At 52.5% G+C, this 71,226-nt stretch overlaps 7 protein-coding genes across 7 annotated transcripts; 5 read left to right on the forward strand and 2 right to left on the reverse strand.

Annotated features, from left to right (window-relative positions):
- Window positions 1–1,630: 1,630 nt before the first annotated feature.
- IUM83_05789 (Integrase, catalytic core protein) lies at window positions 1,631–27,132 on the forward strand (the record flags this gene model as incomplete). Its single annotated transcript, XM_067929946.1, has 3 exons — window positions 1,631–1,990; window positions 10,941–11,605; window positions 26,595–27,132. The coding sequence occupies 3 exons, from the start codon at window positions 1,631–1,633 to the stop codon at window positions 27,130–27,132; spliced, it is 1,563 nt and encodes a 520-aa protein (XP_067798352.1).
- Window positions 27,133–30,223: 3,091 nt separating this feature from the next.
- Window positions 30,224–33,343, reverse strand: IUM83_05790 (putative ion channel; the record flags this gene model as incomplete). The annotated part of the gene is made up of 3 exons (XM_067929947.1): window positions 30,224–30,674; window positions 32,470–33,011; window positions 33,068–33,343. The coding sequence occupies 3 exons, from the start codon at window positions 33,341–33,343 to the stop codon at window positions 30,224–30,226; spliced, it is 1,269 nt and encodes a 422-aa protein (XP_067798179.1).
- A 3,745-nt stretch (window positions 33,344–37,088) lies between these two features.
- IUM83_05791 (uncharacterized protein) lies at window positions 37,089–37,392 on the forward strand (the record flags this gene model as incomplete). Its single annotated transcript, XM_067929948.1, has 2 exons — window positions 37,089–37,295; window positions 37,363–37,392. 2 exons carry the CDS (start codon window positions 37,089–37,091, stop codon window positions 37,390–37,392), a joined length of 237 nt encoding a protein of 78 aa, XP_067798178.1.
- Window positions 37,393–55,392: 18,000 nt separating this feature from the next.
- Window positions 55,393–55,716, forward strand: IUM83_05792 (putative phospholipase; the record flags this gene model as incomplete). The annotated part of the gene is made up of 1 exon (XM_067929949.1): window positions 55,393–55,716. One exon carries the CDS (start codon window positions 55,393–55,395, stop codon window positions 55,714–55,716), a length of 324 nt encoding a protein of 107 aa, XP_067798181.1.
- A 3,301-nt stretch (window positions 55,717–59,017) lies between these two features.
- IUM83_05793 (putative ion channel) lies at window positions 59,018–60,289 on the forward strand (the record flags this gene model as incomplete). The annotated part of the gene is made up of 1 exon (XM_067929950.1): window positions 59,018–60,289. The coding sequence occupies one exon, from the start codon at window positions 59,018–59,020 to the stop codon at window positions 60,287–60,289; it is 1,272 nt and encodes a 423-aa protein (XP_067798180.1).
- A 947-nt stretch (window positions 60,290–61,236) lies between these two features.
- On the reverse strand, window positions 61,237–65,395 carry IUM83_05794 (heat shock 70 kDa protein; the record flags this gene model as incomplete). Its single annotated transcript, XM_067929951.1, has 6 exons — window positions 61,237–61,726; window positions 62,286–63,199; window positions 63,574–63,729; window positions 63,786–64,451; window positions 64,510–65,133; window positions 65,213–65,395. The coding sequence occupies 6 exons, from the start codon at window positions 65,393–65,395 to the stop codon at window positions 61,237–61,239; spliced, it is 3,033 nt and encodes a 1,010-aa protein (XP_067798183.1).
- Window positions 65,396–69,505: 4,110 nt separating this feature from the next.
- IUM83_05795 (uncharacterized protein) lies at window positions 69,506–70,533 on the forward strand (the record flags this gene model as incomplete). Its single annotated transcript, XM_067929952.1, has 2 exons — window positions 69,506–69,951; window positions 70,032–70,533. 2 exons carry the CDS (start codon window positions 69,506–69,508, stop codon window positions 70,531–70,533), a joined length of 948 nt encoding a protein of 315 aa, XP_067798182.1.
- Window positions 70,534–71,226: the final 693 nt, after the last annotated feature.

Consider the following 71,226-nt stretch of genomic DNA (forward strand, 5'->3'; position numbering starts at 1 on the left):
ATAGCAGTCTGCACCGTTCTTTAATAAATCATCATCACACCATTCAGTTTGAGCTCGTAAATTGTTCCAATAATTTTTATAGTCATTGCTCGTAATGACACTTTTATCGTTGATTTCAACCGCTAATTTATCTAAAATGTTCCATACACCAGACTTTAATCCTACCGCAAAACGATTTAGAGTACCATTAAGAGCAGAGGCAGACGTATTTTTAACCGTTACTACATAAGGAACGACTACATATGCATCTCGAAGACTGCCATAGCCAGTCGAGCCATTTAGTTGTGAAGTCGCATTAATGATGACAGTTCCCGATTGATACGAACCGTTGTTGTCATCAACGACATTTACAACACGCTTGTCTTTGCTAACACTGACAACTGGATCTGGATTAGTTGTTGAATCGAATAAAAAAGAATCTGCTAATTGGGTGCTATCACTCATAATTGAAATTGAAGGTTAATGCCTGTTATATTATGATTAGCTATATATATAAGCATTACATAATGATTTTAAAATTAAATAAATTGGGTGAATCAACCGCTAATGAACTACAACAACTTGCGAATCAGCTGAACGTTCATATCGATGGGATATTAGATTTCAGAAACATTAGAGCTCCATTAGGCAACGGAAGCTACATTATATTACTTCGATTAGACTCAGGTGTAGGCCATTGGGTTTGCGTCCATAACAATGGATACTTTGATTCAATGGGTTTGGGGTCACCAAGAGTTCTGGGTACCATGAAATATAACGATAAACAGTATCAAGGCACATATGATGACTATTGTGGGTTATGGAGTCTGTTGTATCTTTATAGCAAACAACACAATCAACCTGACTTATTCAGAATTTTTTACGACTTGAATACAGAAGTTTCGCGTCGTTACTATAATTATGAATAGAATCAGACGTTATAGAGATACTGGAGTTAATGAAGTTGCTCCAAAAGATGATCATAGAATCGATGCGATAATGAAAGAATTGGAGTATCTTCGCTCTGAATTAGCTCAAAAAAAGGTTGAAACATCCATTTCAAAATACTTTAATGAAGAGATATTTACAAAAGATAGAGAAGCTTTACTCAAAGATGGATTTGTTAGCAAAGGAGATTATCTCGAAATTCCATTAACGATACTGAATGCCAGATACAAACAATGGTGCATTCATACTGGACATAACCGTATGTTGCGTAAAGCAATCATTGAGAACATCCGAAACGATAAAGTTGATGGAGTTGTGTTCAAATATTATGATGGATACGACAAAATACGTGTTTTCCCGCAGTAGTGTGCTTTTCGTTGATGTTTTGACACTTCTTTAAACTGGTACTGATTAAATCAATATCTTTACAAAGCTGTATTATTTCTGATGCTGAATGCTTTTCTAATTCTGGGTACTCATATAAATCACTAGTTATTTCGGTATTTACCAGTACATGTAGTCGACATCGTCAACATAACCAGTGTCATCGGTATCGGATAGATACGTAATATCCATTCTGCTTATGGCTATATTAGTAAATATATTTATATCCCATCACGTGTCCTCATTTGATTGGCTGAAATTCGAATAGAGAAAACGTCTCTCACTCGCAGAAACCAATCGGAAACATGGTGACGCTCATCTGCGCGTGAAGGGAAACGCGTTCCCTGTGGACATCGAGGAGAGTCAGCTAGTCGGTCACTTGAAGGACGCGATTAGGGAGAACCCCGAGTGTGGCTTCCCCAAGAGCAAGCTGGAGCTGTTCCTCGCCAAGAAGGGCGACGGCACGTGGTTGGATCGAGATGGCGCGGAAGCTGTGACGCTCGATGAACATGGACACCCGGAAGGCTTTACGCACATGGATCCGTTGTTGTGGATCAATAACCCGAAGAACTTTGGAGACAACTTTGAGCCAAACGAAGGGGAAATCCACGTGTTGGTGGTGGTTCCGGAAGGTGCGACGAGCGAACACGATTCATTATCGCTGCTTCGAGAAGCTAGCGTTCGCCAAATGCGGCTTGAAATGCAACTTGAGCAACTTGTGGCCTCTTTGCCACACAAACAGACAAAGTCCTACTCTGATGCGACATTGGGTCAACTTGAGTTGGGAAGATTGAAAAAGGACAACTTGATCATTGATGCCGCCCCAATAGGGGATGGAGAAGCATTTTGGTCGAAGGAAGTTCAGATTCAAGCCGATGCCATCACGAATGAGGCTGTTTTCGATGCCTTCATTACTCCTTTTTTCAGCACGATCTTACACAGCTGTGGTCTGGTCTTCGTCAATAGCGAGAGATATCAATGGTTGTCCCAGTCTACGCTTGTGACCAAGAATACAGATCTCAAACCGGATGGATTTGCGACTCACCGCGGGATGTTTCGTGGCAAGCCAGTACCAAATGATGGAGTGCTACGTCCGAGTGGATTTCGATTTGGAGCGGCAGAAGAAGAGTTGTTTGACTGCCTCATTTTGGTCGAAAGCAAGCTCACTATAACTGAAGCTGCGTTTGGTCAAGTGGTACGATATCTGCAGAATCTTTGCCCCGACGCGTCAGCAAGCGCTATTCTCTTTGATCGCCGCTCGTTTTGGTTGATCAAGAGCCACCGATCTGTTGTTGTCACAGTTCAAAAGGCGATGTGGGCCAACATGGGCTCGAACGCATTGTTTCAGAACTTCATTACCGACAACGTATCTCCGTGGGTGAAGCACTTGACCATTGCCTGCTTGTGTTTGGGCGTTGATGTGGTGGAGGGTGATGCATTTCTTGGCCGCGGCGCTCATGGACGCGTGTTCAAGGTCAGTCGGCAAGATGGGGATAAAAATCGTGGATAAATGTTCCGTGGGGCGTCTTTATCAAGAGGAGAAGGCCTTGACGAGTGCCCTGCACACAGGCTTGACAACAAGTCATGTGGGAGAGCTCATCGAAACTCCTGAGAGTGCTGCGTTTTTGCTGCCTCCAGTTGTGAAACCTCTGCCTCGCCCAAGGACACAACAAGAAGTACGAAGCCTCTTTGGACTGTTATGGCAGCTCCACGCGAATGACCTGGTCCATGGAGATCCTCGCGTGCCAAACGTGATTCTTAACGGAGAAAAACTTCTCTGGATTGATCTTGTGGAAGTGATGGAAGCGAGCTCCACTCTGAAGCGATTTGATGCTGAAATTCTCACACGGTCCACCCTCAGCGTTTCTCGGACAATTGTGCTGGACCCGGCGCTGGTGCAGTTGATTGACAACTATGGCGAAAGAGTTACGAGAGAAAATCTTGATCGTCTGGCCCATGCAGTCTGTCAAAAGCTTGGTGTGTCAAATTAGCTGCAAGTTCTCACATTCGTAATGGTTACTTACTGCGAGAGTCATGATCGTTCGGTAAGCTTCTATCTGATAGCCTGTCCAAACCGATAGTGTTGTGATGGTAGCGATTTGCCTCCTATCCTCTGCTACTTCTTGAACAATGTATTGATCGCCCAAAGCTCGTTTGTTCTGATCACCTATATGATCTAATACCCTGCAGACAAGACGAGCTTCGCTCTAATAACAGAAAGTCAACAAGGAATAGAGATAAAAAAAGCTGATATTGAATTTGTTTTCAATTCTGTGCCTTAAATTCGTTCAAGTTTTCTTTTAACGATGGACATTTATTCTTGATATATTCATTTTTACACATCCAATTGAAATATTGCTTATCGTTTTCAACAATCCACTTTACGGATTTGTTCTTATGTTTGCCCCACCGCATGATATAGCTATATCTCCATCTTGGAACTTACCGTGTAAGAACCGTTTGATATCCGAGTCATCGGATTGCTGGTTGTATAACCATCGACATTATGACGCATCTTGCTCATAAACTTCCTCAAGAGCCTTTCCTTTGTATTTTCCGAACTCTAAAATCACAGACATTTTTATGTGTAGTGTATGGTGTATTCCTATATACTAGTTAATATTTAAAATTCAGAATAAAAATAATTATACGTTATGCATATTTGTGATTTGTCTAACAGGGGGTATCCTTGCTGCTTTGCGAAAACCTGAAGATACTCTGTGAGGGTCTTATCGTTACTCTAGGAGCTTCTGAGTGATAGGTGTACTACTTTGTCTGTTAGGCTGTTATGGTTCTTTTAGACGATTCTGGTTATACAGGTTCTATTTTGGGGGTTCTGTGTCTGTGGGCAGGTTGATGGGTCGATTGGTGTGGGGTTTTGGGTGTGGTGCAAATGCCCCATTAAGAGTATATACTTACGTCCGCTCCTCCCAGCAAGATTTGAACATCGTGATTGCATTGGAATGTAGCCATAAGTTCGTAGTTAAACCCATTGATAAACTCGTGCCCTAGACTTCGACTGACTTCAACGCCAGGTAATCCAAACGATGTGCTAGCCTCGCGTTCTCGAGGGAACGGGTATCTGTAAAAAAAAGTGTTGGTGGTGGTAGCGCCGGATTGCTTGAAGCTTTATGTATGGCACCATAAATGCAGGTTTGACAGAACTGCTAGAGCTGAAACTATATAGTCAAGCGACGCTCGATCCATTTTTCGATCTAACAGCGATGGTAGTGAAGCCTCTATCATCCTGGTTTAGCCGTCATTCCTAATTTGATCATGGTCACGTTGGTATATGACAATCCTTGCGGTGTTTGCTTGTTCCAGTATCTCTGCTGCAAGTCGTTCTTCGCAGGACCTCGCATCTTCACTCAAGTTTGCCACGTTCATCTCGCGCTGGTGTATAATTGTTGTAGCCTGGGCTTTCGTATCTCGACATGCAGATTCTTCCCCTACTTGCTGTTTCAGCTCACTGTCACTCAACACACGCCGCCACACTGGCCAGTGATCTGGGCGAAACTCCAACAAGGCATTGCGCAAAATATGTTGAGAACTAAACTGCGCTTTGCAAATACGGCACTCAATGAGAGCAGGTTCGACGACAGCGTTTCTTGTCGATTTAGCACGCATCCGTGCTTGAGAGTCTTTTTAAGCACTGTCTGGAATGGGTAACCCGATAAGCTCCTTAAAATTTGCTCCACAGTTCGAGCACCCGCACGCGTCGAATGAGATAGGAAGATCAATGCGGACAATGCTTGCTGCATACGATGCTACTCGTTCGCGGAATACTCCGCCGTCGGCACTATTCAGTATATTTTCAACAGCGGCTGAATTTGGCGGGCAATGGGTTAGCCAAGTTAGAAAATGTATGTGTAAAGTGCCTCTCCGCTGCGTTTCCACCATTCCGAAATATGCTTTTATGTCACCGAACAATCCTCGAAATGGCAGTCTTTTTTTTTTGGACACAGGATCCATTTCTGGAGCATACTTAATAAACGCACCTACTTGCCTAATGAAAAGCCGGGCTGAGGCATAATCGTTGCCAAAACTGGCTTCTAGGCATTCGTGTCTATAGGAATCGAATAACGAATCGACCGATGAAATCCACGGTGTAGTGCGCCAGAACCATAGCGTTTTCTGTGTTTGGTGTTAACGTGACAAACAATGCTGGTTGTCCAAACCGAATTTGACACGCGAAAGCTTGGTGTCGGCATTTTGATCGATCGGCATCGCTCCCCCAGATAGCACCAGTGCCTATCTCAACTGATCTTAAAAGCCTTTCGGCTATGGAATCGACACAGAAGGTACCCTTGCCGGCGTCGCTCATTTTCAAGCAAGGCTCGCCCAAGTGCATCTGCACTAATGGCATCGTATCCAGCAAGAAGATGAGGGAGCCGCTGGCAACGGAAGTGATTCTGGATGTACATATTACGCAAGGATATTCGATCAAAAGCAACTAATGTAAAAAGCTCGTCTTCTGCAAATTGCCGCCCGCTCAGCATAGTGTAATATTTTACACATTCTTGTGCGGATACGCTAATTTGGTGATTATCTCCAGGGTGTACACGGCCAAACGGGAACAAGTGCGGGAACATCCGAGCAAATAAATCTCCATTCACATCGGTGGCAAATTGATCTGACGTTTTATTTCAAACGTACGTTCGTTTGCTATCTCTGTGACTGGATGCACTCTCGCCTTACCGGAGACATGTCGTCACTGAGCCCGATTCGGCGCTCGCTCACGGTGCACTCATCCCGTTCTGAGTTTGTGTGCCAATTCTCGGACTCTCCTTAAATATTTTCCTGCTCTCTGGTTATTTCAGTATCAAACGTATCACCAGTGTCTTCAACACGTTCAACAAAAACATGATCCGCATCATCTGAATGTCCCGGTTGCTTGTTTGAGCGTGGTTTGGCTGGATGCCCGTGTACAGGTGGTTGTAGACCTGGTAGAAAGCGACAACATCTCGAATACGCTGGGCCCGAATTCGATGCATTTTCCGTATCTTTAACACTTGCGACGACGTGAAATCTCCTACCATGACCACTCGATACGAATCCACATCGCTGATAGAGCGCGAAAGCAGTGTTACGGGGCCACTGGTGTACAGTCGAATGCAATACAATGTGATCGAATGCAGTGGTGCTTCCCTCCCCTCATCACGCGAGTCCTCGCAGTAACGCTTATCGGCTGCGTCATAAATCGTTCCGGCAATGCCAGCCCACGCAAATGACCTGGACCGTTTCCCACGTAAAACCCATTGCTATCGCAAATTTCGGTAATTTTTCCGCTATTCAACGAGCGATCACACTCCCTACAAACCGTAAACCAAGCGCGAGGAGCATAGCTTTCGTTTACATAGCATTTTATTCCACGAGGCGATACCATTAGTTCTTTTAAGTCTTCCATGTACGCAGGAACTCGATGCTGCTCCACAAATTCACTCGGAAGGCTGATATCCCGCACTGACAGCATAGTTTTCATCTTATCCATGCAGTTCCAGTCCATGTCGATCACCCTTCATGAGTATTTGCGAAGTGCAAAGCGGTCGCACACGGTGCACACACACTCGTCCAAACCATCCGCCCCAAGTGCGGATTGAAGACGTCTCATGCACTCGGCTCTCTCATTGTCACTCAGCTCGTTTTGGAGTGATTCCTCGGTCACGCCCTCACGCAGTTGCTGCCGGGCTCGACCTCGCTGCTTCTTCGAACGGCCTTGCCGTCTCTGCTTTCGACGTCGATTGCATCGTTGTTGATCCTGGCCCCTACTACCCATGTCAATAACTCCGCTGTCGATGGGCCCGTGACAGCCCTCATGCTCTTTCTCAACATCCGATCCACCGCTAGCGCCTTCATTTATATCTCCACGGTTTGTATCATCGGTAGATGTTTTATTTATTACATCACCAGAAGTCCTAGTTGGGTGCCCAACTACACCGATGCCTCTACCAACCGTAGCACAGCGACCAGCCACTTTCTCTTCCATAACTGTGTGCATCCCCGCGGCAGTAACATGAATGTTTGTTGCGCCAATTATTTGAATTCGGTGGCGCTTTCTCGCTCGATATCGTTGTCGACGAATGCGGTTGACTTCGCGTTGCCGTTCGATACCCAAATGCTTCAAAAGGTCGGTGTCACTACTGTCGGACAAGTCACTTGAGTTAACCTCCGTTCCCACTACTGCGTGTTGTGAGACCGCTGGTTGGAGCCACACATGGCCACCATATTCACCTTCATCGCCAGTTCCCATTTTAACTCTTTTCCGCTTCACACAGTAGTCATTCATGATTTCGTGTGACTCGTCAAGCCCCACAATCGAGGTTTAGTCCAAACCAGGCAATTTCACGAATGCCGACGTCTGCCGCAGAACTTGTCTAGTGAGCAACGGGGATGAGCAGTCCTATATCGAGGCAATAAAAGACAGCCTCATCTCTCCGGGGGATAAGGCGATTGATATATTGACTGGACTTCATTATACGTAGGCTTTCGTGATCGCTTCAATGGATAAGGCGATTGATAAATCGGGTAGACGTCACTAGACATAGGCTTTCGTCTGTCATCGATTCGATTGATAACGCGATTGATAAATTGGCTTCACACCATTAGACGTAGGATTTCGTTCGTGATCGCTTCGATGGATAAGGCGATTGATAAGTTGACTAGACTTCAGTAAATACAGATTTTTTTAGTCCGAAACGCTTTTGTAAAACCAAAAAAATATAATGCTAGACGGTTGTACTACAAACCTCATGCTTCATCAGGCTACTGCTAGTAAACCTCATGATTCTTCACTGCTCCACGGCTCGTTCCGATCTAACCACGCACAGCACACCAAGCACGTTAGCCGCCGATGCACCGCACCCAGCACCACCGCCACCGCCACCACTGCTATCGCCAGAGCTGCCGCGCTAACGCGTGGCTCCACCGCTCTTTCCGATCCTAAACCACGCACAGCACACCAGGCATGTTAGCCGTTGAACCACCGCGTTCAGCTTCAGCGCGTCCAAACGCACCTCCCGACAACACAGCAAATCGAAGAATGAAGGCGGTAGGTTGAAGTGCTGCGATCATTTATGGATGGGCGGTCTAACCTGCACGCAAAGCAAGACCGCACGATCCGTCGAGTCTCAAGGCGCCGGGTGTGATTAGACTGCAGTTCACTATTTGATAATGCTGCGTTTGCTTGTCGTGTCCGTAGGTAAAACAAGACAGCCCATCCTCAGTTCCGAATGTGCATCGCAAAACTAGCAGCAGCTGCGCTTGCATGCATGCAAGCAAGCAAGTATGTGTATGCCCCGGTACCGTCCCCGCATCCGCCCTCGCCACCAAAATGGCTCGGAGCGTCGATGCCGGGATGGCTAGACGCCTTGGAGCTGCATCAGTTGCTAGCAAATGCATTGCATTGAATAGCGAATAAATAAATAGCCTTACCAGTTACTGTATGTATTCATTCAAAGTATCAGACTCAGTCAGCCAGTGTAGTGGGCGCTTCAGCGCCATTTCCTTTCATTTGCTATACCCTCCATTTTCGGGCCCCCGTGATGGCTGGGGAAGCGGCTGGGGCAGTGGCTGCGGCGCGGCGCCGCACGGCGCCCGGTATTCCCCGGTCCCCGATATCCGATATCCCCGGTATTTGTCGTCCCGTGACAGGTTTCGCGAGGGGGAAGAGGGAAATCGGTTGCTTTCTCTGCCGTTGTAATGAGCAAGAACACATCCACCGTGTCCACGGTTTTTTCATCTCGCTGTGATACGTTGCTTCCGTTAACTTCTCCTTTTCAGCAGCGAAATCGGTTGCTTTCTCTGCCGTTGTAATGAGCAAGAACACATCCACCGTCTCCACGGCTTTTTTCATCTCGCTGTGATACGTTGCTTCCGTTAACTTCTCCTTTTTCAGCAGTTTGCATTGAAGAACCTCGTTGCACAGGACTTGTGGTTGCTGTTTGCCGATGAGCAGTTGCACTCGCGAAAATATATCACCAGCTGAAGCACTCGCCCCGTTGATGACCACTGTGTCCATCTCTGAAACATCGACGTTGTCTCCAAGATCCGTAAAAATCGTCGACGGAGGCGCACTAGATTTTGTAACATGTTGATTTGTAGCCTCGACAACTTTGCGTGCATTTGACTCCTTGATCGAAATGCCGTCAATCGTCCCAAAATGAGCGCCAGCGTGAAACGTGGACAGATCAATTGGAGTTTCACCGCAATAGGCAATCGACTTCACCCGACGGTAAAACGCCACGAACTTTTCAAATCGTTGCCACGACAGTACGAAGCGCGCGAGATAATCGCTGAAGTTGTCTCCCCCGCTTAGCCTCTTGGGAATTTTTCGCATCAACATCTGTAAAAAAAATGAAAGCGCACTCCAAATGGCCTTCACGAGTCAATCGAAATAACCCAAAACTTCGCAGGTCATCTACAGTCATGGCCGTAGTCCCAATACTTTCTCATGGTTTGTAGCTACGCTGAGAGAAAACAGCGACAAGTAATTCCCGGCAATTCTGCACCGACCGAAAAAGGGAGACCTAAAGACATCGCTATATTGGACCAGCAGTTCATCCCATATTTCCTCAACAATAGTAGCTGGATCCATTTCTTCCTACTGTGTTTGCGAGTACTTATCCAGAACGTATCGTAGTATCTCAAGAGCTCGACCATGTCCCCGTATGTCCTCCTGTTGGTATTGTACGCCGCGAGTGTAGACAGGACTGATGGTATTGTGTACCGCCGGTGTAGACAGGACGGACCCAGCGAAGACTCATCCGGAGACGGGACGGACCCAGCGAAGACTCATCCGGAGACGGGACGGACCCAGCGAAGACTCATCCGGAGACGGGACGGACCCAGCGAAGACTCGTCCGGAGATGACTCCGCGGTGAACGAGTTCACGGTGGGCACGGAACGTGCCTAGCCGTGATGTGGTTGGATAGACCGAAGACTGGCACTGAGTCCTCGGTAGGGTAAACAACATGATGAGAGGCATCAAGGAGCACTAGGGGAACAACAGGAAGAGGAGGACAGTAACGTAGATTTAAGCTTAACGATAAATCTCACTTCGGCATTTGCCCTCTTCCACACAAGCACCAAAACCAACAGGTTAACAGCCGCACAAACTCAAGCCCACGACGACACACATGACGACGTCCAGCAAGAAGGCCGAAGTCATCTTGGGAAGCGACAACTGCTTCCACTGGGAGTTCGCTATGCGGATGACGCTGGCGAGGAACGGGCTGCTGGCGCACGTGCAAGTGGTGAAGGACCCGAGTGAGGTCACCGAGGCCTGGTTGCTCAACGACATGAAGGCGCTCGGACTCATCGCCCAAGGGGTGGCGGTGGAGCACCACACGAAGATTTGGTCGGCCACCTCGGCCATTCAAGCGTGGAATACTCTGGGAGAGTTTTACAACCGGACAACGATGCATAAGCGCGTAGCGATGACTCGTCGCCTCCATGAGTTCAAGATGGAGGAAGGCTCAACGATGGCGAAGCATCTGGACAAGTTCGACGAGCTCATCGTGGACCTGCAAACGCTGGGCGAGCCGCTGGACGATGGCCGACAACTCGTTATTTTGCTGAGCAGTCTGCCTGCTGAGTACGAGTTGATCTCATCGATCGTCGAGAACTCCAAGGACGTGACGCTCATCGAGGTCAAGGAGAAGTTGCTCAAGGAGTACGAGCGACAAGAGAAGAAGGAGTCTTCGGAGCGTGCGCTGAAGGCTACCTCGTTCGGAGGTAAGGGTAAGAACCAAAGGTTCAACAAGGTCGGCAAGGGGTTCGACCGGAAGAGCAATGGCGGACGAAAGCTCGGCAGGTTCAAGGGCAAGTTCTTCAACTGCGACAAATTCAGTCACATGAAGCGGGACTGCCCAGAGCAAGGTGATGGTGGTGAGGATCGGTCGGCAGGGTGGCTGATCGATAGCAGTGCGACGGCGCATATGACGCCACACCGCGACGACTTGTTCGAGTACGCGGACATGTCGGCGGACATGTTTGTGACTATCGCGGATGGAAAGAAGATTCGCGTGGCTGGGACGGGGTCAGTAGGCTTGACGGGCATCGACGGCAAGCGGATCCGAATGGTAGAGGTACTCCACATACCCGGCCTCGACCGACGACTGCTCTCGGTTGGAAAGTTGGCTGAGCGCGGCATGAGCGTGGAGTTCCAGCGCAAGTCGTGGGTCATTTGGAACAAGTCGACGGCGATCGCTTCAGGGAAGAAGATCGGCAAGGCGTACGTGCTAGAGTGCCAGCAGGACACGGCGTACTACACGGAGTACTCGGGGGTCGAAAGCAGGTGGGATCTTTGGCACGCTCGCATGGGACACCTCAACGACGGCTCGTTGGCGAAGGATCGGCAAGCCACGACTGGGCTGCCGATGACCCAAGACCCTATGCGGCGGATGCATGAAGGGAAGCAGACGGTCGCGCACTTCCCGTCGCGATCGTTAACGAAAACGACACGTCCGCTAGAGCTCGTTCATACGGACGTGATGGGCCCCGTGAAGACGAAGTCTAAGGGCGGGGCCAGGTACGTGCTCACCTTCGTGGACGACTACTCGCGGCACGTCGTGGTGTACTTCTGGACTAAGAAGAGCGAGGTCGTTGTCAAATTCAAGATGTTCACGAACTGTACCAGAATCAGTGGGGAGAGCGCATCAAGTGTCTGCGCTCGAACAATGGCAGCGAGTTCGTCAACAAGTCGATGGACGAGATCTGCCGGCAGAACGGGATCATGCACCAGAAGACCGTCCCGTATAGCCCTCAGCAGAATGGAGTGGCAGAGCGGATGAAACGTACGATCATGGAGAAGGCTCGGAGCATGCTGCATTACAAGGGTGTGACCACGTTGTGGTGGGCAGAGTCAGTCAGCGCGGCAGTGTACTTAACCAACCGGTCGACCACCAGTATGCACCCAACGAAGACCCCGTACGAGTTGTCGTTCAAGGCGAAACCTCGGTTGGACCACTAACGTGTGTTTGGATCGATCGGGTATTGTAACGGGGTTACACGTACAAGTGGCTGCAAGCCACTTGTGAATTTAACAGATAGGTTATCTGTTAAACGTTTTTGATACTTCCTCACCTTGGTGTAAGACACACCGATGGATACATGAAGTGGACCACCACAATGAGTGGTCCACACATACCCAAAGATCCTATTGGTAGAAAGCAGCATTTTTCTACCAATCAGAGTCATGCATATTAGCGGGGCTCTGACAGCCAGCCGCTGCCAACCCTTTCATAGATGATAAACAGTTTTTAGCAGATTTTAGAGGAAGATCAATTCACAAACAATACAGTTCTCATTTTACCTAATCTAAGTCACTTGGAGTCTTGTCCAAGTTAGCTTATATTTGTGTATTCAAATATAATTAACCTAAGTAATTACTAAGTACTTACGCTTCCTCATACACGTTGCGCAACGTGTAAGCTAAAGTAGTGAGTCAAGTTAGACCCACTACACCTGGTGGCACTTTGTAGTCCGTCCAACGACCGACTGCTTGACGTTCGTACGCGGTGTACGAACGCGGAGCCGAGAACCCCATGAGCACGGAGGTGCCCATGGAGAGCTCCAACACGCCTGCAACGCATGTTGCACGCGCTGACTGCCCCCACCTGTCTGACCCAGAATGGGAGGCCCTCCAACGACTGTCAACAGTCATTGGAGAAGCGGCGATAGCCACGATGCTGCGTACGCTATCGCCGACGGAGCAACATGGTGTTGCTCTGGGCTTCATCATGAAGGAGCAGCGTGACGCTGCTTCCTCAGTGACGGCGTCGTCAGGGACGACACCGCGTGCTCAACCATTAAAGTTGAGCGTAAGCAATTACGTGGGAAGAGAGGGCGAGCCTCTCCTCCGATGGCTTGTCGAACTCGACACAGCCATAGCGGCTCGACGCATCGTCGACCCGCTGTCGAAGGTCGCGTTCGCCATGTCCTGCCTTGGCGGACGCGCAAGGAGTTGGGCGTATGGACGCCGACTCTCAGAACCTACGTGCTTCAGCACGTACGAAGTATTCAAAGAGGAGCTCAGACAAGCGTTTGAGCCCCCACAAAATGAATTCCGGTCGAGGGCGGAATTCCTCGACCTTCAGCAGGGTAAGCATGACGTTCATGCGTACGCGCAGCGCGCACAATACTTGGTATCAAATATCGTGACTAACCCGATTGACGAGGCGACTAAAGTCGTCACGTTCATGAAGGGACTGAGAGATGGGCCTGTGAAGACCTATCTCTTTCGAGAGTACCCGAGTACTCTCGAAGCTGCAATCACCCTTGCCATGCAAGAAGAGTTCAGCCTGCGACAGGCTAAACTGCATGCGAACGTGCCGAGGTCGCAACCGCGCCCGGCAGTGAGGACGGGGGGTCCGGAACCAATGGACCTCTCGAATGCAACGGCTGCTGGTCACCAGCAGCACGGAAGTAAAGTGCGATGCTTCCGTTGCGGAAGGATCGGTCACTTTGCACGGGAGTGCACGGCTCCCATGCCCCCTGGAGTGGCCGTCGTGGCGATGCTAGGCATCGCCGCGGATCAACTAAAACGCGAACATCCAGTAGGTGCGGGGCGCCCTACTGGTAACGCAGTCACGCGTGCCGACATTGGGCACGCAACACTGAGGACTGCAGCCCCCAGTGAGACCAGATCTCGCTGCAAGAAGCAAGATGACAGGCCGAACCTGGTCATCTTGAAGGTTTACTCGAAGAGAGCAAGTGACTCTCTTCGAGCTTTGGTAGATTCAGGCGCGTCGAACAACTTTGTTCGACTACGAAGCCTGTCGAAACTTGACTTCGAGGAAATAAATGTACCTCGAAGTCTTCTGGAGGTACGACTGGCAACAGGTGCCATCGTGAAGACCGAGAAGCGCGTCGTGAACGTGCGCTTCTCGTACAAACAACGAGTGTTTGTCGAACACTTTATCGTCCTGGACCTGGACGATAAGTTCGACGTAGTAATGGGCATGCCGTGGCTTGCACGGCATGATCCGGTGATAGACTGGAAGAAGCGCACGCTCGTGCGCTTCGGACGCGACAGCGGAACAGAGAGCGATGGCCCTGTTACCGCAGCGCGCGCACCAGCAGGTGCGCGCGGCTCACCAGTCGAGGCAGCGCTTTATGCTGCTGTCCCGGAGTGCCCAAGAAGTGCGCGAGGGCGCGCACAAGTGAGATCCACGTTGGCAATGCTGCCGACGTCGGAAGAAAAAAATGTGTTGGTTCCGGGAACCAACACCCACGTTCAAGCGTGTAAGGGACAGTCCCTGACCCGAAGTGGTCAGGTCGACAACGACGCGTCGGCTCCGGGAGCCGACGCACCCTCGGTCATGAGGGGCTCCGCCAATGAATGGCGTCGAGGTGACGGAGGCGTGTCAACTCCGGGTGTTGACGCTGCAAACAGTGCGGACGGTTGCAAACGTACCGCACTGACGCAATTTGCATGCTGTCGTGCAGCCGGGCTGCACGACGAAGCGCCATGCGATCAAGCCGGGCTTGATATCGCGCGCCCGCAGACAGGATCTGCCGGCGAAGGGACACGTTACCGTGCAGCCGGCCTGCACGAAGGAAAGTGCGGTCAAGCCGGGCTTGATACCGCGCGCCCGCGGACAGGGTCCGCCGGCGAACAACTGTCCACGGCCGGGCCTGGACCAAAAGAACAACTGTGCGGAGCCGGGCTCCGCACAACAAGAAAACGGCGCAAGTCTCGGTCCGGGACCGAGACGCAACAAGAACAGTCTGCTGGGCAGACAGCGGCGGTGACGCCGAATATCAAGACGCTAAGCGTCTTGACGCGCACCGATACTGGATTCCAGTATCATGAGATGGAACTCGCTAGTCCTCCGACGACGGCGTCGGAGTTGACATCGCTTCCAGCCATGAGCTGGAAGCGCTTCACGCGCGACTTGCACGATGGACGCATCGAGCAAGTCTGCGTTCTTTCGGACAGCGAAAGAACGGCGAGCGAGAGCGAAGAGCTGAGGCAGCTCTTCATGGGAAGTACCACTGAGAGTGAAGACACTCTCAATGCGAAGACGAAGCGAGAGCGCTTCGAGGAACAAGGTTGGGGCTCGCTGAAGTCGAGTCCCTATTACGAACTGTTGAGGGAGTACAAAGACGTACTCCCGGAAGAGATTCCTGCGGAGCTTCCGCAGGATAAGGGCATTCAGCACGAGATTGATCTCGTGCCGGGCACGAAGTACTGTGTCACGCGGCAGTGGCCACTGCCGCGAGAGCAAGTAAAAGCGATCGACGACTTCTTTGAAAGTCGTCGCAAAGCAGGACAAGTGCGGGAATCAAAGTCCCCGCACAGTGCTCCGACGTTCTGTGTCAAGAATCCACAGGGCGGATGGCGCATCGTTCATGCCTACAACAAGCTGAACGATGCGACGGTACCGGCGCAGACGCCGATACCGCGAAAAGATGTTATCATCGATTCGATGGCCGGGAGCACCGTTTACAGTGCTCTCGACTTGCGAGATGGATTCTATCAGATCCTAATGCGTGAGAGCGACATCCCTCTCACGGCAGTGAGCACGCCAAGCGGCATGTTCTGGGAATGGCTAGTAATACCGCAGGGGCTTAAGAATGCCCCTGCGACTTTCAACAGGTGCGTGACGCACTTGTTGCGCTCGGTGCGCGACTTCGCACCGAGTTACTTCGATGATGTGTTCATCCACAACCAAGCAGTGGACGGGAAGACCGACGTAGAGATGCACAGGGTGCATCTCCGGAAGCTACTTGAGCTTATGCAAAAGCACAAGCTCTACGCGAACCTGAAGAAGTGTATCTTCGGGGCGAGCGAGATACCCGTCCCCAGGGAAGAATGATATTCGCCCTGACCCGGAAAAGGTCAGAGTGATCAATGAATGGCCAACGCCTTCAAGTGTCAAGGAACTGAGGCAGTTCCTTGGCTTGGCCACGTACTTGTGCAAGTACGTGGAGGATTACGCGGACAAGATCCGCCCGCTGTCACAGCTTTTTAAGAACGAAGCTGTGTGGAATTGGACACCCGATTGCCAAAAAGCATTCGATGCAGTCAAACGGAGCTTGACTGAGGCACCGATCTTGGCAGTGGCTGACCAAGATCGTCCATTCCACGTTGTATGTGACGCATCCGACTTTGCAATCGGATGCGCGTTGATGCAGCACGATCACGAGAGCCGTGATCGTGTCGTCTACTACCAATCGCGTCAGCTGAAGCCAGCTGAGCGCAACTATCCGGTGCATGACAAGGAACTCCTTGCCATGAAATACGCACTCGCAAAGTTCCGAGTGTATTTGCTTGGAAGTAGACCATTTGTGGTCTACACCGACCATGCTTCGCTGCGTACCGCAGTGAAGTCGCCACACATTTCACAAAGAATGGCGAGATGGTTCTCATTCTTTGCGGAGTATAACTTCCGGGTCGAATACAAACCCGGAAGATTGAACGTGGTGGCCGACGCGTTATCACGTCGGCCGGACTATGCAGAAGATGTTGACGTCAATGCCATTGACGTCATGCGATCGAGCAAACCCACATCATCTCTGTTGGATGATGTGAAGGCCGCGTACGCGCACGACGCGGACGCGAAACTCTTGCTGGCCTATGGCACAACACCTTCTGACAAGGCTCGTCAGAAGCTGCCCAAGCACCTTCGTGCGCGTGCACACCGATATCGGGTGCACGACGGACTGCTTCTTTATAATGCAGTCGACGACAACGCGGACCGCGTTGTCGTGCCGAATGACCATGACCTGCGCCTCAGGATCATGTACGAGTATCACGATGCCCCGTCTGCGGGACATCTCGGACGTGAGAAGACATACGTCCTTCTCACGCGTGACTTCTACTGGCACAACCAGTATAAGTGGGTGCGCAAGTACGTCCGTGCTGGCGAGGTATGACAACGCGTAAAGCCTGCGCCATTCGCGCAGGCTCCGTTACAATCACTACCGACTCCGTCGGAGTGTTGGAAGTCCATGTCTTTGGACGTCATCTTTGGTCTTCCCCCGGAGAGCGGAGGGAATACCGGTGTTGTGGTCTTTGTCGACCGCTTCAGCAAGATGGTACATCTTGCAGCGGTGCCGGCAGAAGTGACCGCGAAGCAGACGGCCCGTCTGTTCGTCGACATGGTGTTCAAACACCATGGCATGCCGACCGACATTGTGTCGGACAGAGACCCGCGCTTCATAGTGAAAGTTGGCTCCCAAGAAGTGTAAACACTTCTTGCCAGCCAACTTTCAATGTCGACTGCGGATCAGCCGCAGACGGACGGTCAAACCGAGCGCGTGAATCGCGTGCTCGTCGATATGTTGAAGAGCTACGCTCACTCGTTCCAATACTGGAGCGAGTGCTTATCGATGGCAGAGTTTGCCATCAATAACTCAGTGCATGCCTCGACCGGGCATACACCGTTCTACGTGAATGCCATGCGGCATCCACGCCTACCGAGTTTACTCGGAGTGATGGCTCCCACTTTAAGTGGGGGAGGATCTACGACTGCAATACAGCAGCCGCAGGAAACCGCTGACACTTGCACAGTGTCAGCTGCAACAATGGACAAACCACATGAGTCTGCGCAGGGCACAGACTCCTCCAACGCCAAGGGCAACGACCACGGGTCTGCGGGACCGCCGCGACTTGGGCCTTCTGGTTCGCCAGCTCCTGTTTCAGGGCGACAAACTCAGCGCCCTGAAGACGCTCCACGGCGGTCACCCGGTCGTGGAGAGGCGCATACTGATCAGCCCGGGGCTGATCATACCCGGGGCGTGTTCCCACCCCGCCACCGCCGATCCGTGACGCCCACGGCTCAACCCGCTGGATTGTTGAGCGGATTGTTGACCATAGTATCCCGAAAACGAACCCTCAAGGGGCTCGTTTTCGTATTCGTTGGAGAGGATTTCCTCCCCACCGAGATACATGGGAGCCGCGGAACGTCTTGCTGGAGGACGTTCCGGAAATGGTGAGGGCGTACGAGGAGCAGTACGCGCTGGCGCAGCGGAAGTAACACGAGCGCTGCGATCATCGCTAGCGCCCGAACCCTCACGTGCTAAGAACTTAGCACGGGGCTCTTTGAGACTCTCGGGCACACGGAACGATGTGTACCCGTTCAGGTCGCGGTCGCTCAAGCGGACCGCGCCTGGAAAGCACTTCGTGCACTGAAAGCCCTCGGGCACAGCGCACGGCACATTTGCCTCCTCAGCAGCAACATGAAGTTGCTCCAGCTTTCCACGCTTCGAGTACGTCTCGAAGCGATCACGCGCTTGCCTAATCCGATTCACGGTAAACACTCGGTCTCTTGTTGAAGTTTTCAACAAAGGCGTTCCAACTTTGACAAAGTGCCTGCCATTTGGGCACTTTACTGCGAGAAGAGGTCTTCTTGCTTTGAAACCATCGGGGCTCATGAAAGAGTCCGATGTAGTAATCGCGCCTTTGATGCGTTTCCGCATCAAAGTGCAGCTCGGCAGCCACAGCGTCATCTTTGATGGCGCTGCATACGTACAACGGCACCTCATTCGGAGGTACCGAGTTCCCAAACCGGTCCGCGATCTCGCACGCGGACGGCATCCATGGATCGCGCGCTGCAGGCGCAACGCGCGGAGAGCCTTGAGCGTTGACATCACGCGCTGCAGCAGCAGCGCGCGGAGTACTGAGAGCCCCAGCGGAAGCGAATGGGGTATCGCTCTCAGTACGCGAACGCTTCGAACTCGAAGCGTCCGATTCGTCCCCTTCACGCGGGCGAATGTTCTTGGCATGAGGGTCGAGCGATTCGCTCGACACTGATTCTTTGCGCTTAGAGGGCGAGTCCTCCTCGCCCTCCATATCTTCATCGTCGTCGTCGAAGTCGACGACGTCGCCGTACTTCGCCTTCTGGCGCTCGAAGTAGTCGTCGATGGAGAGATGACTCCCCACCGACTTTGTGGACTTCTTCTGAGGCTCGCGCTAATCGTTGAATGAGCGCGGATTTCTTCTCCAAGCGCGGAGAATTGACGAATGGTCAATTCCAAAGATTGACGTGCGGAGACCCCGCGCGTCTAACCTTAAGGGGGGATGGTGTAACGGGGTTACACGCACAAATGGCTGCAAGCCACTTGTGAATTTAACAGATAGGTTATCTGTTAAAAGTTTTAGATACTTCCTCACCTTGATGTAAGACACACCAATGGATACATTGAAGTGGACCACCACAATCAGTGGTCCACACATACCCAAAGATCCTATTGGTAGAAAGCAGCATTTTTCTACCAATCAGAGTCATGCATATTAGCGGGGCTCTGACAGCCAGCCGCTGTCAACCCTTTCATAGATGATAAATAGTTTTTAGCAGATTTTAGAGGAAGATCAATTCACAAACAATACAGTTCTGATTTTACCTAATGTAAGTCGCTTGGAGTCGTATCTGATTTAAATTATATTTGTGTATTCAAATATAATTAACTCAAGTAATTACTAAGAACTTACGCTTCCTCATACACGTTGCGCAACGTGTAAGCTAAAGTAGTGAGTCAAGTTAGACCCGCGTTTGGAGAAGAAATCCGCGCTTGTTCAACGATGAGCGCGCCTCAAGAAAAGAACACTCCGAAGTCGGTGGAGAGTCATCTCTCCATCGATGACTACTTCGAACGCCAGAAAGCAAAGTATGGCGACGTCGTCGACTTCGACGACGACGATGAAGATATGGAGGGCGAGGAGGACTCGCCCTCTAAGCGCAAAGAATCAGTGTCGAGCGAATCGCTCGACCCTCATGCCAAGAACATTCGCCCGCGTGAAGGGGACGAATCGGACGCTTCGAGTTCGAAGCGTTCGCGTACTGAGAGCGATACCCCACCTACATCGGACTCTTTCATGAGCCCCGATGGTTTCAAAGCAAGAAGACCTCTTCTCGCAGTAAAGTGCCCAAATGGCAGGCACTTTGTCAAAGTTGGAACGCCTTTGTTGAAAACTTCAACAAGAGACCGAGTGTTTACCGTGAATCGGATTAGGCAAGCGCGTGATCGCTTCGAGACGTACTCGAAGCGTGGAAAGCTGGAGCAACTTCATGTTGCTGCTGAGGAGGCAAATGTGCCGTGCGCTGTGCCCGAGGGCTTTCAGTGCACGAAGTGCTTTCCAGGCGCGGTCCGCTTGAGCGACCGCGACCTGAACGGGTACACATCGTTCCGTGTGCCCGAGAGTCTCAAAGAGCCCCGTGCTAAGTTCTTAGCACGTGAGGGTTCGGGCGCTAGCGATGATCGCAGCGCTCGTGTTACTTCCGCTGCGCCAGCGCGTACTGCTCTTCGTACGCCCTCACCATTTCCGGAACGTCCTCCAGCAAGACGTTCCGCGGCTCTCATGTATCTCGGTGGGGAGGAAATCCTCTCCAACGAATACGAAAACGAGCCCCTTGAGGGTTCGTTTTCGGGATACTATGGTCAACAATCCGCTCAACAATCCAGCGGGTTGAGCCGCGGGCGTCACGGATCGGCGGTGGCGGGGGTGGAAACACGCCCCGGGTATGATCAGCCCCGGGCTGATCAGTATGCGCCTCTCCACGACCGGGTGACCGCCGTGGAGCGTCTTCAGGGCGCTGAGTTTGTCGCCCTGAAACAGGAGCTGGCGAACCAGAAGGCCCAAGTCGCGGCGGTCCCGCAGACCCGTGGTCGTTGCCCTTGGCGTTGGAGGAGTCTGTGCCCTGCGCAGACTCATGTGGTTTGTCCATTGTTGCAGCTGACACTGTGCAAGTGTCAGCGGTTTCCTGCGGCTGCTGTATTGCAGTCGTAGATCCTCCCCCACTTAAAGTGGGAGCCACCACTCCGAGTAAACCCGGCAGACGTGGATGCCGCATGGCATTCACGTAGAACGGTGTATGCCCGGTCGAGGCATGCACTGAGTTATTGATGGCAAACTCTGCCATCGATAAGCACTCGCTCCAGTATTGGAACGAGTGAGCGTAGCTCTTCAACATATCGACGAGCACGCGATTCACGCGCTCGGTTTGACCGTCCGTCTGCGGATGATCCGCAGTCGACATGGAAAGCTGGCTTCCAAGAAGTGTCAACACTTCTTGCCACAGGTGCGCTGTGAAGCGCGGGTCTCTGTCCGACACAATGTCGGTCGGCATGCCATGGTGTTTGAACACCATGTCGACGAACAGACGGGCCGTCTGCTTCGCGGTCACTTCTGCCGGCACCGCTGCAAGATGCACCATCTTGCTGAAGCGGTCGACGAAGACCACAACACCGGTATTCCCTCCGCTTTCCGGGGGAAGACCAAAGATGACGTCCAAAGACATGGACTTCCAACACTCCGACGGAGTCGGTAGTGACTGTAAAGGAGCCTGCGCGAATGGCGCAGGCTTTACGCGTTGTCATACCTCGCCAGCACGGACGTACTTGCGCACCCACTTATACTGGTTGTGCCAGTAGAAGTCACGCGTGAGAAGGACGTATGTCTTCTCACGTCCGAGATGTCCCGCAGACGGGGCATCGTGATACTCGTACATGATCCTGAGGCGCAGGTCATGATCATTCGGCACGACAACACGGTCCGCGTTGTCGTCGACTGCATTATAAAGAAGCAGTCCGTCGTGCACCCGATATCGGTGTGCACGCGCACGAAGGTGCTTGGGCAGCTTCTGACGAGCCTTGTCAGAAGGTGTTGTGCCATAGGCCAGCAAGAGCTTCGCGTCCGCGTCGTGCGCGTACGCGGCCTTCACATCGTCCAGCAGAGACGATGTGGGTTTGCTCGATCGCGTGACGTCAATGGCTTTGACGTCAACATCTTCTGCATAGTCCGGCCGACGTGATAACGCATCGGCCACTACATTCAATCTTCCGGGTTTGTATTCGACCCGGAAGTTATACTCCGCAAAGAATGAGAACCATCTCGCCATTCTTTGTGAAATGTGTGGCGACTTCACTGCGGTACGCAGCGAAGCATGGTCGGTGTAGACCACAAATGGTCTACTTCCAAGCAAATACACTCGGAACTTTGCGAGTGCGTATTTCATGGCAAGGAGTTCCTTGTCATGCACCGGATAGTTGCGCTCAGCTGGCTTCAGCTGACGCGATTGGTAGTAGACGACACGATCACGGCTCTCGTGATCGTGCTGCATCAACGCGCATCCGATTGCAAAGTCGGATGCGTCACATACAACGTGGAATGGACGATCTTGGTCAGCCACTGCCAAGATCGGTGCCTCAGTCAAGCTCCGTTTGACTGCATCGAATGCTTTTTGGCAATCGGGTGTCCAATTCCACACAGCTTCGTTCTTAAAAAGCTGTGACAGCGGGCGGATCTTGTCCGCGTAATCCACCACGTACTTGCACAAGTACTTGGCCAAGCCAAGGAACTGCCTCAGTTCCTTGACACTTGAAGGCGTTGGCCATTCATTGATCACTCTGACCTTTTCCGGGTCAGGGCGAATATCATTCTTCCCTGGGGACGGGTATCTCGCTCGCCCCGAAGATACACTTCTTCAGGTTTGCGTAGAGCTTGTGCTTTTGCATAAGCTCAAGTAGCTTCCGGAGATGCACCCTGTGCATCTCTACGTCGGTCTTCCCGTCCACTGCTTGGTTGTGGATGAACACATCATCGAAGTAGCTCGGTGCGAAGTCGCGCACCGAGCGCAACAAGTGCGTCACGCACCTGTTGAAAGTCGCAGGGGCATTCTTAAGCCCCTGCGGTATTACTAGCCATTCCCAGAACATGCCGCTTGGCGTGCTCACTGCCGTGAGAGGGATGTCGCTCACGCATTAGGATCTGATAGAATCCATCTCGCAAGTCGAGAGCACTGTAAACGGTGCTCCCGGCCATCGAATCGATGATAACATCTTTCGCGGTATCGGCGTTTGCGCTGGTACCGTCGCATCATTCAGCTTGTTGTAGGCATGAACGATGCGCCATCCGCCCTGTGGATTCTTGACACAGAACGTCGGAGCACTGTGCGGGGACTTTGATTCCCGCACTTGTCCTGCTTTGCGACGACTTTCAAAGAAGTCGTCGATCGCTTTTACTTGCTCTCGCGGCAGTGGCCACTGCCGCGTGACACAGCATTGTGCCCGGCACGAGATCAATCTCGTGCTGAATGCCCTTATCCTGCGGAAGCTCCGCAGGAATCTCTTCCGGAGTACGTCTTTGTACTCCCTCAACAGTTCGTAATAGGGACTCGACTTCAGCGAGCCCCAACCTTGTTCCTCGAAGCGCTCTCGCTTCGTCTTCGCATTGAGAGTGTCTTCACTCTCAGTGGTACTTCCCATGAAGAGCTGCCTCAGCTCTTCGCTCTCGCTCGCCGTTCTTTCGCTGTCCGAAAGAACGCAGACTTGCTCGATGCGTCCATCGTGCAAGTCGCGCGTGAAGCGCTTCCAGCTCATGGCTGGAAGCGATGTCAACTCCGACGCCGTCGTCGGAGGACTAGCGAGTTCCATCTCATGATACTGGAATCCAGTATCGGTGCGCGTCAAGACGTTTAGCGTCTTGATATTCGGCGTCACCGCCGCTGTCTGCCCAGCAGACTGTTCTTGTTGCGTCTCGGTCCCGGACCGAGACTTGCGCAGCGTTTTCCGCTTGCGCCGTTTTCTTGTTGTGCGGAGCCCGGCTCCGCACAGTTGTTCTTTTGGTCCAGGCCCGGCCGTGGACAGTTGTTCGCCGGCGGACCCTGTCCGCGGGCGCGCGGTATCAAGCCCGGCTTGACCGCACTTTCCTTCGTGCAGGCCGGCTGCACGGTAACGTGTCCCTTCGCCGGCAGATCCTGTCTGCGGGCGCGCGATATCAAGCCCGGCTTGATCGCATGAGCGCTTCGTCGTGCAGCCCGGCTGCACGACAGCATGCAAATTGCGTCAGTGCGGTACGTTTGCAACCGTCCGCACTGTTTGCAGCGTCAACTCCCGGAGTTGACACGCCTCCGTCACCTCGACGCCATTCATTGGCGGAGCCCCTCATGACCGAGGGTGCGTCGGCTCCCGGAGCCGACGCGTCGTTGTCGACCTGACCACTTCGGGTCAGGGACTGTCCCTTACACGCTTGAACGTGGGTGTTGGTTCCCGGAACCAACACATCTTTTTCTTCCGACGTCGGCAGCATTGCCAACGTGGATCTCACTTGTGCGCGCCCTCGCGCACTTCTTGGGCACTCCGGGACAGCAGCATAAAGCGCTGCCTCGACTGGTGAGCCGCGCGCACCTGCTGGTGCGCGCGCTGCGGTAACAGGGCCATCGCTCTCTGTTCCGCTGTCGCGTCCGAAGCGCACGAGCGTGCGCTTCTTCCAGTCTATCACCGGATCATGCCGTGCAAGCCACGGCATGCCCATTACTACGTCGAACTTATCGTCCAGGTCCAGGACGATAAAGTGTTCGACAAACACTCGTTGTTTGTACGAGAAGCGCACGTTCACGACGCGCTTCTCGGTCTTCACGATGGCACCTGTTGCCAGTCGTACCAGAAGACTTCGAGGTACATTTATTTCCTCGAAGTCAAGTTTCGACTTCGTAGTCGAACAAAGTTGTTCGACGCGCCTGAATCTACCAAAGCTCGAAGAGAGTCACTTGCTCTCTTCGAGTAAACCTTCAAGATGACCAGGTTCGGCCTGTCATCTTGCTTCTTGCAGCGAGATCTGGTCTCACTGGGGGCTGCAGTCCTCAGTGTTGCGTGCCCAATGTCGGCACGCGTGACTGCGTTACCAGTAGGGCGCCCCGCACCTACTGGATGTTCGCGTTTTAGTTGATCCGCGGCGATGCCTAGCATCGCCACGACGGCCACTCCAGGGGGCATGGGAGCCGTGCACTCCCGTGCAAAGTGACCGATCCTTCCGCAACGGAAGCATCGCACTTTACTTCCGTGCTGCTGGTGACCAGCAGCCGTTGCATTCGAGAGGTCCATTGGTTCCGGACCCCCCGTCCTCACTACCGGGCGCGGTTGCGACCTCGGTACGTTCGCATGCAGTTTAGCCTGTCGCAGGCTGAACTCTTCTTGCATGGCAAGGGTGATTGCAGCTTCGAGAGTACTCGGGTACTCTCGAAAGAGATAGGTCTTCACAGGCCCATCTCTCAGTCCCTTCATGAACGTGACGACTTTAGTCGCCTCGTCTATCGGATTAGCCACGATATTTGAGACCAAGTATCGTGCACGCTGCGCGGAAGCATGAACGTCGTGCTTACCCTGCTGAAGGTCGAGGAACTCCGCCCTCGGCCGGAACTCGTTTTGGGGGGGCTCAAACGCTTGTCTGAGCTCCTCTTTGAATACTTCGTACGTGCTGAAGCACGTAGGTTCTGAGAGTCGGCGTCCATACGCCCAACTCCTTGCGCGTCCGCCAAGGCAGGACATGGCGAACGCGACCTTCGACAGCGGGTCGACGATGCGTCGAGCCGCTATGGCTGTGTCGAGTTCGACAAGCCATCGGAGGAGAGGCACGCCCTCTCTTCCCACGTAATTGCTTACGCTCAACTTTAATGGTTGAGCACGCGGTGTCGTCCCTGACGACGCCGTCACTGAGGAAGCAGCGTCACGCTGCTCCTTCATGATGAATCGTCGGCGATAGCGTACGCAGCATCGTAGCTATCGCCGCTTCTCCAATGACTGTTGACAGTCGTTGGAGGGCTTCCCACTCTGGGTCAGACAGGTGGGGGAAGTCTGCGCGTGCAACATGCGTTGCGGGCATATTGGAGCTCTCCATGGGCACCTCCGTGCTCATGGGGTTCTCGGCTCCGCGTTCGTACACCTCATACGAACGTCAAGCCGTCGGTCGTTGGACGGACTACAAAGTGCTACCAGGTGTAATGGGTCTAACTTGACTCACTACTTTAGCTTACACGTTGCGCAACGTGTATGAGGAAGCGTAAGTACTTAGTAATTACTTAGGTTAATTATATTTGAATACACAAATATAAGTTAAATAAGAAAGGATTCCAAGTGACTTAGATTAGGTAAAATGAGAACTGTATTGTTTGCGAATTGATCTTCCTCATAAATCCGCTAAAACTGTCTATCATCTATGAAAGGTGTTGACAGCGGCTGGCTGTCAGAGCCCCGCTAATATGCATGTCTCTGATTGGTAGAAAGATGCTGCTTTCTACCAATAGGATCTTTTGGGTATGTGTGGACCACTAATTACGGTGGCCCACTTCAATGTATCCATTGGTGTGTCTTACACCAAGGCGAGGAAGTATCTAAAACTTTTAACAGATAACCTATCTGTTAAATTCACAAGTGGCTTGTAGCCACTTGTACGTGTAACCCCGTTACACAAAGAGCTTCAAGTGCACGTTCCTGGGGTACGCCGAAGACTCGAAGGGTTACCGAGTGTACGTCTTGGAGTCAAACAAGGTGAAGGTGACCAGATCGGTGAAACTCGACGAACGAGAAGTAAATGGCATCTACGACACGGCGTCCACCGAAGACTCGGTGACCATCCAAGTGGCGAAGGATGGAGAGGATGCTACATTACCGGACCCTGCGCAGCAACCTACGACTGATAACCCATTGGAGTCAGTGGGAGACACCGCCGAAGACTCGGAGATGCGAGAGGCGGAGTTGAACGAGTCATCGGTACAGGATCTGACGAACTTCCAAAGGGTGGGGAATCCAGCGATGACTGAGGAAATGGTGTTCCACCCAGAGCCGGAACGAATCCGGCGCGTACGTGAATCTGCGATTCTTGGAGATGGATTAGGAGGCGCCGAAGACTCGAGGATGCACAGCAGCGAAGACTCGGACAACGACGATCACTTCTGGCCTCCATCGCCTAAGCGACCGAGGTATGACGAGGATAACCTACTTGCAGAAGCTGTGTTGGCGTACGCTGCAGATGTTGGTGAGGCGGACGACGCACCAAGCACGTATCAACAGGCGATGCGTAGCAACGAGTCTTCGGAGTGAATCAAGGCGATGAACGCGGAGCTGAGAGCACACGCCGACAATGGGTCCTGGACGATGGTGCAAAGGATTGCGAATGCTCGGCCGATCGGATGTCGATGGGTGTTCGCGAAGAAGCGCAACGAGCACGGCCAAGTAATCAGGTACAATGCTCGCCTGGTGGCGAAAGGGTTCAAGCAGAAGTTTGGCGTAGACTTCTTCGAGACATACTCGCCAGTGGCCAACATGAACTCAATACGAGTTGTGTTGTCGGTGGTGGTGGCGAAGGCGTACATGGCCGAGCAGTTGGATGCGGACACTGCGTTCCTCAACAGCGGACTCACGGAGCGCGTGTACATGGAGGTGCCCTATGGCGTCGCGATCGCGAGGAACATGATGTGCAGACTCAAGAAGGCGATCTACGGTCTGAAGCAAGCAGCGTATGCTTGGCACAAGACTATCCACCGAGTCTTCGTGAATATCGGATTTCGGAGTTGCAGTGCCGACCAGTGCGTCTACGTCAAGGGCAAGGATGGCAAGTACGTGTACATCTGCCTGTACGTGGACGACATGATCATTGCGGCCAAGACGACTGCCGAGATCCAGGAGGTCAAGGTGGCGCTCAAGAACTCGTTCAAAATGAAGGAGTTGGGCGAGGCCAAATTCATCCTTGGTATGGAGATCAACCACGACTACATGGCCAATACGCTCATGATAAAGCAGACGCGTTACATTGACGACGTGGTGAAGAGGTTCAACCAGCAGGACGCCAAGATGGTGGTGATCCCGTGCGAGTCGGGCCTGAAGCTGACGAAGACTCAGTCACCGACGACTCACGCCGAACGTGAGACAATGCAGGTAGAGCCATACCGAGCATTCATTGGATGTCTGTTGTACATCACAACGTGCACTCACCCGGATGTGGCATACATAGTCACACAGTTGTCGAGATTCTTGGAGAATCCTGGGCAACAGCTTTGGAAGGCTGCGGTCCGAGTGCTCCGGTACCTAAAGAGCACCCGAGACGTCGGCATCATCTACAACGGCAACGAGGAGAAGATCGTGGTCGAGGCGTACACGGACGCGGACAGGGGTAGCAATCTGGACGACCGCCGCTCGGTGTCCGGAACGATGGTGATGATCAGCGGGGCGCCGGTGGTCTTCAGGTCGAAGTACCAGCGCACGGTGGCGCTAAGCTCGGCGGAGGCCGAGTACATGGCACTCGGACTGTGCACCCAGGAGGTGCTGTGGGCCCGAGCCATGCTGAAGGACCTGGGCCACGAGCAAGTGGGAGCTACGCGAGTGTGGGAGGATAACCAAGGAGCCATCGCGTCGGCAAGTAACGCAGGCTACAACGCTTGAACCGAGCATGTGGACATCAAGCACCGCTTCGTCCGTTAGAACGTGGCGCGGGGAGTCATCGCGGTCGACTACTTGCCGACGAAGGATCAGCTCGCCCACATGTTAACGAAGGCTGTGGGAACCAAGCGCCTGCAGTACCTGCTCGAGGCGAGTCGAGTCATCGCTAAGGCTGCTCAACACTAGCGGCGATTGGGAATGTTGGTATTGTACGCCGCGAGTGTAGACCGGACTGATGGTATTGTGTACAGCCAGTGTAGACAGGACGGAGCCAGCGAAGACTCATCCGGAGACGGGACGGACCCAGCGAAGACTCGTCCGGAGATGACTCCGCGGTGAACGAGTTCACGGTGGGCACGGAACGTGCCTAGCCGTGATGTGGTTGGATAGACCGAAGACTGGCACTGAGTCCTCGGTAGGGTAAACAACATGATGAGAGGCATCAAGGAGCACAAGGGAACAACAGGAAGAGGAGGACAGTAACGTAGATTTAAGCTTACCGATAAATCTCACTTCGGCATTTGCCCTCTTCCACACAAGCACCAAAAACAACACTTCCACCAACTGTCTCTCCAATCTTGTGCTTGCCCCCAAGACGTCATCAGTGATGACTGGTGGAACTAGATACACGCGCATCTGCGACGAATTTGCCAGTGCATCTTTCACAGGATTGTGAACTGTTGCCGCGCATACACAAACAGAAAACGCTTTGGATGCGTTCATGAAGCTGCAAATGGAAGCCAACACTGCGTAGAAGTCGCACACCTTGGATTTGTCGTTCATGAGCTTCTGCAGTCCATCCACACACAAGACGACGGTCGCGTTCTCGACGTCAGTCATCTCCATATCGGCCAACATAGAAACAACCGTTCCAATCGATAATGGGAAATGTCCATACAATCGCTTCATTTCATAACAAAACGCTGGCCAGTCTGTTATTCTGTCTTTCGTGAGCTGGTAGAGCATTCGGTAGCTGATGTCGTAATCTGGGCATTCAACGATCCTTGCTGTCACATTCTCAAACGTGGACCGCGAGACAGGGATGCCAAAAATTAAGTATATTGGTATCATTTTTCATGGAGAAACGGTAATTGATTTTCGTGTTTTCATGCAAAAATACAATAAGTTAGCTGGCCCAACAACACATATCCGTAATTTATTACACACCGACCGAATGCGGCCCCTCTCGCTGAGAGACTGTTGAACCCGGCACGCTCGGTGATGCTCAAGATTCAAGTGATATACAAGTGATGGAGATGCATAGCTGTTGTTGATTCATTTTTGTACTGCCCTTAGCACATTGAGTTCAATAATTTACGTGCCTGATCATAAAAATCCAATTATTTATTCTTGCTGATGGCCTAACCGAAGATATTGTAGTGGCCTAAAAAGCTCGTACCAAATTTCGGCCTCATGTTTCTCCTAGAAGATGATGACTTTCCATATACGATATTTAGATATAAGGGGTACATTTCGCCGTAGATTTCGATTTTGCGGTCGGATTTGCCGAATTCGCACTCCTTATACACGATTGTCTACCTTGAAAATACGGTCCTCGAGAGCTCAAAAGTCTGGGGAAAGGGCATTAGGGCTAGCCCAACAGTAATCCAAATATCAGGATATCATTGGCTCAATCAACAAAACATCTGGACAACAACATCTGTTTTTCAGGCCACTTTTCAGGGTAAACACCTGACAGAGCCATACACTGTTCACCTTTCACATAAACACTTGAATTAGCTGTTCTTGATTGGTCTCAAAAGCGCTGTTCCCAGTCGCGCTCCCAGAATGGAGACGACTGAGGCGAGTTGACGTTCTCAGGCGTTAGCTGATCCCGAGGCTGGTACCAGCGATTCAACGCCAAGTGGCCATTACCCTGAGCCGATCCGAACGACTTCACTTCGTGGAACCACGACGCAGGCAAGAACAGCATGACTCCGACCGCCCGATCGCAGAACGCAGTCTTCGCCTCACTGAACTTGGGGAACTCCTTGTGCAGCTCTTTCCGTTCCTGCTCGTCCCCGCGCAACCGGAACGTCTCCACTTGGCTGAAGCTCACAGGGTACGTTATCTCCATCTGCTCCGCATCACGCTTCGCAGTCTTCTTGCTCGCTTCCTCCTCATCAGGGTCAAATACCAGATCATCCAGTAACCTCCAGTTGGGGTCATATACGGTACAGATCAGGTATAGGATCAGACAAATTACCCTAGCAGTGATCAGGAAGTGATCAGACAGCTCATCCAGGTAAACAAACGTGTATTACTCTCCTCGATTAGGTCTACCTGTTTGCTATAGCACCTCCTCATTCAGCCCGCCAGGATCCTCATCGAGCGCGGAAGCGCTGTCAGTTGGCAGCTCGACTGCTGCAGGCTCCTCATCCTCGAAGTCATCAGCAATGTCATTTGGTATCTCAACCGGCATAGGTAGCTCGATTCGTTCGCGTGGTAGGCGGCGGGCGCGCCCACGAGGAACGTCAGCAAGACGCTGTACATACTGTGCAGATAGCGTCTTAATGACACCCACAAAGCTCGCCATACTTGGGCAAGGCTTAGGAAACTAACTATTGAGCTCCCTATTAAACCTCTCAAGAGGATTATTCGTCCGCGCAATGAGCTCGTTGTTTAGGCCGGCAACATTCCAGACACTCACATCGTAATACTCCAGCCACGTTCGCTGAAAATACCCCCAGAACCATCGCCACTTAGCTTTCGAATAGGATATCCCAGCCTCACCGCAACGCTGGCGAATTTGACGCTTCACCCACTTGATAGCTTGCTCTATCAAACAATGCTCAACGATAGTCAGCATGTCAACGACACCACGTGTCATAGCGATGCAGCACTCCTCCTCAGGAATCAGAAACCTCTTCATAGCGCGTCTGAGCGCCTGCTTAAGGTGAAATAGACACACCAGCACAATTGCGTTGGGAAATTGCGTCTGAATCGCTTCAATTAAGGCGCTCTCAAAGTCGCACACGACTTCGGCAGGCTCTAGTTGCTGATTTGTACCTTGCACTACAAAATGCACCATGTCCCAAAACGAATCGCCACTACGAGAAGTACTCAAAACGTAGTAAACAGGTTCAAAAAGTCCTGAAGCTCTATCGTGCACCATGAAAACTACGCACTGTTTGTACCCTGACGGTACACAGCGAAATGTACCGTCAACAAAAAGCGTAGTTCCACTGTAGCGTAGGAGGTTGATAAGGGTAGGGTGCGCCCAGCCGATCAGTCGTGTAGGTTTGCTGAGATTCTCGCGGTTCATCGTGATATAATGAAACTGAAAGAACGAGGCAGCTTCGTTCAACGCCAATGAAAGTGGTGGAATTTGAATCGCTCCATGTACATCTCCACTGAAGTGCCTGCTTCTTGTTTGATAAACACGCCGAAGCACTTGGGTCTCAGACAACCCACGCACCACATGCTCATTATTCGCACCATAAAACTCGTTGCGGAGATCTTCCCAAATACGTCGCGCAGGTAGCGCAACCTGATCAATTGCTAGCATGTCCGCTCTATCCTTCATCCGACCGGTGACATCCACAAGGTTACTACAAGCAGCATCAACCTGGCGACAGGTGTGAGGGCGTCCTGTCGTGTAGCCCATGGTACCGATGAAGAAAGCCATCGTGCCACGGCAACCTTGGCGCCAATGAGAATAGCGGTAGGATATCTTCCTGGACGACGCCCACGCGCGGGTGTACTTGAAGCCGCGAAAGTAGCACGTGGTCTTCTCTTGCCGCACTTGGCCCCTCGGGCGGCTTGATATGACGCTGGACAGCGTCCCCACGTCACCAGGAGGTTCAGCGTTGCCCGCGATAGACTGAGTAGGTGCCTGCATGTTACCGAATGAGCGCTACTTCACAGCGGTCCCGCAGGGACCACCGTTCCACGTGGTCGCCTTAGGACCGTGCATTTTCAGATCTCACACCTGATCATTTCAAAACCTACATCTGTTCACAAAGCAGATCTGTACCGTATATGACCCCAACGAGGTTTTACCGATCATCCAGCTCGCCAACTTCGCTCTCATCGTCTCCTTCAGCCTCACTGTCCTCAAAATGAAAGGCGCCGTCCTCATACTCCTCGTCACCTTCACCGCCACTGTTGTCTGCCTGGAGCACACCGAACATGGCCTTCTCCAGTCGCTCCTCAGCCGCTTCAAGTCGAGCCTCTGCTCCCGGTTCTCCAGCCTCCACAGCCTGTTCGACTTCCGCCAGCTTGCGCTCGGCCTCGTTCTTCTCAATCGCAGCAAGAGCTTCGCGCTCCGCCGCGGGTTCCGCTCCGTAGGGCGTCGTCTCCTTGCCCACGTAGTTGATCAAGTCATTTTGGTGCACGTGCGAGATGCTTCCGCGCACGCACATCTTGTCTGTGTCTCTCGGCGAGTAGAGTCGGAAGCGTTTCTTGCCGCGCATCAAGGTGTACAGGCTGTCGTGGTGGTCGTGGTGCAGTCCCGTGGGCGAGCCGTGGTCGTTGTTCCCCATCCACATGTTGATGTTCTGCGGGATCAAGTGGCCCATAAGCTTCGGGCGCACAGGGAAGTCCTGTTGCAGCTGCTTCGAGAACGGAGCCATGTTCGCCCATCCTCCTCGAACGCCACCTCCTGTATCGTCAAGTAGTGCATCTCGTCGGCCGACGCGATGAGCTTTAGCAGCTCGCGGAACGGCATCTCCACTGCGATGCCCTTGCCGACCTTCTCGTTCACATCTCCACGACGCTCCACCGGGAACTTGGTGTCGCCTGCTAGCTCAATCAACCGGTCGTCCGAGGCCGACCACTTGGTCGGGGCGACGAAGTCCTCGTCTTGCAAGAATCCGGAGAGCACCACGGGCGTGCGCGTCCCAATATACTTGGCGAAGAACTGCTCCGGTGTCATTCTTGGCGAAGTTGACTTCCGGTGGGGTGTGGCCCTTGTACTCCTTGACGCATTTTGGGCGTCGACGGGTTCGGTCGAATATCGGGCGACCTAGTCTAGGCTATTGTGTGATTTCGAATTTAGGAACCCCCAACTGCAACTTTTCTCCCTCATTCCAGAATTCGCCGCCTCGAGGGAAGATGGTCGTGCTGAGATTACGTTGTTATCCTTGGGCAGCCGGGAAGACCTTTCTCGATTGACGTAGACACGAACCAGTCTGTGGACCACCTGCAGAAGGCTATCAAGCACGAGAAGTCAACATTCAAGGACGTCGATACAGAGAATGTGCTGCTCTATTCGGCGGAGACGGACGGCGAGTGGCTGGCGTCTATGGATGATGATGTGCTTCAAATGCGAACGGGGGCCATTTCGGTGCGGATGCAGCAGCTGCTGAAAGTTGACATCGACGGAGCTGCACAAATTGGTGCTGTCTTTAGAGACACCCCGCAGTATGATCATATTCACGTGCTAGTGCGGAAGGGCGGCGACATGGTGGATTTACAGAATTCACTTGAGCGGAGGGAGCTAATGCGACTTTGCAGCGGTCCCGGAAAAATCTGGCCATATGAAGGAGCTTCGGAGGTTGTTGCTACCCTCACGGACTTACAACACCATTGCACAGCGTTACATGTATTCTCAAAGTCAGCACTCAAATTCATAAAGTGCGCGCTCAAATTCACATGAACTACTTGACCGCATATTTTCATATATGCCACAATATGAGAGGAATTATATCAAAAGTATCACCATCGTGTTTTTGAGTTTTTTTGTAATTGGCCTTCAAAGTTGGTGATTGATGAGCCCAGTTTCTACAAAAACTCGATAGTGATACTTTTGATAAAATTCCTCTCATATGAAGCTCATTATTTGTGATAAAGACTGGAATATGTATTGTTGAAAGACATAAAATAAATTTCACGTGACAACAATTATATAAATGTATAAGGTGTAGAAGGTATTTCGATCTATTTGAATGTGAGCGTTGGTTTTGAGAATAACGCCGTGCAATGGCGCAACGGATAATGCCGAATTGTGTACCGCATACTATTGAATTCACGCTTATAAATTCACGAAGGGTACCCAAATAGGAGAGGGTATACTATCAAAACGTAAGTGGAGACTTCAGAGCTCCAGATCATCGAGCAGTTCGTCCGCGGAGTCTTCGCCTTCGGAGTTCTTGTCGCGAGCGAGCATAGACACAATGCCACCGATAGATCAGTCCTCAAACCACAGAAAAAGCCCTGGTGCTGTTGCAACGCGATTCACAATGTCATCGGATACGGCTTTAATGGAGATTTTTACTCCTAAAAAACAAAAATATTGAGGACAATATCATTTTCCCCGAATGTTTGGACAAGATATCGAAAATATACCAAACTATTCTGAAATCGAGTCAAAATCGTTTTTGTTCTAGGATTTGTCCTTTGCTGAAGCTAGCTGAGGTAAACAAATTGGCGTAGGTACAATAGCGTTGTGTACTTAGTATTGTCTATAAATTTTGTGAGAAGGTATTGAAATATTTGGTGCTATCCGTTAGTCAACCATTACAACGTCTGGAAGGGCAATAATCGGGATAAACAAAATCGCGCGATCAATATTGTTGTGAGTGGACCAGGAGCGGGCAAGTCCCGCATACTGAATATATTCTCTGTGGAGCTGCTGGTAGAGCGAATAATCTAGAGCTCCAGGAGAGGATGAGGAGAGCTTACAGATTCAACGTCATCGTCGACAACGCAACTACTGCAACTGGAGGTTTAACAAATCCTGACTTTCAAGGGCATTACATCAGCAACCGGATGCTTTCCAGCTCGCGAGTGAACGAGAAGACTGGTTAATATTTCATTGTAAGCTCGATCAATTGCATGGAAACTAGTGAGTATCGATTATTGCCGTTATTCAAATGCTGGTCAAACTGGCGAAAAAGCTAATGTAAAAGATATGACCATCATATTGCGTCTGGATGGTATCGAGAAGCTCGGTAACAATGGCACCATGGCCTGTGATGTCTATTCTATTACGTCGGAACTTTGTCTCATCAAGAACACATGAAGAGCGTTGGTTGTTTGTGCATGCTCGGAACGAGTTTTAAGAACACTGATACTTCTTGGCAATGTGCACCGGGAGCTAGTCCACCAGCTATACATGGTGATCAAGTCCTGAAGCCGAGAACGAGGTTGGAGAGGCAGCTATTGGATGACGTGGGTGGGTTTGGTTGAGCTTTGGAAACACCAGCAGGAGTTCTGTAAATGCATACAAGGGAAGATTTAGAATAAGTCGGTCTTGCCAGCATTTATGACGAGGTATGGACTGCATCACAACCTCATTACGGTGACTTCTTTCGGTCCGACATTTTTCGAGCACCGTCAAATTACCAACAACTGCTCATCTCTGTCCTCTGTCGCAGCTATTTCTCTCGTTTACTCTATTGGCTGTACAAAAATTACTGTTAAGCAGCTTCATAGTATTGGGTTGTTTCGCTTACCTGATGATCAGTGCTTGGACTGTCCTTTCATCATTCTACAAATGTTGACCCGCGCAATTCTCAAGAACCAAGGTGAGGTGGACAATATCAACCTTTATCTCGCGCACTTTGACAGGGTTTGAGCAGTTCGTGGCGTTTCAACGGTGGGTGAAGTCGATTGATTATCGAGAAGCTCCAGTCAGCTTATCCACGCATGCTTGGGCACAGTTTGATGAGATCGAACATATTTAAATTACGGAGATGAATCAGCGCAAGGTGGTCGAACATGATGCCTAACAACGCGATAAAAACTGTCGTCGTGTGCAGGATCAGCATTTCAGTTAGGTTAATGACATATCCACGCAAGTTCAGTTACAACATCGTGGACGTCAAGTCGAGAGCAATTATGTTATCCGATGCAAAGCAGAGATGACCAAAAATATATTGCGGATATTGGCATTTAGCAATACTACTTGCAATACCTTGCCGGAAATTGCAATACATATTGCTGTGCGCTGCAGCATTGTAGTTCTTACTGGCACCTACACCTAACCGGTTACGCCTTGAGTGCTTCAGAAGCAAGTGAGCTCCAAGTTAGCCCGACTCCTAATCGTAAATAGTAGTACAGAATGGCGTCGGGTGGCAAGCAGTGAGCGAAATTACTAGAATTTCGGGGCGACACCGCAGTCTACGACCTTTATTCTGCTTTTTGCAAACCTCCGACCACTCCTCCACTACCGCAACTACGCGCACGTCGTCCGCCATGGCCCTCAGCAAGGCCGCCATCTCCACGTCCTGCATTCCTACGGAAGTGTTGTTTTTCTTCGACGTAACCGTGGTCGATGGATCCGTCACGTACCAGTGCGCAAGTGCCCAGTGATGCCCAAGCAGGTTTGGAAAAATGGGTACTCCAACGTCCGGGAGCACCTCATCATTTGTATCGGGCCAACGACATGGACGAGTTTGTTCAAGCAAAAAAGGATCAAGGAACCCCGCTCGGTTTTGAGAGGGAGAAGTTCGTCTCGAGCCGAGAGCTCTCTTCGTTTCGTTGGATTGAGAGGGTTGTTATGCGCGACATGCCACTCTTGGAGGTGGATAATGCGTTAACATGCTCGATGTATCAGCTCGACCCAATTTGCTGCAACACCCTGATGTTGTACATCACGCATTTGGTCCCCTAGGTCGAAAACCAAATTGTCAACAAATTACCTTTCTTCTTCGGCATCATGTTTGACGGGTGGACCGATGTGTCTACGCTACATCGCGGTTATCGCCACGTTCATGGAGAACGGAGTGTACTTCGAGGTGTTGCTGGGCTGTTCCCCTCCGTTAAACGAGAAGTCGTACACGGTGGAGGAGCACTACGCTCTGCTAGAGTCTGTACTGGGTACCTACGTCAAGACGATCAAACCTCCGGCTGTCATCATTGGCGACAACTGCTCGACTAACAAGGTACTCGCGGACCTAATGGGGGTTCCTCTGATTGGATGCAGGTGTCACAAGCTGAACCTGGCTGTAGAAGCCTACCTCGCTCAACGGCCAGCAGTAGAAAAGACGATTACCAGGGTCGACGAAGTTGTTTCGCAGCTGCGAAATCTGAAAGCTGCAGGAGTGCTCCGCGAGCTGACGTCGCTGACTCCAATCAGGCGCAATGTGACCAGGTGGTCGTCGACGCACAAAATGCTTGAACGCTTTTTGCGACTTGAAAGACAGGCCAGTCAACTGGACGATATTGATTCGTCGTGCTGACTCGGAACGCCTTAAAACAATTATGCCGTCCCTCAATGATTTCAGAAGCATTATGACCGACCTGCAGAGAAAGGGCCAGCATCTTGGTGCTGTCCACGACACTTTTGGTCTGATGATGGAAGATTATCCTGAGTTCAAGGATTATCTCGCTGCTGATGCAGCTATTCCGCACAGCCCGCTCTTCGAGTCCGCGGTGGTCAAGATCATCAACGGGGAGACGGCTAGTCTCACGGTCGAAGAAAAAGACCAGGTTGCCTGCTTTTTGCTGCCTTCGGCCTCAGTCGCGTCGGCGGCACAGCGTAGTTCAAGTCAAAGTGATGACAAGCGAACCTATGCCAGTCAATTACGTGAACTCAAGCGACAGCGGATGACACCGAGCGAGGAGTATGCCGACCTGCGTTTTATTGCCGAGACGTCGGCGTCGGCTGAACGTCTTTTTAGCAGCGCAAGCACGTGTTAAGATCGACTCGGAAGCGATTGACCCCGGTAAATTTCGAGAAGCTGCTCTTCCTCAAGCATAACCGTCATCTTTGGAATGCCGACCTTGTAGCACAGGCGATGAAGGCAACTTCATCGGGAGCGGTAACAACGCAGTAGTTATGTTAGCAGTATTGCGGTTAATATTGCGAGCATGACCAGCTTTGCAGTTCTTATGGCAAGCTTAATGGATATTCCAATACATATTGCTACTCATAGTCCTCTTTACAATGCCCTCCAGTGCATTTTTGGCCATCACTGATGCAAAGTACTGCAACGGAGACAAAAGTTGAACATGTCCATGTTCATGGAAGAGAAAGCAGAGGCTGTGAACAGCGATTCGGATGTGTTCTTGCTCATTACGCCCACCCAAACACCCGATTCACTCTGCCTCCTCAATGTGGTATCGTCTCGAAAACGAGTTTGCCCAATATTTAAAAACTGCCATTGTTAGGGCGTGCCTGACGAGAATCCCACAACGTTTGTCTTCTTATTGCTGAGCGTCGCCCATCGACAATACTTTTCTGTCCCACGAAAATATAGGTAGTCTATAAAATATGGAAAATTTCGGCTTCTGCCTAAAGTACTTGAGCGGCTGAGGCCTTGGTGCAACGATTATCGACAGGCGTTTACTCCAAATTTATGCTGTTTGCACCCTGGTAGAATTGAAGCAGGTGCACCATTTTGTATTCACAAGATTTCGCGCTGTGTAGTTGTTTTTCTTCGTAATTTGGCATAATTGCCGATAATTCACCAACATTTCAAAGTGGCTAATTGTTACAAACGCAAACAAAAATATGCTTACTGTAACAGGGTTACACACACACAAGTGACAACAGTCACTTGTGCATGACAATTGTCACTTATGGTTTAACAGATAAATATCTGTTAAAGGTTTTAGATTCTTCCTCACATTGGTGTAAGGCACACCAATGGATACATTGAAGTGGGCCACCACAATGAGTGGTTCACACCTACCCAAAGATCCCATTGGTAGAAAGATGCTGCTTTCTACCAATTAGAGACGTGCATATTGGTGGGGCTCTGACAGCCAGCCGCTGTCAACCCCTTTCATAGATGATAGACGGTTTTAGCGGATTTATGAGGAAGATCAATTCGCAAACAATACAGTTCTCATTTTACCTTAAACTGGCTACTTGGTGTTTTATTTGATTTATATTATACTTGTGGACTCAAGTATAATTTATTCAAATTATTAATAAACTCTTTCGCTTCCTCATACACGTGGCGCGACGTGTAAGCTAAAGTAGTAAGCCAAAGTAGGCCAACTACACCTGGTAGCACTTTGTAGTCCGTCCAACGACCGACTACGTGACGTTCGTATGAGGTGTACGAACGCGGAGCCGAGAACCCCATGAGCACGGAGGTGCCCATGGAGAGCTCCAACACGCCTGCAACGCATGTTGCACGCACCGACTGCCCCCACCTGTCTGACCCAGAGTGGGAAGCCCTCCAACGACTGTCAACAGTCATGGGAGAAGCGGCGATAGCTACGATGCTGCGTACGCTATCGCCGACGGAGCAACATGGTGTTGCTCTAGGATTCATCATGAAGGAGCAGCGCGATGCTGCTTCCTCAGTGACGGCGTCGTCAGGGACGACACCGCGTGCTCAATCATTAAAATTGAGCGTGAGCAATTACGTGGGAAGAGAGGGCGTGCCTCTCCTCCGATGGCTTGTCGAGCTCGACACAGCCATAGCGGCTCGACGCATCGTCGACCCGCTGTCGAAGGTCGCGTTCGCCATGTCCTGCCTTGGCGGACGCGCAAGGAGTTGGGCGTATGGACGCCGACTCTCAGAACCTACGTGCTTCAGCACGTACGAAGTATTCAAAGAGGAGCTCAGACAAGCGTTTGAGCCCCCCAAAACGAGTTCCGGTCGAGGGCGGAGTTCCTCGACCTTCAGCAGGGTAAGCACGACGTTCATGCTTCCGCGCAGCGTGCACGGTACTTGGTCTCAAATATCGTGGCTAATCCGATAGACGAGGCGACTAAAGTCGTCACGTTCATGAAGGGACTGAGAGATGGGCCTGTGAAGACCTATCTCTTTCGAGAGTACCCGAGTACTCTCGAAGCTGCAATCACCCTTGCCATGCAAGAAGAGTTCAGCCTGCGACAGGCTAAACTGCATGCGAACGTGCCGAGGTCGCAACCGCGCCCGGTAGTGAGGACGGGGGGTCCGGAACCAATGGACCTCTCGAATGCAACGGCTGCTGGTCACCAGCAGCACGGAAGTAAAGTGCGATGCTTCCGTTGCGGAAGGATCGGTCACTTTGCACGGGAGTGCACGGCTCCCATGCCCCCTGGAGTGGCCGTCGTGGCGATGCTAGGCATCGCCGCGGATCAACTAAAACGCGAACATCCAGTAGGTGCGGGGCGCCCTACTGGTAACGCAGTCACGCGTGCCGACATTGGGCACGCAACACTGAGGACTGCAGCCCCCAGTGAGACCAGATCTCGCTGCAAGAAGCAAGATGACAGGCCGAACCTGGTCATCTTGAAGGTTTACTCGAAGAGAGCAAGTGACTCTCTTCGAGCTTTGGTAGATTCAGGCGCGTCGAACAACTTTGTTCGACTACGAAGCCTGCCGAGACTTGACTTCGAGGAGGTAAATGTACCTCGAAGTCTTCTGGAGGTCCGACTGGCAACAGGTGCCATCGTGGAGACCGAGAAGCGCGTCGTGAACGTGCGCTTCTCGTACAAACAACGGGTGTTTGTCGAACACTTTATCGTCCTGGACCTGGACGATAAGTTCGACGTGGTAATGGGCATGCCGTGACTTGCACGGCATGATCCAGTAATTGACTGGAAGAAGCGCACGCCCGTGCGCTTCGGTCGCGACTGCGGAACAGAGAGCGATGGCCCTGTTACCGCAGCGCACGCACCAGCAGGTGCGCGCGGCATACTAGTCGAGACAGCGCTTAATGCTGCTGTCCCGTAGTGACCGAGAAGTGCGCGAGGGCGCGCACAAGTGAGACCCACGTCGGCGGTGCTGCCGACGTCGGAAGATGAGGATGTATCGGTTCCGGGAACCAACACTCCCGTTCAAGTACGCATGGGACAGTCCCTGACCCGAAGAGGTCAGGTCGACGACGACGCGTCGACTCCGGGAGTCGACGCACCCTCGGTGATGAGGAGCTCCGCCAATAACCGGCGTCGAGGTGACGAAGGCGTGTCAACTCCGGGAGTTGACGCTGCAAACAGTGCGGACGGTTGCAAACGTACCACACTGACGCAATTTGCATGCTGTCGTGCAGCCGGGCTGCACGACGAAGCGCCATGCGATCAAGCCGGGTTTGATATCGCGCGCCTGCAGACAGGGTCTGCCGGCGAAGGAACACATTACCGTGCAGCCGGGGTGCACGAAGAAACATGCAGTCAAGCCGGGCTTGATGCCGCGCGCCCGCGGACAGGGTCCGCCGGCGAACAACCGTCCATGGTCGGGCCTGGACCAGAAGAACCACCGTGCGGAGCCGGGCTCCACACAACAAGAAGACGGCGCATGCGGAGAACGCTGCGCAAGTCTCGGTCCGGGACCGAAACGCAACAAGAACAGTCTGCTGGGCAGACTGAGGCGGTGACGCCGGACGTCGAGACGCTAAGCGTCTTGACGCGCACCGATACTGGATTCCAGTATCGTGAAACGGAACTCGCTAATCATCCGACGACGGCGTCGGAGTTGACTTCGCTTCCAGCCATGAGCTGGAAGCGCTTCACGCGCGACTTGCACGATGGACGCATCGAGCAGGTCTGCGTTTTTTCGAACAGCGAAAGAACGGAGAGAGAGAGAGAGCGAAGAGCTGAGACAGCTCTTCATGGGAAGTACCACTGAGAGTGAAGACACTCTCAGTGCGAAGACGAAGCGAGAGCGCTTCGAGGAACAAGGTTGGGACTCGTTGAAGTCGAGTCCCTATTACGAATTATTGAGGGAGTACAAAGACGTACTCCCGAAAGCGATTCCTACGGAGCTCCCGCAGGATAAAGGCATACATCACGAGATTGATCTCGTGCCGGGCACGAAGTACTGTGTCACGCGGCAGTGGCCACTGCCGCGAGAACAAGTAAAAGCGATCGGCGACTTCTTTGAAAGTCGTCGCAGAGCAGGGCAAGTGCGGGAATCAAAGTCCCCGCACAGTGCTCCGACGTTCTGTGTCAAGAATCCACAGGGCGGATGGCGCATCGTTCATGCCTACAACAAGCTGAACGATGCGACGGTACCGGCGCAGACGCCGATACCGCGAAAAGATGTTATCATCGATTCGATGGCCGGGAGCACCGTTTACAGTGCTCTCGACTTGCGAGATGGATTCTATCAGATCCTAATGCGTGAGAGCGACATCCCTCTCACGGCAGTGAGCACGCCAAGCGGCATGCTCTGGGAATGGCTAGTAATGCCGCAGGGGCTTAGGAATGCCCCTGCGACCTTCAACAGGTGCGTGGCACACTTGTTGCGCTCGGTGCGCGACTTCGCACCGAGCTACTTCGATGATGTGTTCATCCACAGCCGGGCTGTGGACGGGAAGACCGACGTAGAGATGCACAGGGTGCATCTCCGGAAGCTACTTGAGCTTATGCGAAAGCATAAGCTCTACGCGAACCTGAAGAAGTGTATCTTTGGGGCGAGCGAGATACCCGTCCTCGGGTGTCTCGTAGGGAAGGATGGCGTTCGCCCTGACCCGGAAAAGGTCAGAGTGATTAATGAATTGCCAACGCCTTCAAGTGTCAAGGAACTGAGGCAGTTCCTTGGCTTGGCCACGTACTTGCACAAGTACGTGGAGGATTACGCGGGCAAGGTCCGCCCGCTGTCACAGCTTCTTAGAAGGAAGCTGTGTGGAATTGGACAGCCGATTGCCAAAAGGCATTCGATGCAGTCAAGCGGGGCTTGACTGAGGCACCGATCTTGGCAGTGGCTGACCAAGATCGTCCATTCCACGTTGTATGTGACGCATCCGCCTTCGCGATCGGATGTGCGTTGATGCAGCACGATCACGAGGGCCGTGATCGTGTCGTCTACTACCAATCGCGCCAGCTGAAGCCAGCTGAGCGCAACTATCCGGTGCATGACAAGGAACTCCTTGCCATGAAATACGCACTCGCAAAGTTCCGAGTGTATTTGCTTGGAAGTAGACCGTTTGTGGTCTACACCGACCATGCATCATTGCGCACTGCAGTGAAGTCACCACACATTTCACAAAGAATGGCGAGATGGCTCTCATTCTTTGCGGAGTATAACTTCCGGGTCGAATACAAACCCGGAAGATTGAATGTAGTGGCCGATGCATTATCACGTCGGCCAGACTACGCAGAAGCTGCTGACGTCAAAGCCATTGACGTCACGCGATCGAGCAAACCCACATCGTCTCTGCTGGACGATGTGAAGGCCGCGTACGCGCACGACGCGGACACGAAGGTCTTGCTCGCCTATGGCACAGCGCCTTCTGACAAGTCTCGTCAGAAGCTGCCCAAGCACCTTCGAGCGCGTGCACACCGCTTTCGAGTGCACGACGGATTACTGCTTTATAATGCAGTCGACGACAACGCGGATCGTGTTGTCGTGCCGAATGATCATGACCTGCGACTCAAGATCATGTACGAATATCATGATGCCCTGTAGCGGGTCTAACTTGACTCACTAATTTTGCTTACACGTTGCGCAACGTGTATGAGGAAGCGTAAGTACTTAGTAATTACTTGAGTTAATTATATTTGAATACACAAATATAATTTAAATCAGATACGACTCCAAGCGACTTACATTAGGTAAAATCAGAACTGTATTGTTTGTGAATTGATCTTCCTCTAAAATCTGCTAAAAACTGTTTATCATCTATGAAAGGGTTGACGGCGGCTGGCTGTCAGAGCCCCGCCAATATGCACGTCTCTGATTGGTAGAAAGATGCTGCTTTCTACCAATAGGATCTTTGGGTAGGTGTGGACCACTCATTGCGGTGGCCCACTTCAATGTATCCATTAGTGTGACTTACACCAAGGTGAGGAAGTATCTAAAACTTTTAGCAGATATTTATCTGTTAAAATCACAAGTGGCTTGCAGCCGCTTGTCCGTGTAACCCCGTTACACCATCCCCCCTTAAGGTTAGACGCGCGGGGTCTCCGCACGTCAATCTACGGAATTGACCATTCGTCAATTCTCCGCGTTTGGAGAAGAAATCCGCGCTCATTCAACGATGAGCGCGCCTCAGAAGAAGTCCACAAAGTCGGTGGGGAGTCATCTCTCCATCGACGACTACTTCGAACGCCAGAAGGCGAAGTACGGCGACGTCGTCGACTTCGACGACGACGATGAAGATATGGAGGGCGAGGAGGACTCGCCCTCAAAGCGTAAAGACTCAGTGTCGAGCGAATCGCTTGACCCTCACGCCAAGAACATTCGCCCGCGTGAAGGGGACGAATCGGACGCTTCGAGTTCGAAGCGTTCGCGAACTGAGAGTGATACCCCACTCGCTTCCGCTGGGGCTCTCAGTTCTCCGCGCGCTGCAACTGCAGCGCGCGATCCGTGGATGCCGTCCGCGTCCGAGATCTCGGACCGGTATGGGAACTCGGTACCTCCGAATGAGGTGCTGTTATACGTATGCAGCGCCATCAAAGACGACTCCGTGGCCGCCGAGCTGCACTTTGATGCGGGAACGCATCAAAGGCGCGATTATTACGTCGGACTCTTCCATGAGCTCCGATGGTTTCAAAGCAAGAAGACATCTTCTCGCAGCAAAGTGCCCGAGTGCCTGCTGGCAGGCACTTTGTCAAAGTTGGAATGCTTTTGTTGAGAACTTCAACGAGAAGCCGAGTGCTTACCGTGATCGGATTATGCAAGCGCGTGATTGTTTCGAGACGTACTCGAAGCGTGGAAAGTTGGAGCAACTCCACGTTGCTGCGGAGGAGGCTAACGTGCCGTGCGCTGTGCCCGAGGGCTTTCAGTGCGCGAAGTGCTTCCCAGGCGCGGTACGCTTGAGCGACCGCGACCTGAACGGGTACACGTCATTCTGTGTGCTCGAGAGTCTCAAAGAGCTCCGTGCTAAGTTCTTAGCACGTGAGGGTTCGGGCGCTAGCGATGACCGCAGGGCTCGCACTACTTCCGCTTCGCCAGCGCGTACTGCTCCTCGTACGCCCTCACCATTTCCGGAACGTCCTCCAGCAAGACGTTCCGCGGCTCCCATGTATCTCGATGGGGAGGAAATCCTCTCCAACGAATACGAAAACGAGCCCCTTGAGGGTTCGTTTTCGGGATACTATGCTCAACAATCCGCTCAACAATCCAGCGGGTTGAGCCGCGGGCGTCACGGATCGGCGGTGGCGGGGGTGGGAACACGCCCCGGGTATGATCAGCCCCGGGCTGATCAGTATGCGCCTCTCCACGACCGGGTGACCGCCGTGGAGCGTCTTCAGGGCGCTAAGTTCGCCGCCCTAAAGCAGGAGCTGGCGAACCAGAAGGCCCAAGTCGCGGCGGTCCCGCAGACAGCCTCGAATATCGAGGTCGAGTTGGGGTCCCAGATGAAGGGGTTGCTCCAGCGCGTCCGCGCGCTGGAGGAGAGGTTGCTCGTCGCCGAGGCCAAGTCCTCCGCTTCTGCCTCGGCTCCTGCCGAGGCTTCGGATCCGCCGAGCTAGATGGCTCGTGCTGCAGGTATGGCTTCAGCCGTGCGACATAAAATGTCGGGTGGAGCCGCATGCTAGACGGTATGTCTAGCGTGTAAGCGTTGTCGTGCCCTGCCAACACAGTGAACGGCCCGATGAAGCGCGGAGCAAGCTTGCTTGCCCCGAAGTCCGAAACCGCATGTTTAGGCTGGTTTTGCGTAGCTAACAAAACCAATGAACTAACTTTGAATTCATTTGTGTTGCCTCTGCCCACATTGTCTGCGTTCAGTTTTGTTGGTCAACAGAAGCTGCTATTGCATCTTGGCCAAACCGAATTACGGCTTGTCTTTTGGTGATGAAATTGATTGCATCCGAGCTGAAGTCATTCAGCTCGCTCTCCGCTAGAGGTCCGGCCTCTGCGTGGTTCTTCGCGGTGTCTGCGCCCTGCGCAGACCCGTGGTCCTTGTTCCTTGTGGAGTCTGTGCTCTGCACCGACTCGTTTTCCTTGCTCTGGGGGTCAGCGCAGGGCGCTGACCCTTGGTTCTTCCTGCCAAGATCTGCGCCCCGCGCAGACCTGGTTGTCTTGTTCCTTGTCGTCGCAGCTGACACTGTGCAAGTGTCAGCGGTTTTCTGCGGCTGCTGTTTTGCAGTCGTAGATCCTCCCCCACTTAAAGTGGGAGCCACCACTCCGAGTAAACCCGGCAGACGTGGATGCCGCATGGCATTCACGTAGAACGGTGTATGCCCGGTCGAGGCATGCACTGAGTTGTTGATGGCAACCTCTGCCATCGATAAGCACTCGCTCCAGTATTGGAACGAGTGAGCGTAGCTCTTCAAAAGTCGACAAGCACGCGATTCACGCGCTCGGTTTGACCGTCGGTCTGCGGATGATCCGCAGTCGACATGGAAAGCTGGCTCCCAAGAAGTGTAAACACTTCTTGCCACCGGTGCACTGTGAAGCGCGGGTCTCTGTCCGACACGATGTCGGTCGGCATGCCATGGTGTTTGAACACCATGTCGACGAACAGACGGGCCGTCTGTTTCGCGGTCACTTCTACTGGCACCGCAGCAAGATGTACCATCTTGCTGAAGCGGTCGACGAAGACCACAACACCGGTATTCCCTCCGCTGTCCGGGGGAAGACCAGAGATGAAGTCCAAAGACATGGACTTCCAGCACTCCGACGGAGTCGGTAGTGATTGTAACGGAGCCTGCGCGAATGGCGCAGGCTTTACGCGTTGGCATACCTCGCAAGCACGGATGTACTTGCGCACCCACTTATACTGGTTGTGCCAGTAGAAGTCACGCGTGAGAAGGACGTATGTCTTCTCACGCCCGAGATGTCCCGCAGTCGGGGCATCATGATATTCGTACATGATCCTGAGTCGCAGGTCATGATCATTCGGCACGACAACACGATCCGCGTTGTTGTCGACTGCATTATAAAGCAGTAGTCCGTCGTGCACTCGAAAGCGGTGTGCACGCGCTCGAAGGTGCTTGGGCAGCTTCTGACGGGACTTGTCAGAAGGCGCTGTGCCATAGGCCTGCAAGAGCTTCGCGTCCGCGTCGTGCGCGTACGCGGCCTTCACATCGTCCAGCAGAGACGATGTGGGTTTGCTCGATCGCGTGACGTCAATGGCTTTGACGTCAGCAGTTTCTGCGTAGTCCGGCCGACGTGATAACGCATCGGCCACCACGTTCAATCTTCCGGGTTTGTATTCGACCCGGAAGTTATACTCCGCAAAGAATGAGAGCCATCTCGCCATTCTTTGTGAAATGTGTGGTGACTTCACTGCAGTGCGCAGTGATGCATGGTCGGTGTAGACCACAAACGGTCTACTTCCAAGCAAATACACTCGGAACTTTGCGAGTGCGTATTTCATGGCAAGGAGTTCCTTGTCATGCACCGGATAGTTGCGCTCAGCTGGCTTCAGCTGACGCGATTGGTAGTAGACGACACGATCACGGCCCTCGTGATCGTGCTGCATCAACGCACATCCGATCGCGAAGGCGGATGCGTCACATACAACGTGGAATGGACGATCTTGGTCAGCCACTGCCAAGATCGGTGCCTCAGTCAAGCCCCGCTTGACTGCATCGAATGCCTTTTGGCAATCGGTTGTCCAATTCCACACAGCTTCCTTCTTAAGAAGCTGTGACAGCGGGCGGACCTTGCCCGCGTAATCCTCCACGTACTTGTGCAAGTACGTGGCCAAGCCAAGGAACTGTCTCAGTTGCTTGACATTTGAAGGCGTTGGCAATTCATTAATCACTCTGACCTTTTCTGGGTCAGGGCGAACGCCATCCTTCCCTACGAGACACCCGAGGACGGGTATCTCGCTCGCCCCAAAGATACACTTCTTCAGGTTCGCGTAGAGCTTATGCTTTCGCATAAGCTCAAGTAGCTTCCGGAGATGCACCCTGTGCATCTCTACGTCGGTCTTCCCGTCCACAGCCCGGCTGTGGATGAACACATCATCGAAGTAGCTCGGTGCGAAGTCGCGCACCGAGCGCAACAAGTGTGCCACGCACCTGTTGAAGGTCGCAGGGGCATTCCTAAGCCCCTGCGGCATTACTAGCCATTCCCAGAGCATGCCGCTTGGCGTGCTCACTGCCGTGAGAGGGATGTCGCTCTCACGCATTAGGATCTGATAGAATCCATCTCGCAAGTCGAGAGCACTGTAAACGGTGCTCCCGGCCATCGAATCGATGATAACATCTTTTCGCGGTATCGGCGTCTGCGCCGGTACTGTCGCATCGTTCAGCTTGTTATACGCATGAACGATGCGCCATCCGCCCTGTGGCTTTTTGACACAGAATGCCGGACCACTGTGCGGGGATTTGATTCCCGCACTTGTCCTGCTCTGCGACGACTTTCAAAGAAGTCGCCGATCGCTTTTACTTGTTCTCGCGGCAGTGGCCACTGCCGCGTGACACAGTACTTCGTGCCCGGCACGAGATCAATCTCGTGATGTATGCCTTTATCCTGCGGGAGCTCCGTAGGAATCGCTTTCCGGGAGTACGTCTTTGTACTCCCTCAATAATTCGTAATAGGGACTCGACTTCAACGAGTCCCAACCTTGTTCCTCGAAGCGCTCTCGCTTCGTCTTCGCACTGAGAGTGTCTTCACTCTCAGTGGTACTTCCCATGAAGAGCTGTCTCAGCTCTTCGCTCTCTCTCTCTCTCCGTTCTTTCGCTGTTCGAAAAAACGCAGACCTGCTCGATGCGTCCATCTTGCAAGTCGCGCGTGAAGCGCTTCCAGCTCATGGCTGGAAGCGAAGTCAACTCCGACGCCGTCGTCGGATGATTAGCGAGTTCCGTTTCACGATACTGGAATCCAGTATCGGTGCGCGTCAAGACGCTTAGCGTCTCGACGTCCGGCGTCACCGCCTCAGTCTGCCCAGCAGATTGTTCTTGTTGCGTTTCGGTCCCGGACCGAGACTTGCGCAGCGTTCTCCGCATGCGCCGTCTTCTTGTTGTGTGGGCCCGGCTCCGCACGGTGGTTCTTCTGGTCCAGGCCCGACCATGGACGGTTGTTCGCCGGCGGACCCTGTCCGCGGGCGCGCGGCATCAAGCCCGGCTTGACTGCATGTTTCTTCGTGCACCCCGGCTGCACGGTAATGTGTTCCTTCGCCGGCAGACCCTGTCTGCAGGCGCGCGATATCAAACCCGGCTTGATCGCATGGCGCTTCGTCGTGCAGCCCGGCTGCACGACAGCATGCAAATTGCGTCAGTGTGGTACGTTTGCAACCGTCCGCACTGTTTGCAGCGTCAACTCCCGGAGTTGACACGCCTTCGTCACCTCGACGCCGGTTATTGGCGGAGCTCCTCATCACCGAGGGTGCGTCGACTCCCGGAGTCGACGCGTCGTCGTCGACCTGACCTCTTCGGGTCAGGGACTGTCCCATGCGTACTTGAACGGGAGTGTTGGTTCCCGGAACCGATACATCCTCATCTTCCGACGTCGGCAGCACCGCCGACGTGGGTCTCACTGTGCGCGCCCTCGCGCACTTCTCGGTCACTACGGGACAGCAGCATTAAGCGCTGTCTCGACTAGTATGCCGCGCGCACCTGCTGGTGCGTGCGCTGCGGTAACAGGGCCATCGCTCTCTGTTCCGCAGTCGCGACCGAAGCGCACGGGCGTGCGCTTCTTCCAGTCAATTACTGGATCATGCCGTGCAAGCCACGGCATGCCCATTACCACGTCGAACTTATCGTCCAGGTCCAGGACGATAAAGTGTTCGACAAACACCCGTTGTTTGTACGAGAAGCGCACGTTCACGACGCGCTTCTCGGTCTCCACGATGGCACCTGTTGCCAGTCGGACCTCCAGAAGACTTCGAGGTACATTTACCTCCTCGAAGTCAAGCCTCGGTAAACTCCGCAGTCGAACAAAGTAGTTCGACGCGCCTGAATCTACCAAAGCTCGAAGAGATTCACTTGCTCTCTTCGAGTAAACCTTCAAGATGACCAGGTTCGGCCTGTCATCTTGCTTCTTGCAGTGAGAGCTGGTCTCACTGGGGCTGCAGTCCTCAGTGTTGCGTGCCCAATGTCGGCACGCGTGACTGCGTTACCAGTAGGGCGCCCCGCACCTACTGGATGTTCGCGTTTTAGTTGATCCGCGGCGATGCCTAGCATCGCCACGACGGCCACTCCAGGGGGCATGGGAGCCGTGCACTCCCGTGCAAAGTGACCGATCCTTCCGCAACGGAAGCATCGCACTTTACTTCCGTGCTGCTGGTGACCAGCAGCCGTTGCATTCGAGAGGTCCATTGGTTCCGGACCCCCCGTCCTCACTACCGGGCGCGGTTGCGACCTCGGCACGTTCGCATGCAGTTTAGCCTGTCGCAGGCTGAACTCTTCTTGCATGGCAAGGGTGATTGCAGCTTCGAGAGTACTCGGGTACTCTCGAAAGAGATAGGTCTTCACAGGCCCATCTCTCAGTCCCTTCATGAACGTGACGACTTTAGTCGCCTCGTCTATCGGATTAGCCACGATATTTGAGACCAAGTACCGTGCACGCTGCGCGGAAGCATGAACGTCGTGCTTACCCTGCTGAAGGTCGAGGAACTCCGCCCTCGACCGGAACTCGTTTTGGGGGGCTCAAACGCTTGTCTGAGCTCCTCTTTGAATACTTCGTACGTGCTGAAGCACGTAGGTTCTGAGAGTCGGCGTCCATACGCCCAACTCCTTGCGCGTCCGCCAAGGCAGGACATGGCGAACGCGACCTTCGACAGCGGGTCGACGATGCGTCGAGCCGCTATGGCTGTGTCGAGCTCGACAAGCCATCGGAGGAGAGGCACGCCCTCTCTTCCCACGTAATTGCTCACGCTCAATTTTAATGATTGAGCACGCGGTGTCGTCCCTGACGACGCCGTCACTGAGGAAGCAGCATCGCGCTGCTCCTTCATGATGAATCCTAGAGCAACACCATGTTGCTCCGTCGGCGATAGCGTACGCAGCATCGTAGCTATCGCCGCTTCTCCCATGACTGTTGACAGTCGTTGGAGGGCTTCCCACTCTGGGTCCGACAGGTGGGGGCAGTCGGTGCGTGCAACATGCGTTGCAGGCGTGTTGGAGCTCTCCATGGGCACCTCCGTGCTCATGGGGTTCTCGGCTCCGCGTTCGTACACCTCATACGAACGTCACGTAGTCGGTCGTTGGACGGACTACAAAGTGCTACCAGGTGTAGTTGGCCTACTTTGGCTTACTACTTTAGCTTACACGTCGCGCCACGTGTATGAGGAAGCGAAAGAGTTTATTAATAATTTGAATAAATTATACTTGAGTCCACAAGTATAATATAAATCAAATAAAACACCAAGTAGCCAGTTTAAGGTAAAATGAGAACTGTATTGTTTGCGAATTGATCTTCCTCATAAATCCGCTAAAACTGTCTATCATCTATGAAAGGGGTTGACAGCGACTGGCTGTCAGAGCCCCACCAATATGCACGTCTCTAATTGGTAGAAAGCAGCATCTTTCTACCAATGGGATCTTTGGGTAGGTGTGAACCACTCATTGTGGTGGCCCACTTCAATGTATCCATTGGTGTGCCTTACACCAAGGTGAGGAAGTATCTAAAACTTTTAACAGATATTTATCTGTTAAAATCACAAGTGGCGCCACCTGTGCGTGTAACCCCGTTACATGCCCCGACTGCGGGACATCTCGGGCGTGAGAAGACATACGTCCTTCTCACGCGTGACATCTACTGGCACCACCAGTATAATTGGGTGCGCAAGTACATCCGTGCTTGCGAGGTGTGCCAACGCGTAAAGCCTGCGCCATTCGCGCAGGCTCCGTTACAATCACTACCGACTCCGTCGGAGTGCTGGAAGTCCATGTCTTTGGACTTCATCTCTGGTCTTCCCCCGGACAGCGGAGGGAATACCGGTGTTGTGGTCTTCGTCGACCGCTTCAGCAAGATGGTACATCTTGCTGCGGTGCCAGTAGAAGTGACCGCGAAACAGACGGCCCGTCTGTTCGTCGACATGGTGTTCAAACACCATGGCATGCCGACCGACATCGTGTCGGACAGAGACCCGCGCTTCACAGTGCACCGGTGGCAAGAAGTGTTTACACTTCTTGGGAGCCAGCTTTCCATGTCGACTGCGGATCATCCGCAGACCGACGGTCAAACCGAGCGCGTGAATCGCGTGCTTGTCGACTTTTGAAGAGCTACGCTCACTCGTTCCAATACTGGAGCGAGTGCTTATCGATGGCAGAGGTTGCCATCAACAACTCCGTGCATGCCTCGACCGGGCATACATCGTTCTACGTGAATGCCATGCGGCATCCACGTCTGCCGGGTTTACTCGGAGTGGTGGCTCCCACTTTAAGTGGGGGAGGATCTACGACTGCAAAACAGCAGCCGCAGAAAACCGCTGACACTTGCACAGTGTCAGCTGCAACGACAAGGAACAAGACAACCAGGTCTGCGCGGGGCGCAGATCTTGGCAGGAAGAACCAAGGGTCAACGCCCTGCGCTGACCCCCAGAGCAAGGAAAACGAGTCGGTGCAGAGCACAGACTCCACAAGGAACAAGGACCACGGGTCTGCGCAGGGCGCAGACACCGCGAAGAACCACGCAGAGGCCGGACCTCTAGCGGAGAGCGAGCTGAATGACTTCAGCTCGGATGCAATCAATTTCATCACCAAAAGACAAGCCGTAATTCGGTTTGGCCAAGATGCAATAGCAGCTTCTGTTGACCAACAAAACTGAACGCAGACAATGTGGGCAGAGGCAACACAAATGAATTCAAAGTTAGTTCATTGGTTTTGTTAGCTACGCAAAACCAGCCTAAACATGCGGTTTCGGACTTCGGGGCAAGCAAGCTTGCTCCACGCTTCATCGGGCCGTTCACTGTGTTGGCAGGGCACGGCAACGCTTACACGCTAGACATACCGTCTATCATGCGGCTCCACCCGACATTTTATGTCGGGCGGTTAAAGCCATACCTCCAGCACGAGCCAAGTGGCTCGCCTGACCCTAAGAGACAGACTCGGCAGGGGAAACCCTCCTCTCCAGCGCGTAGTCGCGCTGGAGCAGTTAATACAGTCGGGCCTACAGCCCGACCGGCACGTTCAAGGCGGTCTGGGAGACCGCCACAGCCGGGACACGATGGTACAGAGCGGTAACCTCCTCGCTCTGAAGGTACTCCACGACCGTCACCTGGTCCTGGAGCAACACGAGAGGAAGGTCAACACGGCGTTGACCATCGGGGCGTGTTTCCACCGCCCCCGCTGCGAGACCCACGCGGAGAAACTCGCTGGGTCGTCCAGCGAATTGTTGATCATAGGAAAACAATCCGAGGTCCGGATTGTTTTCGCATTGGCTGGAGAGGTTTCTCTCCCCAGCACGACACATGGGAACCACGGAACGTCCTGATGGAAGATGTTCCGGACATGGTGAAGGGATACGAAACCCAACACGCACTACCAGCAAGAAGGTAGTGCGAGCGCTGTAGTAATCTATAACGCCTGACGACTCGCGTGCTAGATAATTAGCACGGAGATCATTGAAGCTTTCAGGTATACATATAGTATACCTGTTGTGGTCGCGGTTGCTAAGACGCACCGCCACCTGGACGGACAGTGCGCACGGCGCACGGACACCAGCCTCCACCGCAACAGCGTGGAGTTGCTAATACTTGCCTCACTTCGAGAAGGACTCGAAGTGCTTTGGCGCTTGCTTACCCGATCACGGTAAGCAACATAAATTCGCTTAGAGATGTCGACGCACAGACGCGGTCGACATCGAAGAATCGTACACAGACACTGCGTTGTCTGTTCCCGTGGTAGCGGCGCACCTCGCCCTGCCGCGCATGGTACTCAGCAACAGAGAGTTTACACTCTGTTGCAATGGTGGTCTTCAGCTTGATCGTGCTCGTTGCGGATGAGCACGGAAATCCCCAGCACAAACAATTGACAAGCAGTCAATATTAATTGACGTGTCGAGACCGACACGTCTAAGCTTAACGGGGGGATGGTGTAACGGGGTTACACACACAAGTGACAACAGTCACTTGTGCATGACAACTGTCACTTGTGCATGGCAATTGCCGCTTATGGTTTAACAGATAAATATCTGTTAAAGGTTTTAGATACTTCCTCACCTTGGTGTAAGGCACACCAATGGATACATTGAAGTGGGCCACCACGATGAGTGGTCCACACCTACCCAAAGATCCTATTGGTAGAAAGATGCTGCTTTCTACCAATTAGAGACGTGCATATTGGTGGGGCTCTGACAGCCAGCCGCTGTCAACCCCTTACATAGATGATAAACAGTTTTAGCGGATTTAGGAGGAAGATCAATTTACAAACAATACAGTTCTCATTTTACCTTAAACTAGCTACTTGGTGTTTTATTTGATTTATATTATACTTGTGGACTCAAGTATAATTTATTCAAATTATTAATAAACTCCTACGCTTCCTCATACACGTGGCGCGACGTGTAAGCTAAAGTAGTGAGCCAAAGTAGGCCCACTATTCTTACGAACTTACGTACGACTCGGGATTTGACCGCATGAATCGAAACAGCTGTGTCTGGTGCTTCTTTTTAAAAGTTTAGTTTTGAGATCAATAGTTTAAAAGCTATTGATCGTTAGAAAATGTTAAGAACTCGTGGACTTATAACGGTCAGAAACAAATATTTTCATTTCCGGACCCCCTAAATCCCGGATTTGATTTGGGGAGTGATACATCAATATTTGTTTGGTTTTTAACATATTGTACATATTGTCGGAAAGCTTGTGTGAAGCGAAATCGAATTAAAACTGTTTTCGCTTTCTACGAGTATTTTTATCTTCTAAAGTTTTGAACGAATTATGATTGGTCAACTTTCAACGTGATTATCGTGAAAACTCCAAACTGTCTAGGCATCTTTTTGTTTGACGCGGTCTCAAATATTACATGTATTCTGCTTAATAATTTACAGCTCGCTGGTAAGCGAAATACATGTACCGCGAGGTTTTTCAATTCACGCATATGATTACCTAACCAGAAACTCAACTTTACCCTACCCATCGTCACTCGACCAATTTTATTCAATGTGTGACACCCTACGGAGGGCGGAGGGCGAAGCTCTTGCTGCGATTGAGAAGAACGAGGCCGAGCGCAAGCTGGCGGAAGTCGAACAGGCTGTGGAGGCTGGAGAACCGGGAGCAGAGGCTTGACTTGAAGCGGCAGAGGAGCGACCGGAGAAGACCATGTTCGGTGTGCTCCAGACAGACAACAGTGACGGCGAAGGTGACGAGGAGTATGAGGACGGCGCCTTTCATTTTGAGGACAGTGAGGCTGAAAGAGATGCTGAGAGCGAAGTTGGCGAGCTGGATGATCTGGCACTTGGCCCTGAGGAGGAGGAGGCGAGCAAGAAGACTGCGAAGCGTGATGCGGAACAGACGGAGATAACGTACCCTGTGAGCTTCAGCCAAGTGGGACGTTCCCCACGGTTCGGTGAGGCCAAGGCTGCGTTCTGCGATCTGGAGGTCGGAGTCATGCTGTTCTGCCTGCGTCCTGGTTCCACGAAGTGAAGTCGTTCGGATCGGCTCCCAATCTCGATCGCTTCCATGGGATGCTGATGAACGTCACTCGTCAGTCGTCTCCATTCTGCGCGACTGCATTTGCTCTCCTGATTAGCACAAATCTAACCAGACAGCATGTTACTCACCGTGTGGTTCATTCTGTAAGGAAGTGATAGTAAGCGACCGAAGTCAACACTGTACTCCCATGTAGTTCATCTTCCTTGTGCTCAATCCACGATGTTGCCATACTCCGACGCATCGGAAAAGTCAGTGTTAACCAAGAGTGGGAGGTAGATCTTCAAAGTCAAGAAGTCACGATCAAAGGTATCAATTCACGTGAGGAGGCAAGACAAACTGTACTTATGACTCAGCGCCCATGTCATCGCGATGCATCGCCCTCAAGACTCCTTTCGCCCTTCACGCTGCCGTCGGAAAAGCCGTTCCAGTGCAATTGCGTCGTCAATACTTGAAAACCGTTTTCGTTTCCTCTCGACAAGAATTTTTCTGGCTGTTGCGTCACCCACTCCTTCGATCACGACATAGCTCATGATACGAAGCGGTATTGATATTCGGTGGATGCACCAAACTTTGGTACGCACGACTTGCAAACGGTCCAAAATATCGTTCGAACTCACTTTTGAAACGACCCCGCACCGAGGGGAAGAGCGAAATCGGTTGCTTTCAGCTACCGTAATTAACAAGAACACATCCACGTTCTGGTCCACGGCTTTTCTACATCTCTTTGTGGTACATTTCCGCGCTTATCTTCTGTTTCGACTGCAGCAGTTTGCATTGAAGAACTTCGTTGCACAGGACTTTGTCGTTGCTGCTTGCCGACAACCAGTTGCACAAGCGAGAATATGTCACCTGCAGGAGCACTGGTCCCATTGATGACAACTGCGTCGATCTTTGAAATGTCAACAACCCCGATCAGTAGAAATCGTCGGCGGCGGCGATAGCCTCGACAACTTTGCGTGCATTTGGCTCTTCGAATGCCGATGGAGTCCCAAAGCGAGCGCCAGCGTGAAACGTGGACAGATCAATTGGAGTTTCACGATAGACAACCGATTTCACCCGACGGTGCAACGCCACGAACTTCTCAAATCGCTGCCATGTCATCGCGAAGCGCGAGATGCGAAGTTGTCTCCCCACTTAGCTTTCTGGCAATTTTTTCATCAGAGTCAGAAGAACGATGAAGGCGCATTCACATAACCCTCAAGAGTCAGTCGAAATAACCCGAAACTTCGCAGTCCATCTACTGTGAGGCTGTACCCATCTTTCCCATGGTTTGTAGCTACGCCGAGAGAAAACAGCGACCAAATGCTGACAGTTCGCGGATGAAGTGAAAAATTCAAACCTAAAGACACCGCTTATATTTTGTGCAGATCAAGCCACACTTCCTCAACGATGCCAGCTGGATCCATTTCTTCCAACTGTGTTTGCGAGTACTTGCTTAAAACTTTATGTAATATCTCGAGAGCTCGACCATGTCCCCCATGTCCTCCACCAACTGTCTCTCCAATCTTGTGCTTGCCCCCAAGACGTCATCAGTGATGACTGGTGGAACTAGAAACACGCGCCTCTGCGACGAATTTGCCAGTGCATCTTTCACAGGAATGTGAACTGTTGCCGCGCATACACAAACAGAAAACGCTTTGGATGCGTTCATGAAGCTGCAACACACTGAAGCCAACACTGCGTACAAGTCGCACACCTTGGATTTGTCGTTCATGAGCTTCTGCAGTCCATCCAGACACAAGACGACGGTCGCGTTCTCGACGTCAGTCATCTCCAGATCGGCCAACATAGAAATAACCGTTCCAATCGACAATGGGAGATGTCCATACAATCGCTTCATTTCATAACAAAACGCTGGCCAGTCTGTTCTTCTGTCTTTCGTGAGCTGGTAGAGCATTCGGTAGCTGACGTCGTAATCCGGGCAGTTTTCGGGATTGATCAGCGACCCGTGTGCTGCTGTCCCATTCTCAAACGTCACATGGAATATATACACCTTCTGCATCCTCCTGACTAACTCTTGGCTTCCAGATAGTTCAGCAGCTCTGAGCAGAATGCCATCCATCTCATCCAGCATGCGGGACTTCCCCGTGCCCGGTCCACTCAACACGAGGTTGATCGCGTGAGTCTGCTCGTCGTCGTTCCCATCTTTCCACGCGTTGAAATGGTCGGCGAGTGGACCCGCGACAGTAGCCGCAAGTTCCTCTTTCCCTTGATACGGCCACGCTTTCCCGAAACTTTTACAAAGTGGATTTGGCTCCCTCCACTCCAGTGAATTCTGTAACTCCACCATGTCGCCGCCCTTCCGCACTAGCACGTGAATATGATCATACTGCGGGGCGTCTCTAAAGACAGCACCAATTTGTGCACCTGGATCGATTTCTTTCGTCAACATCCCCTTCACTTGCGCTGGAATGTCCCCAGTTCGCATTTGGTGCACAGCAGAGCCGTTGCTCGTCAGCCACTCGCCGTCCCTCTCTGCCAAATAGAGCAGCACATTCTCTGTATCGACGTCCTTGAATGCTGACTTCTCGTGCTTGATAGCCTTCTGCAGGTGGCCCACAGACTGGTTCGTGTCGACGTCAATCGAGAAAGGTCTTCCCGGCTGCCCAAGGATAACACAACGTAACCTCAGCACGACCATCTTGGAATGAGTCTCTTACTACTATGAAGCAACCATTTGGTCTGCACGCTTCAATCTGTCAATCATCAGCAGTACTCAGGGCCCCCGAAAAAAATATTGTCGCTGCAGTAATTTTGATAAATAACAGCAAGTTATTTATTTTCTCAATCATACCTAGATGTGCCCGTTATTTATGTTGGGCCACATTATTTCAGGTAATTTATGTGTATCAAACCCTAAATTATTTCTTGCAGCATTCCTTTACAAACTTCTGCAAGACCACTTTCAATGTTTCCTCTTGTAGTGACACCAGCGTGGCTCGCATCACGTTCGGACATGAACGTCATGGTCTAATGCCAATCACATTGGAGATGATTCTTTTCTTTCGAGAAAACGCTGCCTATTGGGACGCCAAGACGGTTGATGAGGCCATGCACTAGTAACTTCGCTCTTCATTCAATACACGTGAATGTGCGAAAAAACTGTGGCTCTGTGTTCTTATTGACACCAATTACTCAATTATTTATTTACCTTCTTGCGCGCAGGTCATAAAATATGTTTGGTGCAGCCTCGACACTTGCCATAATTTATCCAGGCTCGAAGCCCAAGATAAATATAAATATTATTTTCGGGTCCCCTGCCAGTACTTCGCTGCTAAAGCCGTGCCTTCGCATGGAACAGCTCTGGATTTTACGTTGCTTACAAACTGCGAACTTCGCCAAGTACTTTTGCACGCGCACGCCCGTGGTGCTCTCCGGCTTCTTGCAAGACGAGGACTTCGTCGCCCCGACCAAGTGGTCGACCTCGGACGACCGGTTGATTGAGCTAGCAGGCGACACCAAACTCCCGGTGGAGCGTCGTGAACGAGAAGGTCGGCAAGGGCGTCGCAGTGGAGATGCCGTTCCGCGAGCTGCTAAAGCTCATCGCGTCGGCCGACGAGATGCACTACTTGACGATACAAGAGGCGGCGTTCGAGGAGGACGGGCGAACATGGCTCCGTTCACGAAGCAGCTGCAACAGGACTTCCCCGTGCGCCCGAAGCTTATGGGCCACTTGATCCCGCAGAACATCAACATGTGGATGGGGAACAACGAACACGGCTCGCCCACGGGACTGAACCACGACCACCACGACAACCTGTACATCTTGATGCGGGGCAAGAAGCGCTTCCGACTGTACTCGCCTGGCGACGCAGACAAGATGTACGTGCGCGGACGCATCTCGCATGTGCACCGAAATGGCTTGATCAACTACGTGGGCAAGGAGACGACGCCCTACAGAGCGGGACCCGCGGCGGAGCGCGAAGCTCTTGCTGCGATTGAGAAGAACGAGGCCGAGCGCAAGCTGGCGGAAGTGGAACAGGCTGTGGAGGCTGGAGAACCGGAAGCAGAGGCTCGACTTGAAGCGGCTGAGGAGCGACTGGAGAAGGCCATGTTCGGTGTGCTCCAGGCAGACAACAGTGACGGCGAAGGTGACGAGGAGTATGAGGACGGCGCCTTTCATTTTGAGGACAGTGAGGCTGAAAGAGACGATGAGAGCGAAGTTGGTGAGCTGGATGATCTGGTATTTGACCCTGATGAGGAGGAAGCAAGCAAGAAGACTGCGAAGCGTGATGCGGAGCAGATGGAGATAACGTACCGTGTGAGCTTCAGCCAAGTGGAGACGTTCCGGTTGCGCGGGGACGAGCAGGAACGGAAAGAGCTGCACAAGGAGTTCCCCAAGTTCAGTGAGGCGAAGACTGCGTTCTGCGATCTGGAGGTCGGAGTCATGCTGTTCTTGCCTGCGTCGTGGTTCCACGAAGTGAAGTCGTTCGGATCGGCTCAGGGTAATGGCCACTTGGCGTTGAATCGCTGGTACCAGCCTCGGGATCAGCTAACGCCTGAGAACGTCAACTCGCCTCAGTCGTCTCCATTCTGGGAGCGCGACTGGGAACAGCGCTTTTGAGACCAATCAAGAACAGCTAATTCAAGTGTTTATGTGAAAGGTGAACAGTGTATGTATATGCATTAACAACCATTATTATTATTATTATTATTATTATTATACATTTGTTCTAACCAGACAGGCTCAAAAACAGTGTCGCCAGTTTACTCACTCACGTGGGGTGGGTGGGTGGATGGTTGCGAGGCAAGTTGCAATGCATGTTGGACTTGAAAATGCTGTGCTGTAAGGAAGTGATAGTAAGACACGACAAAGTCCCCTCTTGCACATTGACAACTATAGTCAACATTTTCAATGAGTACTTACTGAAGCACTTCGCTTGTGCTCAATCGGTATCCGATTTGTACTCCTTGAGTAAAAGCTTTCAGTGTTAACCAAGCTCCGATGGGAGGACAAAAACAGGAGTATGTCGTTAAAATTTAAACACATTTCAAACACTCACCACATTCACCGTAGATCTTCAAAGTCAAGAAGTCACGATCAAAGGTATCAATTCACGTGAGGAGGCAAGACAAACTGCGTTAAAACAGCAGGCAGTGGGAAGTTGCGTGACGACGCGCGCGAGCAACAATGACAAATCGACCTACAACCCAGCGCCCCTGTTAATCGCAATGCATCGCTCTCAGGCTCCTTTCGCCCTTCACGCTGCCGTCGGGAAAGAGTCGTGCAATTGCGTCGTCAATACTTGAAAATGGCCGGTTAGCTCTCTCCTGGATAATCTTATCGGCTGTTACGTCACCCACTCCTTCGATCCGACATAACTCGCGACGCGAAGCGCTATTGATATTCGGTGCCTCCTGGAAACTGCGGTACGCACGACTTGCGAATAGTCCAAAATAGTCGGTAAACTCGCGCCTTGGCACCAGCCCGCAGCGCGGAGGAAGAGCGAAATTGTCTGCTTCAGCTACCGTAATTAACAAGAACACATCCACGTTCTGGTCCACGGCTTTCTACATCTCTTTGTGGTACATTTCCGCGCTTATCTTCTGTTTCGACTGCAGCAGTTTGCATTGAAGATCTTCGATGCACGGGACTTGTTGCTGCTTGCCGACAACCAGTTGCACAAGCGAGAATATGTCACCTGCAGGAGCACTGGTCCCATTGATGACAACTGCGTCGATCTTTGAAATGTCAACAACCCCGTCATCAGTAGAAATCGTCACGCCATTCCCACCGGCGCTCGCACTGGCAATCGAACTGGACTTAGTACGATATTGCTTGATAGCCTCGACAACCTTGCGTGTATTCGGCTCTTCAATACCAATACCGCCGATGGAGCCAAAGCGAGCGCCAGCGTGAAACTTGGACAGATCAACTGGAGCTCCACGATAGACAACCGATTTCACGCGACGGTGCAACGCCACGAACTTCTCAAATCGCTGCCATGTCATCGCGAAGCGCGTGAGATGCGCGCAAAAGTCATCTTCTCCACTTAGCTTTCTGGCAATTTTTTTCATCAGAGTCAGAAGAACGATGAAGGCGCATTCCACATAACCCTCAAGAGTCAGTCGAAATAACCCGAAACTTCGCAGTCCATCCACTGTGAGGCTGTACCCATCACCATCAAAACGGTCTCCTATTGTGTATACGCGGCGAGAGAGTATAGCGGCGACCAAATGCTGACAGTTCGCGGATGAAGTGAAAAATTCAAAATCCAAGAAGTTATCGTAGGTTTTGTGCAGATCAAGCCACACTTCCTCAACGATGCCAACTGGATCCAGTTCTTCCAATTCTTCTCTCGAGTACTTGCTTAAAACTTTATGTAATATCTCGAGAGCTCGACCATGCCCCCCCCATGTCCTCCACCAACTGTCTCTCCAATCTCGTCCTTGCCTCCAAGACGTCATCAGTGATGACTGGTGGAACTAGAAACACGCGCCTCTGCGACGAATTTGCCAGTGCATCTTTCACAGGAATGTGAACTGTTGCCGCGCATACACAAACAGAAAACGCTTTGGATGCGTTCATGAAGCTGCAAATGGAAGCCAACACTGCGTACAAGTCGCACACCTTGGATTTGTCGTTCATGAGCTTCTGCAGTCCATCCACACACAAGACGACGGTCGCGTTCTCGACGTCAGTCATCTCCATATCGGCCAACATAGAAATAACCGTTCCAATCGATAATGGGAAATGTCCATACAATCGCTTCATTTCATAACAAAACGCTGGCCAGTCTGTTCTTCTGTCTTTCGTGAGCTGGTAGAGCATTCGGTAGCTGACGTCGTAATCCGGGTTTTCGGGATTGATCAACGACCCGTGTGCTGCTGTCCCATTCTCAAACGTCACATGGAATATATACACCTTCTGCATCCTCCTGACTAACTCTTGGCTTCCAGATAGTTCAGCAGCTCTGAGCAGAATGCCATCCATCTCATCCAGCATGCGGGACTTCCCCGTGCCCGGTCCACTCAACACGAGGTTGATCGCGTGAGTCTGCTTGTCGTCGTTCCCATCTTTCCACGCGTTGAAATGGTCGGCGAGTGGACCCGCGACAGTAGCCGCAAGTTCCTCTTTCCCTTGATACGGCCACGCTTTCCCGAAACTTTTACAAAGTGGATTTGGCTCCCTCCACTCCAGTGAATTCTGTAACTCCACCATGTCGCCGCCCTTCCGCACTAGCACGTGAATATGATCATACTGCGGGGCGTCTCTAAAGACAGCACCAATTTGTGCACCTGGATCGATTTCTTTCGTCAACATCCCCTTCACTTGCGCTGGAATGTCCCCAGTTCGCATTTGGCGCACAGCAGAGCCGTTGCTCGCCAGCCACTCGCCGTCCGTCTTCGCCAGGAAGAGGTGCAGGTTTTTCGCCGCGACGTCCTTGAATGTTGCCTTCTCGTGCTTGATTTTACTCTTCAACTGCAACACCTGCAGGGCGCCGTCGATCTCGATGCCGAACACGGCCCCCGGCTGTCCAACGATTACACACAGAAGCCAGACCATCTTTCCTCGAGGTGGCGAATTCTGGAATGAGGAAGCGCAGAATTCGCTATCGTACCTAAACGGAAATGAAGATGTGATGAAGGCGTGTTACAGTGTCTCCAACCAGTATTCTGTATTCTTGGATGACGATTTTTCCCTTACGAATGAACCCCGTTTGGATGCAATCCTATTGCTGCTTTGTGCGGTGCTTGGAGGTGTGGAGGAGTACCTGGTGGCACATGTGTTTAGTGGTGGTGTCAACGTTTTCAGTAGCTGGAGCTCAGGAAGGAGTGTGGTTGCTTGTAAATTACGGCTAGAACAAACTGGCGGCGTAATGCACTGATATTGCTATAGTAGTATACTCCCGTCGACGAAGCAGCCGCGGCACCACCGGCAGCGGCGTACACCTTCTGCGGCACCGGGTTGGCCACGGCCTCGAGCTCTTTCTGCTTGGACTCGTATTCCTCCTTCTCCGACGACTGGTCCACTGAATCGTCTCCGTCACCGTGTCGTTCAGGCTGTTACGCAGATTGTAGGCGTAGTTCTCCAACGCGTTCTTGGCCTCACTGCGCACCTGCTTGGCCTCGTCCTCCGACTTGTCCTTATCGGCCTCCGTCACCATGCGGTCGACCTCGGCCAGGGAGAGGCCGTCCTTGTCGTTCGTGATCGTGATCCTGTTGTCGACTTCTCCACGGACGACACGTTCAGACATGTTCAGGATGCCGTTCGCGTCAATGTCGAAGGTTACGTCGATCTGCGGCACGCCGCGAGGCATGGGCGGAATGCCGTCCAGGTTGAACTTGCCCAGCAGGTTGTCGCCACGGGTCATGGAGTGCTCGCCCTCAAATACCTTAATCAACATGCCCGGCTGGTTGTCGGCGTACGTCGAGAACGTCTGCGACGTCTTGGTCGTCACGGTCGTGTTACGTGCGATCAGAGTGGTCATGACACCACCGGCCGTCTCCAGACCCAGCGACAGAGGCGTCACGTCCAGCAGCAGCAGGTCCTGCAACTTGTCCGACGAGTCGTTGCCGCTTAGATTGGCCGCCTGCACCGTGGCGCCGCACGCGACGGCCTTGTCCGGGTTGATCGACTTGGTGGGCTCCTTGCCGTTGTGGAAGTCCGAAAGCAGCTGCTGCACCTTGGGAATACGTGTCGATCCGCCCACGAGCACCACCTCATGCACCTGGCTCGTGTATAGCTTGGCGTCACGCAGCACCTTCTCCACGGGCTCCATGGTCTCGAATCTCCGCACAGATCCTCGAACCGCGCGCACGTGATGTCGAGTTAAAGTCCACGCCGTCGTACAGCGAGTCGATCTCGATGTACGCCTGTGTTGACGACGACAGCGTACGCTTGGCGCGCTCGCACGCCGTGCGCAGCCGCTGCAGGGCGCGGTGGTTCTGCATCAGATCCTTGCGGTGCTCACATTTGAACTCCTGCACAAAGTCCTCGACCAGGCGGTTGTCGAAGTCCTCGCCGCCCAAATGCGTGTCGCCGGCGGTGGCCTTCACCTCGAAGATGCCCTCCTCGATGCTCAAGAGCGACACATCGAAGGTGCCTCCGCCCAGGTCGAAGATCAGCATGTTGCGGTAGCCGCCCTTCTTGTCCAGGCCGTAGGCGATGGCAGCGGCCGTGGGCTCGTTGATGATACGCAGGACGTTCAGACCCAGACCGGCAATGGCGCCGGCGTCCTTGGTCGCCTGACGCTGCGAGTCGTTGAAGTAGGCGGGCAACGTGATCATGGCGTTCTTGACCTCCTCGCCGATGAAGGCCTCGGCCACCTCGCGCACCTTGATCAGCACCATGGACGAGATCCCTTCGGGCTGGAACGTCTGGGTCTCGCCCTTGAACTGCACCGTGGTCTGTGGCTTGTCACCGGGACCCGACGTCAGCTTTAACGACCAGTGCTTGATGTCGGCCTGCACCACTGGATCAGAGAACTTCCGGCCGATGAGGCCGCTTGGCGTCGAACACCGTGTTGTGTGCGTTCGTGGCCACCTGGTTCTTGGCGTCGTCGCCGATCAGGCATTCCGAGTCCGTGGAGGCCACGTACGACGGGGTGGTGCGGTTGCCCTGGTCGTTGGCGATGATCTCCACGCGATCGTTCTGCCAGACACCAACGCACGAGTAGGTCGTGCCGAGGTCGATGCCGACGGAGTATGCGGACGTCGTTTGAGCCATCTTGCCTTGATGTGTTGCAGGTCTTGTAGGCTTGATCTCTCGCTCACGGACTTTGCTCCGAAGCTAGTTGTTGTTGTTGTTGTTGTCGTTGAAGAGGTTGCTGTCGTTGAAGACTTGATCTGGACAAAGCACATCCAAAAGTGAGCTGGCTGGCGTATGCGAGGCTGAAGGAGACGATAAGAGCGAAGTAGGCGAGCTGGATGATCTGGCACTTGGCCCTGAGGAGGAGGAGGCGAGCAAGAAGACTGCGAAGCGTGATGCGGAACAGACGGAGATAACGTACCCTGTGAGCTTCAGCCAAGAGGGGTTCCCCCACGTTCGGTGAGGCCAAGGCTGCGTTCTGCGATCTGGAGGTCGGAGACACGCTGTTCCTGCCTGCGTCCTGGTTCCACGAAGTGGAGTCGTTTGGATTGGCTCCCAATCTCGATGCATTCATGGATGCTGATGCACTCTGTCAGTGGTATACTGCAACTGCATGCTCTCCTGATTAGCACAAATCTAATGACAGCATTTACGTGCACCGTAGCATGTGGTTCATTCTCGACCGAAGTCAACACTGTACTCCCATGTAGTTCATCTTCCGGTATCCACCAATGTGCCATACCCGACGCATCGGAAAGTCATCGAGTGGGTGGTAAATACAAAACGAGCAGATCAAACAAATAAATTCGCGATAAACTACGCTGAAGGTGACTAACTGTCATACTTATGACTCAGCTTCCATGTCATCATGATGCATCGCCCTCAAGATGCTTTCGCCCTTTACGCTGCCGTTTGGAAAAAGCCGTTCCAGTGTGTCGGCAAGACTTGAAAACCGTTTTCGTTTCCTCTCGACAAGAATTTTTCTGGCTGTTGCGACACCCACGCCTTCGACACGACATAGCTCATGATACGAAGCGGTATTGATATTCGGTGGATGCACCAAACTTTGGTACGCACGACTTGCAAACGGTCCAAAATATCGTTCGAACTCACTTTTTGAAACGACCCCGCACCGAGGGGGAAGAGGGAAATCGGTTGCTTTCTCTGCCGTTGTAATGAGCAAGAACACATCCACCGTGTCCACGGCTTTTTTCATCTCGCTGTGATACGTTGCTTCCGTTAACTTCTCCTTTTTCAGCAGTTTGCATTGAAGAACTTCGTTGCACAGGATTTGTCGTTGCTGTTTGCCGATGAGCAGTTGCACTCGCGAAAATATATCACCAGCTAAAGCACTCGCCCCGTTGATGACCACTGTGTCCATCTCTGAAACATCGACGTTGTCTCCAAGATCCGTAAAAATCATCGACGGAGGCGCATTAGATTTTGTAATATGTTGATTTGTAGCCTCGACAACTTTGCGTGCATTTGACTCCTTGATCGAAATGCCGTCAATCGTCCCAAAATGAGCGCCAGCGTGAAACGTGGACAGATCAATTGGAGTTTCACCGCAATAGGCAATCGACTTCACCCGACGGTAAAACGCCACGAACTTTTCAAATCGTTGCCATGACAGTACGAAGCGCGCGAGATAATCGCTGAAGTTGTCTCCCCCGCTTAGCCTCTTCGGAATTTTTCGCAGCAACATCTGTAAAAAAATGAAAGCGCACTCCAAATGGCCTTCACGAGTCAGTCGAGATAACCCAAAACTTCGCAGGTCATCTACAGTCATGGCCGTAGTCCCAATACTTTCCCATGGTTTGTAGCTACGCCGAGAGAAAACAGCGACAAGCAATTCCCGGCAATTCTGCACCGACCGAAAAAAAGGAGACCTAAAGACACCGCTATATTGGACCAGCAGTTCATCCCATATTTCCTCAACAATGGTAGCTGGATCCATTTCTTCCAACTGTGTTTGCGAGTACTTATCCAGAACGTATCGTAATATCTCGAGAGCTCGACCATGTCCCCCCATGTCCTCCACCAACTGTCTCTCCAATCTTGTGCTTGCCCCCAAGACGTCATCAGTGATGACTGGTGGAACTAGAAACACGCGCTTTTGAGGTGAATCCGAAAGTGCAGCATCAACAGGATTTTGAACTGTTGCCGCGCATACACACACAGAAAACGCTTTGGATGCGTTCATGACGTAACACACTGAAGCCAACACTGCGTACAAGTCCAATTCCCTAGGGTCATTGTTCAGGAGCTTCTGCAGTCCATCCAGACACAAGACGACCGTCATGTTCGTGACGTCAGTCATCTCCAGATCGGCCAGCAACTGGATAACCGTACCAATCGACAATGGGAGATGTCCATATCTTCGTTTCACGTCAGCACAAAACGCTGGCCAGTCTGTTCTTCTGTCTTTCGTGAGCTGGTAGAGCATTCGGTAGCTGATGTCGTAATCTGGGCAGTCGGGATTGATCAGCGATCCCTGTGCTGCTGTCCCATTCTCAAACGTCACATGGAATGTATACACCTTCTGCATCCTCCTGACTAACTCTTGGCTTCCAGATAGTTCAGCAGCTCTGAGCAGAATGCCATCCATCTCATCCAGCATGCGGGACTTCCCCGTGCCCGGTCCACTCAACACGAGGTTGATCGCGTGAGTCTGCTTGTCGTCGTTCCCATCTTTCCACGCGTTGAAATGGTCGGCGAGTGGACCCGCGACAGTAGCCGCAAGTTCCTCTTTCCCTTGATACGGCCACGCTTTCCCGAAACTTTTACAAAGTGGATTTGGCTCCCTCCACTCCAGTGAATTCTGTAACTCCACCATGTCGCCGCCCTTCCGCACTAGCACGTGAATATGATCATACTGCGGGGCGTCTCTAAAGACAGCACCAATTTGTGCACCTGGATCGATTTCTTTCGTCAACATCCCCTTCACTTGCGCTGGAATGTCCCCAGTTCGCATTTGGCGCACAGCAGAGCCGTTGCTCGCCAGCCACTCGCCGTCCGTCTCCGCCAGGAAGAGGTGCAGGTTTTTCGCCGCGACGTCCTTGAATGTTGCCTTCTCGTGCTTGATAGTCTTGTACAGGTGGTCCACAGACTGGTTCGTGTCTACGTCAATCGAGAAAGGTCTTCCCGGCTGCCCAGGGATAACACAACGTAACCTCAGCACGACCATCTTGGAATGAGTCTCTTACTACTTTGAAGCAACCATTTGGTCTGCACGCTTCAATCTGTCAATCATCAGCAGTACTTCACTGCTAAATCCGTACCTTCGCATGGAACAGCTCTGGATTTTACGTTGCCTACAAACTGCGGTTTGAAAACTGCTCCGAAGTAGTTAATACAAGGTGCATCCAAGTGCTATGACAAGCCTTTTCGGCCGATTTCGCAGTTTTGCTACAGTACCTGGAGTCCTGAAGCGCACCTGCGAGGTAGAACTACTCGACGAGGAGACATGATCCGAAGAGAACCAATCCCTAGTCTGCCGTTCCGAGATATCGGCGATGTACCCACGGGCACCAGAAAAAATCTTATTTCTGCTTTGTGCGGTGCTTATCCACGAAAAACATTAATGTGATAATTTTGTTTATACTAACGTTACTTACTACTTCGAAGTACATGTACTTACTACACAGTGTAACAACTTCGACATTGACCTGACCAATTGTGACACTCGACATTTGGCGCAATGGGAAAACCGTGGAAGTGTCTCGGGCCACACCAGAGACCTCGCCTGACAGCCCTTCTTGACGTAATTCACTGCGCGCTGGCTCAGGAAGAGTCGCGGCGCCTGGAGGAGCAAGGTCGGGGCAGGCAAGCATTTCAAATCTATGTGGTGGGTCTACTCTACCGGTGAAAGATGACGCGAGGTAAGGAGGAGCTGGGCACGGAACATCGGTGGCTGGACGCCAAGGACGGGGGACACGGATTCGGTTGCGGCTCGGAAGCAGGAGGCGTGTCGTCCCAAAGGACAGGTTGACGTAGGCAAAGAACGGGTCGGCGGGTAGCCGTCGACCGCGCAGGGAATTGTGGGGAGCTCAGTCGTGAATTATCCTAGCTAAAGCAACTACTTTTTGCATGTTCGAGTGTGTTAGCCTTCATTCCTTCTAGCGCCTAAGCCAGCAAGCTTCACGTCGTTCACCTGTCGGCCGAAGTACACGTCCCCAACGGAGGAGGACCGCGACAAGTTGGTGGAGAAGCAGGGTACTTATCACTGACGGGAACGGCGCCTGGACTATGACGTACTGGAGGAAGGAGGCACTGGGGGAACTGCAAGGAGGTGACGGATCGCACCACGATGACGCTGGCCGAGTATTCGAGCTTGCTGGGGCCTACGATGTGTTCACCAGCGACAGCGACAGCGAGAGTGGGACCCCGTACGGCTCAACCGCGGAGAGGTTGGAGCCAATCGTGGAGGACGTGGTCGCCGAGGGCTTAGCGCTGGGTGGAGCGAGCGTACTGGGAGGAGGCGTCTCGGGCGTAGCGCCAGCTGCGGTTGCGATGGGTGGCTCAGAGCTGCGTCCGGACATCCCCGGGAGCAGCGAAGACACTGGACGCGTGAACCTGCTGGAGACACCGGAGGGCCGGCGGGCCTTGGACGGCTTCCTGGGATACCTCGCCCTGGGACACCGGACGGATGTGGAGGCTGGGCTGAGTTGCGTGTCGGCGGAGACGTCCCCTCCGTTAGGAGCGGCGCTAATGGGTGAAGGTTCATCGGCGGCGACTGCTCCATCGATGACGACTGGGACGAGTGGTTGTGAAGCGGCTGTCACTTGGGGTACGGGTGCGATGCCGGCATGGACGGCATGCCCAGCTCCAGTGGCGACGGTGACAACGGTAACCGGTGTGGCGACGAGCGCGACTCGTCCTCTCTCCTGGGTCGACGCACGGGCAGTGGTGGCCAGCGAGGTGGCGGCCCGCTTGCTTCCGCGGGTGCGGTACCGCCTGTGCCAACTGCGCCCCCGGTGACGACGACTCCGGTTCCAGCTTCTGTGAGTACGGTGGGTACTGCACCAGCTGCTGGTACAGGAATGGTACCACCGGGTGGGGACCAAGCGTCGAGTGGAGACCCCGAAGTGGATCTGCTGGCTCGAGTCCTGACGAGAGCCGTCCGCCTGTCGACGACGTCCCAACAGCAAGGCTCGGTGACGCAGCAACAAGCGGGCGCTGGTCAAGCTTTGGTGACGACGGGAGGACCGACACAGGCAGCACAGCAGCCTGTTGGGGTCGTCCAAGCTGCTCAAGTGCCGAGTGTGGTGCGATGACTCAAGCTTCGGGAGTGGCTTAAAGTGTGCAAGTTGGTGTTGGAGGTCGAGCAGTACCGCAGCATGCGGCTGTGCCTCCAGTACCGGCAGTCTCGCAAGGATCGAGCGTGCCCCTGAAAGGGTCGGGAATGGACCCTGCGGTGGAGGAGTACCCAAGCGATGTGTGACGAGGTCCGAGCCAATTCTAGGCCAGGACCCATCAGTCAGAAGCCCAAACGCTACCACGTACCGGCCACATGTCACTTGAATCGCAGATGTTTGTTGACCCAAATCTGGTCTTTGTACAAACTTCAAGTTGGACTGGCTACATCTGGGAACTGGGATCTGTGGACATCAAGATGCAGTGACCCCGGACCCCAGGTCTGAGATTTGAATTCGGTCTGGAGGCTGAGGTCTGAGATTCGCTCTAGAGACCGCAGATCTAGAGTTCCATGGCTTCAGTCGGACCATGGGCAGACAGCTGAGCTTTGGCCTTTTGAATCTGTGATTTGGAGTCCCATGGTTGTTTAAGTATCAGATCCCAGATCTCAGATTGGTGACCTAACAGTTTGCAGTGCCAGGGTTCATGGACCTGAGAGTGAAGTCGAAAGTCTGAGACTTTGCGATTTGGATTTCGGTCTGAGGTTTGTCTGTACATCAGACTCTAGGATGTGCAGCCTGGAGTCTGGGAAGAGAGCGTTGCGTGCGGTGTCT

This window comes from Phytophthora cinnamomi, assembly GCF_018691715.1.
Source record: "Phytophthora cinnamomi strain GKB4 chromosome Unknown Contig10, whole genome shotgun sequence".
NCBI lineage: Eukaryota > Oomycota > Peronosporomycetes > Peronosporales > Peronosporaceae > Phytophthora > Phytophthora cinnamomi.